The 71,742-nt window shown below is 40.2% G+C and overlaps 4 protein-coding genes across 5 annotated transcripts in view; all 4 read left to right on the top strand.

Moving 5' to 3' along the window:
* The window catches only part of mgat4b (alpha-1,3-mannosyl-glycoprotein 4-beta-N-acetylglucosaminyltransferase B), a 151,030-nt gene extending 139,091 nt beyond the window's left edge, over positions 1–11,939 (top strand). Inside the window, exons 12-15 of the mRNA XM_083561497.1 lie at positions 937–1,015; positions 5,312–5,399; positions 9,096–9,208; positions 11,205–11,939. Of these exons, the coding sequence (XP_083417623.1) occupies positions 937–1,015; positions 5,312–5,399; positions 9,096–9,208; positions 11,205–11,228 (304 nt within the window). The 3' untranslated portion in view covers positions 11,229–11,939. The remainder of the gene's footprint in view (positions 1–936; positions 1,016–5,311; positions 5,400–9,095; positions 9,209–11,204) is intronic.
* A 5,599-nt stretch (positions 11,940–17,538) lies between these two features.
* Positions 17,539–42,733, top strand: canx (calnexin). Its single transcript, XM_083561494.1, has 15 exons — positions 17,539–17,687; positions 23,675–23,887; positions 25,378–25,451; positions 25,540–25,598; positions 27,900–28,041; positions 28,163–28,244; positions 28,764–28,956; positions 29,289–29,478; positions 30,600–30,713; positions 31,117–31,273; positions 33,938–34,153; positions 38,405–38,524; positions 38,668–38,776; positions 39,034–39,122; positions 40,586–42,733. Exons 2-15 carry the CDS (start codon positions 23,678–23,680, stop codon positions 40,646–40,648), a joined length of 1,818 nt encoding a protein of 605 aa, XP_083417620.1. The 5' UTR covers positions 17,539–17,687; positions 23,675–23,677; the 3' UTR covers positions 40,649–42,733.
* Positions 42,734–44,866: 2,133 nt separating this feature from the next.
* maml1 (mastermind-like transcriptional coactivator 1) lies at positions 44,867–64,926 on the top strand. Of its 2 annotated transcripts, none has more exons than XM_083561478.1 (5): positions 44,867–46,487; positions 56,497–57,924; positions 61,099–61,281; positions 61,547–61,682; positions 62,861–64,926. In XM_083561478.1, the coding sequence occupies exons 1-5, from the start codon at positions 46,161–46,163 to the stop codon at positions 63,847–63,849; spliced, it is 3,063 nt and encodes a 1,020-aa protein (XP_083417604.1). In that variant the 5' UTR covers positions 44,867–46,160; the 3' UTR covers positions 63,850–64,926. The 2 variants fall into 2 exon arrangements, with proteins under 2 accessions (XP_083417604.1, XP_083417603.1); XM_083561477.1 differs by having other exon boundaries at positions 44,869–46,487; positions 61,096–61,281.
* Positions 64,927–66,390: 1,464 nt separating this feature from the next.
* ltc4s (leukotriene C4 synthase) lies at positions 66,391–71,118 on the top strand. The gene is made up of 5 exons (XM_083561529.1): positions 66,391–66,731; positions 67,240–67,339; positions 68,807–68,877; positions 70,512–70,593; positions 70,680–71,118. The coding sequence occupies exons 1-5, from the start codon at positions 66,674–66,676 to the stop codon at positions 70,828–70,830; spliced, it is 462 nt and encodes a 153-aa protein (XP_083417655.1). The 5' UTR covers positions 66,391–66,673; the 3' UTR covers positions 70,831–71,118.
* Positions 71,119–71,742: the final 624 nt, after the last annotated feature.

Here is a 71,742-nt window from a genome sequence, read left to right as displayed (position 1 = left end):
GCTGTAAAATATATAATTTAGCTTTCCTTTTATAGACCTTCTATTCTCTAGACTTATTTGGAAGGTGAAATTTGGAACACCATCTGATAGGGTGGCGATGTATCCAGTCTCATCTCTGTGTTGTGTTTCTTTTTTTTTTGATGATTCTCTCAACATGTGCGGCTGGGACGACGCGCCTTTTATTGTGATGACAATAAAAACAATTACAAAAGTGTGAGTTTACCTCTATAGGATGTTTGCAAAATAAAAATGGCATGATAAAAATACAAAAGGAAGTATTAGAAAAGAATTGAATCTATGAGAATAATAACTTGAGCGCAAAAAAAACCCTGAATAATTTTCCCCATCAGATACGAATTAGGAAGCACCTACTTGGGCTATGCAGAAAGCATTGTGACTACAAAATTAAAGGGAAAAAACACACACACACAGACTGTGGTTACATATTTTTAGGTATATATTTTTGTGTGAAATTCTATGTAATATATACAATACTAAAGGTATTTTTCCTACCAGTTACACGGCTGTTAGAAAGTTTGGTTTTGTGTGCTGCTGACACCCAGAGTTCACACCAGGAACTTCATTCTAGTATCATTTAGTGTTAAATATTGGATATTTTTATGTCTTTATTCGATGCAAAAGCACTGTGTGTTGCCTTTTGCCAGAATGGTATAGCTCAACCACACTGTCACTGTTGTGCCCTTAAACAAGACTTAACCCTTTCTGCTCTATGGGGACCGTGTTAACGCTGACCCTGCACAAACTCCCTAACAAACTGGGAAATAACAGGAAAAAAGTTTCACTATGACAAAATAAAGACAAATAAAATGCACATGAGTCAGGCATCCCTGATCTATTGGCGTATTTAGCTGTACTAAGTTCTTGTTTATCCTTACCATTATTTTTCATTGTGTGTGTGTTGTGTGTGTGGTGCAGGTATTTCTTTCGCAGTGGGAACATCGAGCACCCTGGAGACAAGTTGTTCAACACTACAGTGGAGGTGCTGCCGTTTGATGTAAGTGTGTCTGCGTTCACTCCTACACACCAATAGCTAATGCTGCAGAACACACACCTCAGGGCAGACAACCTGTTTCGGGGAGGTTTCTCAAACTGTAAAATCTGCTGTCATCTTTAAAACCTCCTCAAAGCACAATATAAGCTACGTGTATTGGTGCAGGTGAGCGGTTCTCTATCTAGATCTCGATCCTGGGGATGGAAAAAATATCACTAGTTAAAAGTGTTTTTTCCTATGATTTAAATTTTTTTTTTTAATAATACCATGAAAAAAAAAAAAATTTTTAAATCAAAAGAATTTAGGATTGCATGAATGCTGAATGTCTTGGATCTTATTAACTAGCTCATAGGACACGTAAAATCTCTGACACGACGCACAGTAACATGTTTTATTAATCTGTAATGTCATGGGGTAAAAAATAATTAGTGTGATTAATGTGATTTAATAATTTACGTGAGCTAGTTATCTAATTACACTATATGGACAAAAGTATTGGGACACTTTTTCAGTTCTGTGTGGTGCTTTCTCAAATGGTTACCACAGAGTTGGCTGACTGTAGGCAAGACGCAATTTTCTTGGTACTCCACACATGCTGGACACCATATGAGCCAAACAAGTTTACCGTAGTCTCATCAGACCACAGGACATGGTTCCAGTAAATCAGGCTCTTGGACAGTTTGTCTTCAGCAAACTGTTTGCAGGTTTTTTTGTGAGCAAGCTTCAAAAGATGGAAACCGACTTGTTGCAGTGTGCGGAGTATGGTCTGAGCATTGACTAGCGGACCTTCCGCTTCTGCAACCTCTAAAGCAATGCTGGCAGCACTCATGCATCTGTTTTTTTGAAGCAGCTTCTGCACCTGACACACAGCACAAGGACTCAATGTCTTTGATCGACCCTTGTGAGATCCTGTTCCGAAAGGAAACTATCTTGGAAAACCTCTGTATGATCCTGGCCACTGTACTGTAACTCAGTTTCGGGGTTTTACTGAAAACTATAAATATATATACACACACACACACACACACACACACACACAGACAAGGCATAACTTTATGGCCACTGATCAGGCACAACATTATGACCACCCGCCTAATAATGTGTGGGCACACATTTTGCTGTCAAAACAGTTCTGACCCATCAAACATTAATAGCAATAACTTCTTCAGCAATTTGAGCTACAGTAGCTTGTCTGCATCATTGAGCCTCGGCCGCCTATGACCCTGTCGCCGGTTCACCACTGTTCCTTTCTTCGTCCACTTTCGACCACTTTTGACTGGGAACACCCCACAAGTGCTGCAGTTTTGGAGATTCTCTGACCCAGTCGTCTAACCATCACAATTTGGCCCTTGTCAAACTTGCTCACACCCTGTGTGATGAAATTACTTTTTGTAAGTTTTTAATACTCTAATCAACATGGGCATGGATAAATATGAATGCTTTATGCAAATGTATCTTCATTATTAGTGAAACCAAACTCAACATAGAGCATGAAGGCAAAATATTCTTGTAAATGTTTTAAAGTAGTTATGGTGTTTTGAATTACGTAAATCATCAGGACACCAAATGGAACATTTGGAGCTATGTTTCCACCCGGATGCTTTTAATTGCTAGATGTGTTTTTCGTGGCGTATTTTTGTGCTTGATTTGAGACTTGGGGCATCAGTAAAACAAATGTTTAGTGATTAAGAATTATTTTTATTTTAAAGAAAGGATATCATGAATAAAAGTGTTTCGTTGAAGGTTTTTTTTTCACCTCTTCCATATATATTTATATATCATTTTACTGAAAATGGTCAAACATAATTTGTACATAATTTGAAAATAATAACTAATATATATGCACGATTAATGTCAAACAAAATGAATAAAAAAACGATGGACGGCCTAATGTTTTGTCCGACCCTGATGTAATAGATACACAGGGCAGCACCATTAATGAATTCCCATTATAATTTTGCCATCATGGGTGGCTCTGTTCTTTTATTTTCTTCCTTTTTTCTTTATTTTCTTCCAAGTCTCAGTCAATTTCCTTTGTTGAGGTGTTTGTGTTTCCGAAGGAAATGGTTATATCAGAGAAAAAGTGTTAAAACTATATATATATATATATATATATATATATATATATATATATATATATATATATATATATATATATATATATTTTATATATATATAAAGCCAATATATATTGACTAAAGCTTTTTTACTGTGTGCTCAATTTCATAAAAAATAACCCTGTTGGTGGTAGGCATATGTAATGTGAAAGAAAATGTCTACTGTCAGTTTAAAATGCTAAAGTGTGGGGGAAAAAATTTTTTTTCGTTCTCAATTGGCTAAATAATTGTGTCTACAGTCTGTGGAAAAATCTATGAGTCAGATACCGGCTTCATTTTGTGAAGAGCTGACTGGACATCTTCTTCCCCTAATCAATGTGAGCTCTTTGTGAAGCCACACAGTCACTATGTGTGGGCTGTTGCTCTCTGAACACCAGCTCAAATGATTGCCTTACAACTGTAATTGCATTTCTAACGGCCTGGTCACTTCCGACACGTTGTCGTTTTTGAAGAGCCTTTTGTTGGCGTAGGCGTTTTTAAGATGTCCAGCAGCTCATCTTCTGTGAGCTTAAAAGGCTTAGAGTTAGAGTTAAAAAACTTGAGTTGTTTTCAGTTCTTTTGAGTATTTCTAAAGCAGAAGACTGCAGTGTCAGGCAAGTTCCTGCCCTCTTTCCATTCTCTGACCAGTTCCTCCTTTCACTCCTACACCTTCAGCAGATCGCATGACCCACGTGCAGGGAAATGTGAGACGGCAGCCGGAGATAAAACATATTTGTGTTTTATGTATTTGAAAGGATGTCCTGTGGTGCACTGGCTGAGGGCGACTCGTCATGCCCAGCGTGAGAGCGTGTCTGCTTTCGGAAGGCGTTTCATTGGCAAGCCGAAAAGCAGGAAGGGAGTGTGTTGGTGATTTAAGATTATCGTTGAAAAACAAAAAGCTCCCCTGCAAGATTAATCGCATGGATTCTCAAGAAACAAGCGCCACATCGGCCCCTAACATCTCCCTCTTTTTCGCCTTTGTCTGTGCCTTTCTCTCACTCGCTGTCTATCTCTCTCCATCTATTTTCTTCCATCGTTCAGCCCATATTTCTTTTTTGGCTATTTCCTGCAGTCATTGTGTCGCTTATTTTTCTCCTCCCTCGCTTTTTTCTCATTACATCTTTCCTAGTTCCCCAGAGACCCGTTTAGATTTAGTGGAATTTTCTGGAAGGACTAAATTAGCAGGGCCATGTGTATGTGTGTGTGTGTGTGTGTGTGTGTGTGTGTGTGTGTGTGTGTGTGTGTGTGCATGCATGTTTTTATCTTTCTGGACACTGGGTGTCCCTAAATGGTTCGGATTTTCCGACAGTTTTGATCACTGTTTTTGTTCATGGCAGCTTTCATTAAAATAAATAAATAAAATATTTCTTAAGGTTAATATGTTGAGAATGTCAGCGGGAGGTGTTCAGCGTGGGTATGTTTGTGTGTGCGTGCGTGCGTGCGTGCGTGTGTGTGTGTGTGTGTGTGTGTGTGTGTGTGTGTGTGTGCGCGTGTGTGTGTGTGTGTGTGTGTATCTTTTTGAGATTTGCAATGGGGTCCTGCAGTCATATTAGTCACAATCTGGCAAGTGGCAGTTGGATTGAATAGAGAATGGAGATATTTTGTAGTCTGAACGCAGCAAGGGATTGTGGGGATCAGGAGTGTAATGCAGACCTGCACAGACAAACAAACACACCATCTCAATTCAGTGCTGTTTCTAGAGCCTTCGATTTGCTTCTGTGGAGCAGAGACACGGTGCTTTCTCCTTCAACGCGTTACCATTTCACCCGGCAGCTGCAAGAAATCCAAACCTGTCCCTGATTTTTTTTAAAGAAAAAAACCATACAAGCCTACCACACAAGTGCACTATTGTACACTGGGTCAGGGGAGTCACATTAATATAAATATTACCATCTTTCGAATGTGGAATGTGAATATGCGTGAAGCGAGTTTATGACTCAACACTGAGAAATTGAAAACTGTAGGTTTAACCCTGGTGTGTTTACATGCTGTTACAGAAAAATAATATAATGTTTGTGAAACAACTTTGTTATTACTTACGTTATAGCAGCTGTAATCAGCTTTCTTATTTTCTGCTAATGCTTCTAACTTTATACTTTATAACTCTATATTAACAAGTGACAAGATCCTGCTAATCATAATGAAGAATTCAACCAAGCTGCTGTAAAAAGTGGTTTAATAATATGTATTTTTTTGCTTTCAGAATATTCAGTCTGATAAAGAAGCTTTGAAAGAGGAGAAGGAGAGAACCCCGAAGTACCAGCGCACAGAGGACGGCTTTATTAGAATAGGTGAGACACAGATCAGCGTAAATTAATAAAAAAGAAAGTAAATGTAAATACTAAAATAATATAATCCCTTAATATGAAGCTTTTTGTCAACACTGCAATATAGAGAGTTAGAGTTAAAAATACACATATTGACATATTTCATTCCTTTAATATGTTAAGTAAATCCCAACAGCTTTAAGACCTCAGAAAAATATTGTACGGTAGATCTTTTTAGGAGAAATTGCCAGACAAAAGAAAGTAACACAGTTCTGTACAATCTGAAAATCTTGAGAACACACAAATGATCTACCACTACAGCATTGCCAACACTACAGCACTACCATTACCAACAGTAATAACACTACCACTGGCAACACAACCACTACCAAAATTACAGCGCTACCACTAATAACACTACCACTGGCAACACAACCACTACCGAAATTACAGCGCTACCACTAATAACACTACCACTGGCAACACAACCACTACCGAAATTACAGCGCTACCACTAATAACACTACCACTGGCAACACAACCACTACCGAAATTACAGCGCTACCACTAATAACACTACCACTGGCAACACAACCACTACCGAAATTACAGCGCTACCACTAATAACACTACCACTGGCAACACAACCACTACCGAAATTACAGCGCTACCACTAATAACACTACCACTGGCAACACAACCACTACGGAAATTACAGCGCTACCACTAATAACACTACCACTGGCAACACAACCACTACGGAAATTACAGCGCTACCACTAATAACACTACCACTGGCAACACAACCACTACCGAAATTACAGCGCTACCACTAATAACACTACCACTGGCAACACAACCACTACGGAAATTACAGCGCTACCACTAATAACACTACCACTGGCAACACAACCACTACGGAAATTACAGCGCTACCACTAATAACACTACCACTGGCAACACAACCACTACGGAAATTACAGCGCTACCACTAATAACACTACCACTGGCAACACAACCACTACGGAAATTACAGCGCTACCACTAATAACACTACCACTGGCAACACAACCACTACCAAATTACAGCGCTACCACTAATAACACTACCACTGGCAACACAACCACTACGGAAATTACAGCGCTACCACTAATAACACTACCACTGGCAACACAACCACTACGGAAATTACAGCGCTACCACTAATAACACTACCACTGGCAACACAACCACTACGGAAATTACAGCGCTACCACTAATAACACTACCACTGGCAACACAACCACTACGGAAATTACAGCGCTACCACTAATAACACTACCACTGGCAACACAACCACTACGGAAATTACAGCGCTACCACTAATAACACTACCACTGGCAACACAACCACTACGGAAATTACAGCGCTACCACTAATAACACTACCACTGGCAACACAACCACTACGGAAATTACAGCGCTACCACTAATAACACTACCACTGGCAACACAACCACTACCGAAATTACAGCGCTACCACTAATAACACTACCACTGGCAACACAACCACTCTGGACTTTACAATGCTTGTCAACAAGAAAATGATCAAACTTACATTGTAAAGTCATGGCCTGGCAGTGGATATTTGTGTGTGTGTGTGTGTGTGTGTGTGTGTGTGTGTGTGTGTGTGTGTGTGTGTGTGTGTGTGTGTGTGTGTGTGTGTGTGTGTCACACAGGAGGATAAAGGTTCCCAGAGTCCTATTATAAATGTATCAGTTTTATATAATATTCATTCAGCCTCATTCATAAATTCATTTCAACATTGAGTTCGATATAAAGCTCAACAAAATCAATGATGCGAGTTTATATGAGGCAGCGGTATCTGGCCCCGTGTGTGTCTCATTAGAAATGCAAATGCTCTGTGCATCACTTCCAACTCCGATGCATCTACAACTCAGTCTGAGTGCATCCTCCAACCTTTCATGCCTTCAAGCACTCTACTTTTGTCTTGCTGTTTAGAAATAAAAGTTAACCATGGTGTGGACATGAAATTACTCCTGCTAGAGTGTAATGTGTGAACCAAGAAGTTTTTGTACAGCATTTATGAAATGACAGATGTTAGGCTTTAAAAGTGTTTATTGTTGGTTCAGTAAATAGATTTGTTTTTTAGTTATCTATTTTGTGCTGATTTACCTAGGCAAGATATCACAGTGCTACACTGCTCAGGGACGTTTTTTAACACCTCAACGATTTACACTCACTAGTCACCTTAATAAGGATGCCTGTCCATTACCTGGTCTTTTGACTGTAGCTGGAAAGATGTGGAACCTGATGTGGTCTTCTATATTGTAGCCTGTGCATGTCAGGTTTTGATGTAATGTAATGCATTCTACAGTGCTTTTCTGCCAGAAGTGTAAAGAAAATCCTACTTGATTAAAAGTATAGAAACCTTACTGCAATACGTACTCTTAGTCACCAATTCCAATATGACTTTAGTAAAAGGCTTAGAGTATCTTATTTGAACTGTACTTATGAGTACAATATGAGTATTTGACTCAAAGATGCACTAGTCGTCACATGTTACTGAAAAGCCAAAACCAGTTGATTTGTGAGGTTTTTATTTCCTAAAATACAAATCAAATTGTACATCTCAACACTACGATCTACACAACATGCCAGAATGAAAAAAGTCGGTCAAAAAAAGACAAAGAAGTAAAGCAATCTTTCCAAAAAAGGGTTCATCTTTAATTAACAAATAAAATTACACTGTCGTGTCACAACGTAAAAGAACCGTTAGTATTCAGTGACAAACAAAATGAAAGTAAATCATTTTAGCTAAAGTAAAGCCGAATATTCAGACAGAGATTTGATGTACCTCATTTTATACTGAAAAAGACTCATTTTAGACTCATTTTAGACTGAAAAAGACTAATTTTAGACAGTGCTAAAAAGTCCCTCACAGGCAGCAGATATGGGTTGGGATTATTGAGCCTAAATGACTTCTTTAATAGAGGTGCAGAATGTAATTGGTAACACTCATTGACAATTACAATATAATGTGGTAAAAAGTGCATCTATGGAATCATAAATGTAGTTTAGTAGAGAGGAAAAGTTGCTTATACCTTTTGATATTTAGTAAAACTAGAAAGTATCCAAAACATTACTTAAGTACAGTAACGAGGTACATTTACTGAAAATACTTTCCACTGACTTCTGCTCGTCACTGTTGCAATGAGCGGTTATAACGTTTTATTATCGTTGCCTTCTGGTTAGGTTGAAAGGTCTGGCTGTTTTCTGACCTTTTTTATCAACAAGGAATTACAACCTGTTTCATTGGTTAATTGCATTAATGAGCCGCTGTACAAGTTACCAATAAAATGACCAGTGAGTGTACATTTGTATAATAAAACCTTAAGAGAATTTTCTTTCTTAAATCTGACAGCTGGCAAGAGGCTCTTTTGCCATGCTAGAGATAAAAACTAGAACAAGGGACCAAACTATGCAATCTTCTTGTCACTATAATGGCACGCTTGATTATTGTACCTCTGATGGGTATATTTCAACTGAAATGTGGATGTAAAGGTTATCTCAAGAGATTTTTAATGATTTGGATTTTTCTTGGTAAAAGGTAGTAAATTGTATAAAATGGGTCTGAATTTAGAACATAAGAATATAAATTTAGCCTTTTTAATGTAATTTTGTTTCGTCTGGTAACCAGAATCGCTGTGTGTCTGCATAGGTCACTTTCAGAACGGCATCGCAGAAGGGGAGGTGGAGGCCACGTTCGGGCCGCTGGAGGCCTTGCGGCTTACTGTGCTCACTGACTCTCCTGTATGGGTCATTCTCAGCGAGGTAGGCCCAAAACAAACACACGGATCGGTATCGAATTACTGTAACAACTAGGGGTGTAACGGTACACAAAATTCACGGTTCGGTACATACCTCAGTTTTTAAGTCGCTGTTCGTTACAGTTTCGGTACAGTTAAGAAATGCAAAGCATAAAATTGCTTGTGTTTTTAAACACAGTTTATTCTTATTAACATTTGTAAACATCAACAGTTCACGTAAGACAATTTAAAATAAAATGCCTGCTTGGTTAAGTAATATATAAAATCATATTTTATAATATTTTATAAAAAATAAAATGTAATAAATGAAATTAATGCTTACACTTTTATTTGATTGATTCAATTAAATAACCAGTTATATTGGCACAAATTTAATTCATTAAATAAATGGAAAATCTGTATTAAATAGTTTACATTTGTTAGACGTTATTTGGGTAATACAGATGTATATGCAAATGTGTGTGTGTGTGTGAGTGTGTTAAACATTTAATATTTAATTTTCTAAAGACATGTTCTACATAACTGTTCTACTTATTTCAGTATACTTTAACAAATGTCTTCATTCCTCCCATCCTTCATTCGTTCACTCCCTGGATATGAGGAATTGTTAGGATTTTCTTATTTTTAAGACATATTCTTAAAGCTGGACATAAAATGCTAAGGAATTGATAGTGCTAGCGTTAGGTGCTAGCCACTTCCTGGTTAGCGGCTAACGGTAGCGCTACGAATCCTGAAACAAATCTTATTTCCGGTACAAAGTGAGTAGCCACAGTGACACTGCATGACCCTAGTTTCTTTTTTTTAATATATATATTGAATTTTAAAAAATGCGCTCAAAGTGTGAGGCGAAAATAAACAACCTTGAGGTCCGCCACTTCCGACCGTAAAAAAAAGGACTGCATTACCGAATGTAACAACTATGATAACATATAAACACTTCAGGGAGTGCTGTTATAGGGAAGTGGTAGCTCAGTGGATTAGATGATGGACTACTGATCGGAAGGTCGTGAATTTAAATCGCTGGAAAGAACAGTCTGCGCAGGAGTTGTGAGAGTGTAGAGAGACAGATGAGATGCAGTGTTTAATCCACTGTGGCTAATGTATAAGTTCCACTTCGCGATGATCAATAAACCAAGTGTTGTGATCTTCCGAGCTCTTTGTCAGTGTCCTAATTGCAGATCGGCAGAACAAAGCCATAAACCCATGAACACGGGCGGAGAAAAACAGTGAAGCTAACGTACAGTACAGACCAAAAGTTTGGACACACCTTCTCATTCAAAGAGTTTTCTTTATTTTTATGACTATGAAAATTGTAGAGTCACACTGAAGGCATCAAAACTATGAATTAACACATATGGTATTATATTCATAACAAAAAAGTGTGAAACAACTGAAAATATGTCATATTGTAGGTTCTTCAAAGTAGCCACCTTTTGCTTCGATTACTGCTTTGCACACTCTTGGCATTCTCTTGATGCCTACTTTGAAGAACCTACAATATGACATATTTTCAGTTGTTTCACACTTTTTTTTTATGTATATAATTCCACATGTGTTCATTCATAGTTTTGATGCCTTCAGTGTGACTCTACAATTTTCATAGTCATGAAAATAATGAAAACTCTTTGAATGAGAAGGTGTGTCCAAACTTTTGGTCTGTACTGTATATATAATATATATAAACTTTTGGTCTGTACTGTATATATAATATATATACAGTACAGACCAAAAGTTTGGACACACAAGGTGTGTCCAAACTTTTGGTCTGTACTGTATAACACTACTGGTACTTATGAATAGAATGTGTGCATCGAAAGTAATGTTTGTGGCTGTATAATTTTGAGGGAAAAATATAACCAATCAGATTAGAGATGGATGTAATCGTCTCATTTTGATCATTTTGTAATAAAGGTATTTCATGTAAGGGATTTTTTTAAGCTGTTTTGTTTAATGCTTTATCTTAGGATTGAATTTCTTTGTGGACTCTTTTGTCTGGTTAGATTTTCATTAAGAAAGCAGAGTGACAAAGCCTCCTTCTGCTCCACGCGGTTTCGCTGGGCCTGTGTGGTGCAGGAACGCTCAGCATCGGCAGCTGCTCCGGCTCAGTTCATCAGCACCGCCTGCTGGCCGGAAGTAGCTTGAGCAGGGGACAACAGTGAAGCATGCGCCCACGGTGAAGGCCCGAGAAGACGCACAGCCAAGCTGCTGGCGACGAACAGACGCCGCTGTATAAACTGCATAATAAACTGTATTTATGTGTACATACATGGCTCCTGGTTCAGTGAGTGTAATCACACTGGTCTATTTGTTTATGGGCTCACCGGATGGAGACTCTCTTGCCCTTTGGCGTATTGAGAAGTTTTTATAGCCTTGAAAATGCTGCTTATTTTTTATTTTTATTTTGGGAGGGGGTGTTGGTGGAAGACTCGATTTCTTCTTCAAGATATGATTTGCAAAGGTTTTGATTTGTGCTATCATTTTCCTGGCGAATATTTTTAGGTGCGGGGTTTTGCTATTCCAAAAAAAAAAAAAAAAGGTGTAGTTCTTATGAAACTTGCACACTGTTAAGAATACACACACATAGCATATGATCGTCATGAATGTGTGTTTTTATGTGCTGAGGTTAATCGTGATTAACCAAAGTCAGACAGATGGATTATAGCTACAAATATTACAAGCTATAAAAGGAAATTAATAGATATATAAATGATAATAAAAAAAAACATTTGTGACAACCCGTGTGCTTGTTGAAAATCTGTACTTGCTTTTATAATAATATATGTAATATCTCACACATGAACGAGATCAGGAAATATTTATTTTAAGTGATTTTTTTTCTTAATTCATGCCGCTTTTCAATGTTAATCAGACACTTGACCATAAGATTGACATGTTTTTTGAACATCTCATTCCACATGTATTCCCCATTTGCTGTTTTAAGAACCTTCACTCTTCTGGGAAGATGTTCCACTGGATTTCGAAAGTGTGATTGTGTGGTTTTGTGCTCATTCAAACACAAAGACAATAATAAAGTCAGGAACTGATGTGGGTGAGGTGAGAAGTGCAGTCAGCGTTCACATTCATCCCAAAGGTGTTCAATAGGGTTCAGGTCAGGTCTTTAGAGCAGGCCTTCAAGATCTTCCAATTCAACCCATGTAAATCATATCTTCATGGAGCTGGCTTTGTCCACAGGGGTATTGTCATGCTGAAACTTGTTTGGGTCTCCTAGATCAAGTGATTGGAAAAATGGATGATACTGCTTCCAAAGCTTCGTATGCAGTTGTGTGCCTCCAGCTTTGTGGAAGAACCACATATTAAGAGAGGGATTAAGAGATTTCAAGAGTAATTTCAAAAACGTCAGAAGTTCATGTTCTTCAACCAATACGTGCTTCATTTTCAACCCTCTTTCTAATTCTCATTATAAGATCCTACGTCCTTATCACTTATGTTTTATCTTACACCACTAATTTATTGGTTTGTGTTTTTGTTAAACTCTTCCTGGTTCTACACACACGCAGAGTCTCAGTTAACATGGGAAGTAGAACCTGGAAAGCTGGAATCATTAACCAGCTGAATGACTCCCAAACTGGTTTTGTGAGTCTAACTGAAGATTTTCACATACAGCAACACAACTACGGAAACTCTTGGAGCATTGATCGAATATTCGCAGGCCCATCGATGCAGCATTGAGTTTACTTCATACAGGATTCAGCCTGGTATTTATTTAAAGGTTTTGTTTCAATTCACAAAGGTTGAATGACGGAGCAGCTGCATATTTCTCTAATATGCGTTTCAAAGTGTTTTAGATGTTTGCTTGAAATGTTTGTTGTTGGGTTCCCGCTGTAGGTATGAGGCTGCTAACAGGTGCCGAAGAGGGTCGATCAAGTTACACCATGAACACCTTCTAAGCAGATTCTGCAATATTGTGAAACATACTGAGGCCCAGTGTCTATTTGTTAAGCTAATCATCATCCAGTATGTGTGTATGATTAATCATGCATCAAAGATCATGGACAAGAATTGCAACATGTTTCGATGCACAGAGGGTAAATAAAAAATAAAAAAAAGAGCTTTGTTCACACACATCTCAGTTCCATCAACAATTGTTTAAGCGAAATCTATATTTTGTATAGTGCTTTTTTTTTTTTTTTTAATGAAACATGCAATACACATAGGTATTCCTTTAAATACAGGGCTACTTATGATCGTGTTACCAGTGTAGTTAAAAAATAAATATATAAATAAATACATTACTGAAAGTGAAGTGAAACGGTAGCAAAATTCCAGTATCTCCTGTATTTCCTGTCTTTCCCATATCTCCTTTCTTTGCTTGTATCAAGCTCTTAACTAAGACTTTCTCTCATTTACATCTCTTGTATTGGTTTGAGCTTTCTAAATTTGTTTTTTATATCCCAAAATCTCGTTAATAGTTAATAATAATAATTGAACACCCGCCCTTAGACTGTTGTTATAAGCGTAATTAAAATAAACAGGATTTCGATTGTTTTGTCAACCGTATTTGCACATGTACTACAAATATAGTGGATAAATATTACTTTGTTGAACACTGGAGTATTTCTTTAGGAGAAACGTTTACAGCACAAACAAAAAAAAGTTCAATTGTTTCTAAGAGTGTCCAGAAAAAAGAAGACATGTTGACGTTTGAACTTTGTCCTCCTGAAGATGTAAATGAGTTCAGTCTTTTGTTAGGGGGTTGTTGGGTCTGTTAACACCTGTGTGGGGGCAGCTGTTGACACAGATGACGCTCCGTTGGAGTGTGTGCTCGGCATTTCACTTTAACGCTTTTTTTTACATATGATATATAAAGTTATCTTGTAACACCTGGACGAGATATAATTTTATTTCTCATTGAGAAGAAACTCGGCAGGAAAATTTTTCAAAGATGAATTCAAGTTGCATTATAATGAACCAGTACATTTCTGAAGATATTTGACTCTACGTACAGCACCGTATCTGTTACTGTTTTATGTTTATGAAACTTCAAGCTGATCTACAAGTAAAAACACAGACCGTGTGAAGTGATTCAGACTTTATCCCCAAAATATTTGATGTAGTTTGATCTTTAGATTGATATTTTAATTGATTCAATTCATTTGAATTTGTTCTATTTACAGTAACAAATCTGAAGCATCAAGTATCAGTGAATTAATTTTCAGTAGTATGTGAGATCTAGAGGGGAGGTGGGAGCTCAGTGGTTAAGGCATTTAACTTTGGATCGGAAGGTCACAGGTTCAAATCCCACCACCACCAAGCTGCCACTGCTGGACCCTTGAGCAAAGCCCTAAAACCCTCCCCTGCTCAGTTGTAAGTCGCTCTGGATCAGGGCGTCTGCAAAATGCCGCAAATGTAAATGTAGAATGATTGACATCTTTAGAAATAAGCTAAATAAATATGTACGTTATTAAATGAAAGAAATGATATCTCTACAGAATATGCAGAGGGGTTTAATAACGGGGGGGGGGGGGGGGGGGCTACAGTAACTCAAATAACAACTTTTTGCAGCTGTGTTGAGCAGAAAAGCATCCCAAAAGGTACACTGCATTGAAGCTTGAGGTTGATGGGCTACAACACAGAGGATCACATAAAGGTTTACTTCTGCCAGTCAGCAACAGCAGCTTTAGCTGTTTTTGATATTTAATTAATTGAATTGATTTGGATTTGTTCTAATTACAGTAATTTCACAGACAATTTGAAGTTTGGAGTACCATAATTTCCGGACTATAAATTTCCGCACCCATATATAAGCCGCACCCACTGAATTTGACAAAGATTTTTATTTTAAACAAAAATAAGCCGCACCTGTCTACATTGAAACTAATGAACTTTACACAGACTTTAACTAAAGAGAGTGTCTGTTACACGGTGTAACGGGTGAAATATGTTGCACTTCCTTTAGGAGCATAGCGGTATTTTGGGAATAGCCTGCTGCCGCATTTTTCCGCTATTACTGCATGTGTGCCAGACTGAGGATTATGTCCTTATTATTTTCTGATGCTCATTTCCAAGTTTTTTTTACTAACCCGTAACGCTGTTGCCAAGAAAAATAAAAAAGCACGAGTTTTGGAAACCTGTCTGTGCTTATATTATTTCTGTTGCAACTGGAGTTAGCGAGCTCTCCCTTGACCCAGACTCAACGCGTTACAATGGCTTGTATCTAAACAGTAGCCTACCAAGAAAGTCATTGTTCACTGTCTTCCTCCTTCCTTTCACAACTATTTCTTTCAGGAGTTTATCTTTTGGCATCGTCGTGGGTTTAAAAAAAACTTTTTTCTCCTTGGTCTAATGTTATGTCGCTCAGTTTTTTGGCTTGAAGTTTGTGAAACCGGGAAAAACCCAGGAAAAATCCATAAAATAGCCGCTTCGTTGTTTAAGCCGCGGGGTTCAAAACGTGGGAAAAAGGTAGCGGCTTATAGTCCGAAAAATACGGTATACACAGGGCCATTTATAGCCTTTTTGGCACCCTAGACAAGATTTCTATTGTCACCTCCCCCCGTGGCTCTGATCTCCCACTGTTTAGCTTCAACCCCCACACCATACAAATCATTCGCAACCTTCCATAAAAAAGGTTAACAGTATTTAACAATCATAGCAAAAGTGTCTGAATTAAGGTATGTAAACATATATTTTTGTATATTAAACTTCAGCAGAAAAACAGGTAAACAATTTAAATGCGTGAGGGGGCAAGGGCGAGGCTAGAGGCGAGGCAAGGGGTGCTCATTTGCCCCCCCTCAAAAAGCTGGTTGACCTCCTAGGTGACCTCCTAATTTGCCTAGAAACAGTGCTGATTATATATTAATTAAAGTTAGGTAGCATGTGATATTTTAAATGATTGGCATCTTGAAGAATAAACATAATAAATGTTATTAAATGAGAGAAGTGAAATCTCTACAGAATAAGCAGATGGGTTTGATGACAGGGGGGGCTACGGTAACTCGAATAACAACTTTTTACAACTCTGTTGAGCAGAAAAGCATCTCAAAAGTATCTTAGGGCAGTGGTGGTGCAGTGGTTCAGGGTCTTGGTTTATGACCATAAGCCTGGGGGTTCAAGCTGCCACTGCAGGGCCCTTGAGTAAGGCACTTAACCATATCTGCCCCAGGGATGCCATACCATGGTTGACCCTGCGCTCTGACCTCAGCTTCCTGACAAGTTGGAATATGGAGCAGAGGACAACATCAGGGTTCACTCCTGTCAGTCACCAGCAGCAATCTGAGGTCCAGGTTCACAGATTAGATTAGATTAAGTTTAAAGATTAGAAAAACGAAAATCTTTCTTCCTTATTCAGCTTTCAATTTTGCAACAGACACAGCTTCTTGTTTTAATTTCTAGACATAATGTAATCTCATTATAATTTCATGATTTGTTGTTCATAAAAGATTAATTCATTTTGAATGAATCTGTAATGTGACTCAGAATAACAAGTGGTCCCAAAGAGAGATTAGTTAATTTTCTACTGGATGTGCATGAGCAAAGCATCGCAAAATCTCCGTAGTTTAGGAACAGGAAAAAGAATGGAATAGTTTACATCTCGACTCTTCTAGTCCGAGTCGTTCGTTCTTTTATCACCTTACCCGCTCAATCACGCAACAATCCACCAATCAGTGTGGACCATGCGCTCTGTTTTGAACTGGTTTTGATTGGCGCTTGGTTGTATCTACTTACACTAGCATGCAGTTCAGCATCACTTCAACAGGAAGCAGAACATTTTGAGAGGAATAAATGATGGAAGAATCTCCTGACTATAACTTGCCACAACAACATGGTCTTATTTGCAAGAAAAGTTGAAGTAGTTGAAAAGAAGTCTTTGGGTTTTTGATCATTTGAATAGATCTCAATTAGTGTTTAACTCATTAATGTTACTTTTAGCACACCAATTTATTAATAGAATGATATTAGAGTCTTTTCACATAATTTGAGTTGATTAAGTAAGAGTCTTGTTACAAAAATGATAATAGGAACATTAGAGATATAATAAATCATAGGCTTTTGTACTTTTACTCAAGTGAAACTTTAAAGGGATCACTTTTACTCTCACTGGAGTCATATTTTACATTACTTCGTCCACCACTGGTCACTAAAATGATCCAAGATTCCCATGACTATTTCCCAGTGAGAGGAAACACTTGACTGTTTCAATCTCATTGAAATTCATGGCCTGTGCTCCAACCCACAAACTAGTTCCGCCTGCTCCTCACTAGCCAATCAGCATGCACTTCCTTATCCTTCTGAGCCAATCAACGCCGTCCACGAGGTTCAGACCGGAGGTGGAGCCCGAGTTTTTATGGTTGACATCATATCCATCCAATTATCACATGATCTTACTTGAAAGACGGTAGGCTGGTAAAGGCAGTAGCCAATCAGAGAGGTGTGGGGGTGGGATTACTACTTCAGCATTCATTCTCCAAAGTCACACGTGATCGGCTGTAGTTCCAGGCGGTTTGGGTCCATCAGAGAGCGAAGGGGTGAGTAAAACTCAGCGCATAACCCATTTATATTAAATATACACATCCACACGGGTTAGGACCTGGAGGTGACCGCGGTCCGGAAACTAACAGCGGCGGTGTGTCGCAGAAAGCATGGGACAGTTTCAATGGTTGCTCCAGTGGGCGAGTGTGACGAGCTGCGTGGCCCGGTTGTCTTAGCTAGCAGTGCTAATTAGCTTAGCTTAAGCTAATTGCTGGGGTGTTGTCATGGCAGGGAGAATGAAACTGAGTTTTTCCGCCCGTAAAATATTTATATTTGCATAGATAACATTTATATAGTAAAGGTTTATTCAACAATATGCTTTTAAATGAATATAAAATCAATAAATTGAGGGCTGGATGTAAAAAAAATGCCTTACTCCCTAATTAGGTACACTACATTGGGATTGCGATACTAATCGAAACGCGTTGTCTAGTGCACTTCGGGATTAAAGGACAGCTTGTTGACATTCGGCCTGAGAATCACGCCGGGGCTGGAGACTGTGTTCTCGCTCATAGGTGCGAGTTCTTGCTCTGTGGATGTAGAAGGGAAGTCATTGAACTGTGTGTGTGTGTGTGGACGAGAGAGCTGTATAGGTCTGAACCAGCTCGACTGGTCCTTCATGCACATGTCATACTGGGATTTATTAAGACCACTTCCGGTTTGGAATGTTCCAGAATTTCCTCACATTACCCCTTTAACCCCTAACTGGTTTATGGTTTGCATCATAATCTCATCAGCTGAAGGGTTTATAGCAGATGAAAGGCAAAAATGGCTGTGTGTGTTCATGTTCCTGCTGTTGGAGAGTCGACCTTCTGAAACAAACCCCACAGGAAGCAGCACAATGGTGGTTATTTCTCAATGTTTATACCCAAACCATATACCCACAATGCACTGCTTCTGCTCCCTGTCCACCCTTAACACTTCAAACCCATGACCTTAACTCCTCTCCTTCACGCCCTCCTTCTCTCTCCCTATATCCCGCTTTCTTTTTCTCTATCCATCATTTGCTTCCGTTTTCACTCCATTCCTTTTTCTTTTCATCCCTTTCTCCCGATTTCTCTCTCTTCCACTTTATCTCCATCACTCTTTTGCTCCCCTTTTTTCCTCTCTCTCAATCCTTTTCTTCCTTTCTCACACTCCCCACTCTTTCATTCGTATCCTGTTTCCGCTTCTCTTGCTCCTTCTCTTTCTCTTTTGCTCTGCATGGCTCAGGTCTCCTCAGTATTTAATACCCCCTGGTGCTTTGCACCCTTTCATTTCTTCTACCTGCGTTCTATTTAGTGTTTGGCGGAAGAAAAAAAGTGATCCATCACGACTAAACCGTATTAAATCTGTTGGAAAAAGTTTGCAAGGAACAAAATTGTCCTGAAAACGCAATGTTCTGCATAACAAAGCCGTCAGTTAATGTGTACCTGCTTTCGAGTTAATGCATTACATCTATCTATCTATCTATCTATCTATCTATCTATCTATCTATCTATCTATCTATCTATCTATCTATCTATCTATCTATCTATCTCAAAACAAGAAAACTGAAATTATTTCATTAATAAAGCTGTGCACAGCCTTTTGTGCATAAATTACCTGACTTTCTTCTTTTTATTCCACAGAAATTATAGACGTGTACCAACAAGGTGTGTGTGTGTGTGTGTGTGTGTGTGTGTAAATGTCTCTTAAATAGCATCACTTTTCTCATTTCTGTGGAACTCCTTCAGTCGAAGAGGGAGATTGTGAACTTAGACTTTTCTGTACTGACTACATGCAGATATTGTAGCGAGACATAGGAAGTAAAGCCACGGCTGCACATGTCCCCATTCGCGATCACGTGCGAGTGCTCTTCCAGCTTGTGTATATCATTTGAGCTGAAGTGTGTAGGCCTGTGTGTGCTTCTCTCTCCCTTCCCCCTTTTCCCTAAACCTCAGGCCTGTATTTACCCCAGGCTCAGGCAGCAGCGTGAGAGAGATTAAGGTATGAGATTATATGGTGACTTGCTGGTCGAACGGCGTTATAGTGGACATCTATGTGAAGGAAACAGACACAACAGCTTATTGTATTTTGCGCTACAAGACAATATTTAAAAAATACACTGTTTGTAGAGCTTGAATAAAAGATGCGCATGCGACGTGAGAGCTTTCCGAGCTTTTTAGAGAATGTTGTGTTGTGGGATGGTCAGTGGTAAAGGAAGCAGCGATGAACAAAGAATGAGCACTCTGGAAGATGGATGTGCTAAAAAATAAGTAAAATCAAGAGAATACAATATATTGATTTATTTATTTTACTCCACATTAACAAGTCGGTATTAAATTGTGTTTTTTCTCCAATCCCACAAATGTAATTCTGTTTGCCGAATCCAAGCGTCTCGGTTTCATTTACACGCTTTGCTGGAGTCGAGGTGCCGGCACGCAGTAGATTAGAGTCATCGCTGATCGGATCGATAAAACCATCTCCTCTTAATCTTCTAAGGCGACCCCTTTGTGTTCATCTCGCTTCAGGAGCTTAAAGCACAACTCTGCCCCAGTAGGTTCGTTGTGTGTTCGTTCTTTCGAGGTCCAATTGTTGGCTCTCGTCTGCTGTTGTGTCTCTCGTCGGGGGAGTTTAGGATTAGACTCATCACCGTGTGCTTCTTTATCAGAGTCGATCGTGTTGAACCGGGCCGAGATGAACTTCTCTTCTCATTCATGGTGTCTGAGATGCCACTGTGGGTGAAATGAGCTTATATCATACACACAAATAATGGTTGATGGCAGTGTTTGCTAATCGCACCATCGCGATGGGCGCAAACACCAGCTGTTTCCGCAAGGATCGGCACCCTTTGTGATTCCGTTGAGCGAAATGTACCATGCCCCTTTCAGTCCAAGGTGCATCACTGTTGACTTTAGGCCTTTGGAAGCCTTCATCACAAAAGCTTTGCATATAAATAGAACACATGAAGAGACTCCGAGCGCGATCCAGACGCGGATCTGGTTGGATATTTCAGCAGGCCGAAACAAATCTGGCTGTAAATCAGCAACTCGGCTTTTCTCAGCACAAACCCGCTCACACTTTGGAGGAGATCCTTTTGTTGCGGTTTTATTTAGTCGTATGCCTTTATGTACCTAAATAAACCCAATGCAGCACATTGGGTAAGAGACGTTTGTTCAGACTGTCATTTGTTACAAAGAAATAATAATTGAATGATATTTTATTTTGTTTCTTTAAAAAAAAAAAAAAACAACTAAAAGTAACAGATGAAAACTTGTTTTTTATAGACAAATGGACAAGTGTTTCTCCTTTTTTCTCCAAATTCTCAATTACAATTGAGACGTCTTATCATTTGAGACAAACCATTTAAAACTGCAATATTTAGCCGATAACTAATCAGTAATTGGTTCAAAGGGACATTTAACGAAGTTGAAAATACCTCTGTAGTAAGTTCAGTATCAAAGTGTGGACATTTGGGTGAAAAAGAACACACTGTTCAGCAGATTTTCCAGTCAGGGCTTGTTTTTAAATCACTAGCTTCATATGTGCTTTTTTTGTTTTTAACGTCTCATTCTACATTTAGTCCCCCTTTGCTATTATAATAACCTCCAATCTTCTGGGAGGATGTTCCACCAGATTTTGTGCTCATTCAGCCACAAGGGTGTGCAGCCTGCGTTCCAATTCATCCCGAGGGTGTTCACTAAGGTTGAGGTCAGACCTCTATAGCCGGCCCCTAAAGATCTTCCACTAGATTTTGTGAACAGGGACATTGTCAAGCTGGAACAGGTTTGGGTCTCATCCAAAGACTTTTGTTCATTCAGTGTAACAAGCTCACGGCTAAAACTGTTTTTAATGAAAGGCTGATCATGTGAATTAATACGTCGCCTTGGACGAGGTGTTTTTCTTCCTTTGCTCTGTCGCATAGTGTTTTCCGTTATGCCACATTTATTAGTGTGTTTGTTAAATAAAAGGCGAAAACAAGTTGGTTTGGGGCGATTAGGATAAAAAAAAAAAAAAGGACACTGTTTATTCATTGCTCAGAGATACGATGGCGTTAAAAACATACATCTGCGCTACGTGCATGAACAAATCACGACTAGATAATTGTTCATAGATACCCGGATCATTTTCATGTTCAAATCATTTTGTGCATGACTGCAAGTGTTCTTTCCCTTTTTTTTTTTTTTTTTAAAACACATGGTGTTTCTGCAGCTGTGTCTTTTGTCTCAGAAGTGTCAGCTGAGCAGCTCACATCTTCCAAAATACTGCATCCCAAAATACACACCATTTTTTTTTTTTTCCTGCACTCGAGTCCAAACAAGGCTTTCTCAACAAAAACACCCCGGCGTTCTGAGCGGAGAACGACGCGGTAAATCTCTCAAACCAGCTGTTTAAATCTACTCCCGCGCGACTGCTACGTTCTCTCGCTCCTGCACAAACAAACAGCCCTGAGGACAAAACACTCCAGGGTTCGATTCAAACAGGCAAAACTGCTCACAACACACTTAAGCTCATTAAAGGGGCGGCTGGTGGGGTTTGAACACTAGGTGTGTGAGCAAGCGACACGAGGAGCTTCATGTACGTTTATGGATACATCCTCATAGGCCACGGCTCACGGCACAGAGAAACATTGACCATGGGTTCATTTGTATTTTTTAAATGACTTCGAAGGGAAACGAGGGTGATGTCCTGCTTTAGGGATTAATTTCTGTGACGCTCACGTAGATTGTTCTCGGATTAGAAATGGTAAAGTCGATCGCTTCTTAGTCCTCAAACTCTTTTCCAAATCTTGTTTGTTGTTTCCATTGTGCCTCAGTGTTCTGATGGCACTTTTAATGACGTGTGAAATGAGCGCCGTGTTCAGCCGGGTGTAGATTTGCAGTTTATCAAGTCTTTTTTTTTTTCTCTTCTCCCCCACAGTCTTTGTGGATCTGGAAAAGAACGGTGACGTGTGAATGCAATTAGTTAATGTGTGTGTTGGTGCGGCGCTTCAGAGGTGTAATCTCCTTGGGTAAAATCTCCTTAAGGGAAAGCGCTGAGGCCGCAGATCTCCCTGCCTCACCCCTGTTGCTGTAGCGACCGGCGATGGCAACGTCCACCACATGCCTGTCACTTTGGCACCGTGGTCTTTAAGACACATACATGTAAATACGAGTCATCACGTGCCAAAAGTTATATTCTGGAATTTTCCGCAAAGCTTTCAAGTGTTTTGTCGATGAAATGGCGCGTTTTCTGCATCATTAATCTCTCCATTTGGGGCATGAGCTGGAGGTGGATTTATTTATTTTGTCATTTTTAACACACTCAGGGGGGTAATTAGAGGCCTATTAATAATTTAGCCTTATTTAATGTCATGTAGTCATTATTCCATGGTGCTGCTGAATTCCCAGTAAGCTTATCATTTTTACAGTGACAAAAATGACAAGTACACAAAATTCAAGGTACGGTACAGTTAGGTGAAGAAATGCAAAACATAAAATTGCTTATTTATTTATTTATTTATTAAAATCCATCATCATTATTAGCAATTGTGAACATCCAGTTTTCATTTTTAAAATAATTTTCAATAAAATGCCTGCTTGGTTAAATAATATATAAAATAATATTTTATAAAGATGCAATGCACATTTTTATTATATTGATTACATTTTTCAAATTTAGTAATAATGATAAAGAAAACCAGTGGCGGAGACTAAATTAACTTGCTTTCTGCCACGCAATACGTTTGTGAGGGGAAAAAATGGTCGCATTTGCTACACGTGTTCTGAACGGTTCGTTACGAATACATGTAACTTTAGACCCTCGAACGCGACGCAGCATTACCTGTAACTATAAATGCATAACACCTACTTATGGTAAAAACAAAATGTAGTTGTGAGTTTAATTTGAATTAAAAACACAATGGGGTTTGTGTTTCAAGGAAAATACGTTCTACATATTACAGAAGCTGATTCCTTTTCGTATATCAGTCTCATATTCCCCTAACTTGTCCATCCTTCCATCTTTTCCTCTCCTTATCCAGACTATGGAGCTGAAGGTGCGGCTGTGCGTGCTGCTGCTAGCGCTGAGCGTGTGCGTGACGCTCCAGGCGCGGGCTCACGAGGAGGACGAAGAGGAGGACGTGAACGTGGAAGACGACATGTCCAACCTGGCAGATGAAGAGATGCTGGACGAAGATGGAGAGGTCGACGTGGAGGAGGAAGGGAAGCCGACGCCCATCGCCGCAGCACCAACTGTAAGCGCAGCTTATTACCTTCGTTACAAACTCCACAGCTCATCAAGCTGCTAATGAAGATTTATTTCTGTCCACTGCTCCTCCAAATCCCCAAATAACACACTCCGGAGGAGTTCTTCGAGCTTAACTCCAGTCCCAGCACACCTGAGCTGTGTAATGACTAGCGGCATCGCACTGATTATCACCCCCGGGTGTTTGCCGATGAAACTAAAATAAAAAAAGAAATACGCTATATAGACAAAATAATTTATTTATTTTTCTCAGCCATATGTGGTTCTTCCCCAAACTTTTACCACAATGCTGAAAGTATACAATCTATGCAAGTATTTGGATGTGGGAGCATTAAATATTCCCTTGATTTGAACTAGGAGACCCAAACCTGTTCCAGCATGATATGCACCCCAGGCCACCTCACTTCATTACCTGACTTACATGACCTGAACGTGCAGCACATGCTCATTCACATGCTCATTCCACGTCCAGTGCAAATGTAAACCTACAGCAATTAGTTTGGGGCTGAATTCAAATCCGAAACTGAAAAAAATGACTCGTTTCCTTGCTGTGGAGATGTGTGTCTCTTCTGAACGAACACATTGAACCAGGCTTTAATGGTTGATCGAATAGATTTGTATTTTGGTAGTTTTATTCAGCTTTCAATCCTTTTTTTTTTTTCAACGCCTGTATTCAGAACCACAGGTTTTGACCATTTGTGGACAAATTTCACAAACCATTTAGTAGAGATGCACTCATTTAAAATATGACTCTCGTAAAAGTGCTCTCTTTTAAAGTAGATATGCATTTGCCGTGAAGTCCAAAGTACTATGACTTATTATGGCTGTAATGTTCCTATTATCATTTGCCTAATCAAGATGTGAAAAGACTCTAATGTTACTGTCAGCACAGCAATCTATTAATAGAATGATATTAATGAGTCAAACACGGATTGGAATCTTTTACAATTATCATGAGCCCGAAACCTTCTTTTTAACTACTTCCAAAAATCGTGTAAATGAGGCCACGGGTGTTGTAACAAGTTATAGTCAGGAGTTTCTTCCATCATTTATTCCTCTCAAGATGTTCTGCTTGTAGTTGAACCGACGCTGAACTGCATGTTGGTGATAAGTAAATACCAGCAATCGCCTAAGAAAACAAGTTCAAAACGGAGCACGCGCTCTGCACTGATTGGTGGATTGCTGGGTGATTGACAGGTTTTTATATGCTTATAACTAAAAAGGAACAGCTGATTTCGCAAAATGTAGTTGAGTAAAAAAAGTGTTACAAGGTACATAGTGTTACACAGTTAAAGTCTCATCAAACTGAAATACTTCAGTAAAGTCCAGATACGCGAAAAAGCTTAAAAAGTAGCCTTTTATCTTCGTTAAAACCACCACTGGTTTTGACCACTAACCGTATAGTTTTCAGCATTACCTCGAAAACTGAACAGCACACAGCCTCGTTCACAGGCATGATTACGTCTGTCGATGTTGCAGGTGACGTATAAAGCCCCAGAGCCCAAGGGAGAGCACTTCTTTGCCGAGTCATTCGATAAAGGAACGCTGGACGGGTGAGAGATTTTAAAGCCTATTCGTGAGTAGCAAGTTCATGCGGTTATAAGTGTACCCAATGGGTTTAACTGGGCATTCTTTCGCCAGGTGGGTTGTGTCTCAGGCAAAGAAGGACAGCATCGACGAGGAAATCGCCAAGTACGATGGTAAGAGTTTGTAGAGATCCGAGTTGTGAACTGATCTTAAGGATGAGCTGCAGACGAGCAGTGCGTTTTTCTGTAGAACGAAACCGCGCTCACGTGAGACTTTCAGTAATAATTATTGGTGACAGCTAGACTGTATAAAAACAGCAACAATGCAAACCAGGCAGGTAATCTTTGTTGATTTTAAATTATTTTAAAAGTGGCAACGTATTTATAAAAAAAAAAAAAAAAAAAAAGCCTGCTCCGCTAGTCATGTGCACATTGCAGTTAATGTGCTTTTGGTCAGATTGAGTCATACAAAATTGATCAAACTTCTGGTAACCGTTTCGAAATAGCAAGTGAAGTTTTTACACAATGAACACAAGTGAAGCGATGCCCATAGTGAAACATCCCAGTGCAGTCATAGGAAATATCAGCACCCTTCGAAACACCGATCGACCAATCAAATTGGTGGATTATCGTGTCCTATAACTAGTGTATGTGCAGTTTGAAGAAAAAAAACATTCCTTGTTTAATCCCCTTTTGCTATTATATTAACCTCTGCACATCTGGGTGGACTTTCATTAGATTTCGGACTGTCTTTGTGGAGATTTGTGCTCATTCAGCTACAAGGGCATTAGTAAAGTCAGGTACAGATGTAGGGCAGGGGTGCCACAATCACATAAGGGGACAAAATGTAAAACACGGTTGCAGGTCAAATTGTTTATTAAAATTTAGCGTGTTTGCATGTATCTTTACTGAACATTTCCAGCTGTGATTGCAGTCTGCCTTTTAATTCTTGGAGAATTATATATTTTTTTCGAAGGGTATGTTCAGCATACTTCGCTCTATGTTTGGTGTCAAAATGCCAATCACACCGGCTTGTCTTCCAAGCACAAACATATATTCATAGACAGACAGACAGGCAGACAGACAGACAGACAAAGATATATTTAACCTTTCATTAATTTGGCTTCCTTCTGTGCCATCTTTGGACATTCTGGGATCCATTTTTTTTTTGCTGATATTCCTAATCTTTCTCGTCTGTGAAACGCTGCAGCAATGGGGCCTCACTTCGTGTGTCACAAAGTGCATTGTGGGCGATGTAGTTTATAGACAGTGTGCGCTCTAAATTAGCGTGGACTTTATTTGAGACAATCGTGCACATTTGAAGCCCCTGAGAGCAGTTCCCAAAACAGAGGTCTGCACCCCAGGCCCCAGTTCGCTTTCCATTTAAAAAAAGAAAAAAACCCACCAAATATTGAAAATATCGGTTTTCAAAAATATAAAATAAAGAATTTAGTAACTATGAAACGGAGGCTACGTCTACATTTATACGAATACAGTTTTAAAAGCCGTTTTTTAAAAATTTTATTCTAAAGACACTCCGCGTCCACACTTTCGCCATTAATCGTTTCCCAAAAGCTGCTCATCCACACATTTAATCATCTGAAAACACTCACGTCCCCGTACTACGCATATGCAAAACGTAACACGCTTCGTCCTGCGTCATTTCCACCTGCCCTTTATTTTTACTTCCTGCTCTTTGAAACATCACACCAGAGTGCTGTCTCGAGTGGACGAAAGGCCAAATCTTTTCAATTTAGTGCATTTAATTGCCATATTACATCAAAATGTAAATACAAATGTATACATTAATTTATAAATAAATACATTTCAGATGACTCTTATTTCTGTACACTGTATTGTACTCTTATTACTGTAAACACTGTAAACTTTGGAAACTCTCTTTCATTGGCCTGAATCCTATAGAAGCCTGTTTCCACCACATAAAAGAAAAAAGTTTGCCTAATTCTGACTTTATTGCTCGTAATTTTCTTTGCAATTGTGATTGTTTTTCTAGTAAACATCGAACATTTCTGGTGTATCCACCCTTAACCTTGTTGTCAGCCTGAAGTGTAAAGCTGTTGGTGTATTAACGAGGCTCCTCTGCTTCATCTGTCTTGTTTCGTCTCCTCCAGAGCTGATTGTTAGAGCTCTCTCCAGGGATCGGAGGCTTAGTTTAATACCATGCGATTTAATTCATTGTAGCCATTTCATTTTAAATGTATAAAGCTTTCTGGCACTACAGAGTGAGTGACGCTGCCTGATTGGCTTGAAAACATTTTATTTTTTTTTTTTAATGTGGCAGGAAAACCGGCTTCCGTATGAACCTTCTCCTCGCCCCTTACAGTTCTCTAGGAACCCTGTGATTGGTTGAGAATGACAAGAACATCTATCATGCTTGTATTTTTTTTTCCATTCTGATTGAATAAATAATAAAACATCCTGGGAACACACCAACCTGTGTATGCTTGTTTTCAGGTAAATGGGAGGTTGAGGAGATGAAAGAGACAAAGCTGCCTGGCGATAAAGGCCTTGTGCTCAAGTCCAGAGCCAAACATCACGCCATCTCCGCTCTCCTGCTGCGACCTTTTACCTTCGACACCAAACCCCTCATCGTCCAGTGAGTAGATATAGATTTGTATGCGTGAACACTAGTGTTGCGATTAAGCAAAGTTCGGCTGGTTGTAGATGTTGGCTTTCGCTACGTCTGTCCTGAGCCGTCTGTGTTTTCCGTTTTCTAGGTACGAGGTGAACTTCCAGAATGGAATCGACTGCGGCGGCGCCTACGTCAAACTGCTCTCTCAGAGCGCAGACCTTGACCTGGTAAAGCTTTTTCTTCGCAGATGAGACTGTTCGATCACCCTTCTTTATTTGCACGTACAGATGACGAATTTATCATTTTAAAATGTTCACACTGACCCTCTAAAAGGTTAATTAACGTAGAACTCGTTTGCCGAAGCGATCATGAGGAAAACGTGTAGTATTCATGAAAAAGTGGAGCTTTTATTTTCATTGGAACGATTCATTACGTGTGAGCACTGTTCTGTGCTCAAGCGTGCTGGCTAACGATTTTATTACCTGTTTAATCGGTTGTTCAGCCCCGCCTTAGATTGGTGAGGAAATACGGAACAGTATGTCAGTGGAGTAACTGTAATAGTGGTAATGCTTTGGTCAAACACTCCATGCATCATGTGACTGTAGGGGGTGATTAAGTGCACAGTGAGCAGAATCTTCTTCAGTCCTTGATTTATGTCTGTGCTTGTCATCACGCAGTATATAAATTCTCTCCTATCTCTCCTTTTTTTTTCTTTCTTTCCTTTTTCCATCTCTCCTCTCCTCTAGGATGAGTTTCTGGACAAGACCCCATACACCATCATGTTCGGACCAGATAAGTGCGGTGAGGACTACAAGCTTCACTTCATCTTCCGGCACAAGAACCCCAAAACGGGCGAGTTCGAAGAAAAACACGCCAAAAAGCCCGATGCAGACCTCCGCACATACTTCACAGACAAGAAAACCCACATCTACTCGCTGGGTAAGATGTAGACTTGTATACCTGCTTTTTTTATGGCCTGCTTTAGAACATACAGCTGCTTGGATTCTCCATGTAAATAAAGGCTATTTCGGGCACGTGGACGAGCTCCGGTTTGTGAGTGGAGGCTGGAGCATATGCTGCTGCGCTCAATATTTTATCATTTCACACGGTTTCCCCACCCCCCCAGTGACTTTCATAGTCACTGGATAATGAGTGCTAACTTGAACTTAAGACAAGATAACGGACAGCTTGATGTGACACTGTAATTATTCCGATTTGTATTTAATGAGTTTATGAATTCAATAACGAATGCCATGTGTTCTTCTGTGTAGTGTTAAACCCAGACAACAGCTTCGAGATACTGATTGACCAGACGGTGGTGAACAGCGGAAACCTGCTGAACGATATGACCCCCGCAGTAAACCCTACTTCCGAGATCGAAGATCCCGAAGACCGTAAGCCTGAGGACTGGGACGAGAGACCTAAGATCCAGGACCCAGATGCAGTCAAGCCTGAGGACTGGTATGTGATCATTTGTGTGTTCTTAAGCAGATCTAGTCCATTAATGAATGCTGTGTGTGTGTGTGTGTGTGTGTGTGTGTGTGTGTGTGTGTGTGTGTGTGTGTGTGTCTCTTTCTTTGGCAAATCCACACAAACGTGTACACTATGTGGGCAAAAGTATTGGGGGTCCTGACCTTCTCTGCCATGGTTCTACTATAAAATTCTTAGCTCAAAGCTGGAGGCACACAATTTTAGAGGACGTCTCTGGATGCAGTATCATAAAATTTTAACTTCACTTGAACTTGAAAAACCAACCCGGTTCCAGCATGGCTGTGCCCTTGAGCTCCAGTGAGCTCCTTGAAGATATGGTTTACATGGTTTGTAAATATGAAGATCTTGAGTGGTCTGCTATAGAGCTCTGATCTCAACCCTACTGGACACCTTTGGGATGAATTGGTCCACCGGCTGCAGCCCAGGCCTCCTCACCTCACCTACATCAGTAACATTTTTGTGGCTGATGAACACAAATGTCTACTCAAATCTATTGGAACATTTTCCCAGAAGAGTGGAGGGAATTATAAGAGAAAATTGGAACTAAATGTGCAATGCGATGCTCAAAAGCACATATATGTGTGACCAGGTGTCCGCAAACTTTCCTCCCGATTGATTGTCAAACATGGAAATAGCTGATTAATGACTCCACTTGCATCACTTCCTGTGACGATATCCTGTTTGAGCTGCAACAAAAAGAATTTTGTGTTTTATTTGGGTGTTTTTTTCCCAGTTGGGTAGAGGTTTATGTGGTGGGCTTGCATTTTTTTCTTTTTTTTTCTTTTGTGGATGCCATTTTGCCACAAAAATGTAGAAAACAAGCTGTCAGCACTTGTGCACTTTAAACACCAAAGGCAAAAAAATGCTTGACCTGGAGTGCACGATCTTCATCACTGTACATTTAGTTTCAAGTTGCTGACCTTCACTATTCTCTTAAAATCCAATTTGTGTTCACAGGGCGCTTGTACTTTGTACTTTAACAAATCTTATAAGCAGTTGGAGACATTGAATGGTATCTCCACTACTTTCATTCTGACTTTTTTTTCCTCTCTTTGTCTCTCTCTCTCTCTCTGTCTATATCTGTCTGACAGGGATGAGGATGCTCCAGCTAAGATCAGCGATGAAGATGCAGTAAAACCTGACGGCTGGCTGGATGATGAACTCGAGTACATCGGAGACCCTGATGCAGTCAAGCCAGAGGACTGGTAAAGTTGCATCTCCCTTTATAGACTCTCAAGACCTTATAATAAACGAGCAGGATAATATAAAAGCTACTGGTCTGAGGTCTGAACAGGTGCAAGACAGCCTGAAGAGCTTACGGTTGTTTTTTTTTTTTGGTGTTAAAATCTCCCTTTGGTATGATGTCAAAAAGAAAAAGTGATCCATTTTTACTGGGCCCATTTGCGCTGTATGGCCTGAGGACTTGTAGGCCATGTGCTGTTCCAGATGCAGGTCTGAATTCAATTAAAGTCATTTCCCTAGAGCAGACGTAACGAGTGCAGGAATAAGATAGTGTGTATACCCATCATTCTATTTTTATTTTATTTTTTTCTCCCTTATCTATTTCTGCATCTGTAATTTTCTGGCCTGTGCTCCCTCTGTCTGTAGGGATGAGGATATGGATGGTGAGTGGGAGGCACCCCAGGTCCCTAACCCTGCCTGCGAGTCTGCCCCAGGCTGTGGAAAATGGGAGAGGCCTATGATTGACAACCCCAACTACAAGGGCAAGTGGAAGCCACCAATGATCGATAATCCCAACTATCAGGTAAAGGCCCAACAATTTCCTTTGTATTCCATCATTAGACCTCAAACCAATAATAAACCTTTTGAAAAAGTGATGGGAATTGGGCCAGTGCCTATAAACCAAAGGCAATTCCTCAGCTTCCAATTTGAATCCAGACACAACTCTTCAAGCACTTAGATCTTGCACATGGGTTTATACTGATGGGTGAAGCTCTTCTCTTTATGTCTCCCATGTCAGGTTCCTTCGACAGTGAAACACATCTTGTTGGATTGTCATTTTTACGATACTGCTAGGAAATGCTTCAATTCAGCAACATGTTTACATGGGGCTTTTCATAATGAATCACCGGAGTTTGTTTGTTTCTTTGTCTGATGTGAAGCTGAAATGTTTTATATAGTAATTTAAATGTTGTGAATTTAATGATGACCTTGCGTCAGCCATGTTTCTAACATCTAACAGGTTGCTAAAACGTAATAGAAAAACAAGCAATCTAGACACGACCAGATCATATACAGTGGGTACGGAAAGTATTCAGACCCCCTTAAATTTTTCACTCTTTTTTATTTTGCAGCCATTTGCTAAAATCATTTAAGTTCATTTATTTTCCTCATTAATGTACACATAGCACCCTATATTGACAGAAAAACACAGAATTGTTGACACTGTTGCAGATTTATTAAAAAAGAAAAACTGAAATATCACATGGTCCTAAGTATTCAGACCCTTTGCTCAGTATTTAGTAGAAGCCCCCTTTTGATCTAATACAGCCAGGAGTCTTTTTAGGAAAGATGCAACAAGTCTTTCACACCTGGATTTGGGGATCCTCTGCCATTCCTCCTTGCAGGTCCTCTCCAGTTCTGTCAGGTTGGACGGTAAACGTTGGTGGACAGCTATTTTTAGGTCTCTCCAGAGATGCTCAATTGGGTTTAAGTCAGGGCTCTGGCTGGGCCATTCAAGAACAGTCACAGAGTTGTTGTGAAGCCACTCCATCGATATTTTAGCTGTGTGCTTAGGGTCATTGTCTTGTTGGAAGGTAAACCTTCAGCCCAGTCTGAGGTCCAAAGCACTCTGGAAAAGGTTTTCGTCCAGGATATCCCTGTGCTTGGCCGCATTCATCTTTCCCTTGATTGCAACCAGTCGTCCTGTCCCTGCAGCTGAAAAACACCCCTACAGCATGATGCTGCCACCACCATGCTTCATTGTTGAGACTGTACTGGACAGGTGATGAGAAGTGCCTGGTTTTCTCCACACATACCGCTTAGAATTAAGGCCAAAAAGTTCTATCTTGGTCTCATCAGACCAGAGAATCTTATTTCTCACCATCTTGGAGAACTCCATGCGGGCTTTCATGTGTCTTACACTGAGGAGAGGCTTCCGTCGGGCCACTCTGCTATAAAGCCCCGACTGGTGGAGGGCTGCAGTGATGGTTGACTTTCTACAACTTTCTCCCATCTCCCGACTGCATCTCTGGAGCTCAGCCACAGTGATCTTTGGGTTCTTCTTTACCTCTCTCACCAAGCTCTAGGAATGGTTCTGGTCGTCCCAAACATCTTCCATTTGAGGATTATGGAGGCCACTGTGCTCTTAGGAACCTTAAGTGCAGCAAAAATTTTTTTGGAACCTTGGCCAGATCTGTGCCTTGCCACAATTCTGTCTCTGAGCTCTTCAGGCAGTTCCTTTGACCTTAATGATTCTCATTTGCTCTGACATGCATTGTGATCTGTAAGGTCTTATATAAACAGGTGTGTGGCTTTCCTAATCAAGTCCAATCAGTATAATCAAAAATTTCTGGACTCAAATGAAGGTGTAGAACCATCTCAAGGATGATCAGAAGAAATGGAGAGCACCTGAGTTAAATATATGAGTGTCACAGCAAAGAGTCTGAATACTTAGGACCATGTGATATTTCAGTTTTTCTTTTTTAATAAATCTGCAAAAAGGTCAACAATTCTGTGTTTTTCTGTCAGTATGGGGAGCTATGTGTACATTCATGAGGAAAATAAATGAACTTAAATGATTTTAGCAAATGGCTGCAATATAACAAAAAGTGAAAAATTTAAGGGGGTCTGAATACTTTCCGTACCCACTGTATACAAGTAGTAGTATTGGGACACCCCCGAATCTCAAATTCTAGAAGAATCACCAAAGAAAATACTAAAAATATAGAACCCTAAACTGAAGTACTCCTTATAACCACATAGTCAAAACCCTGTGAATAATATTGTAGCATCACCTCATACCCACCTTGATCTTGCCATGGAAATAACCACCGATGCTGGCATGGCTTTAAAAAAAACAATAAACAAACTATATTCCCCTGGTCACCAGTTCTGCTTTATTTTGTTGATCAGCAAGATTCTGTGGAACTGTTATAGAAATTTAGTTAGTACAATTTCTATAATAAAATCAAACTAGTAGGTTTATTTAATCTACTGCTTTTTAACTGCTACCTTAAACCAATAGGGGATTAAAACCTCCAGTTTCCATGGGATCCCAGTCTGGGGAAGGAACTTGACACTGAACCAAACTTTCTAGCATGCCTCATTTAAATGCGTCTTTTTTTTTTAATTTGCAAATAATTGATCGGTTTTCTACATGTTAATTATATACTCTGAGGCACATTATAATACTTTTAGAGCAGAAAGTGTTTATTAATCGCCTCAAACATTCTGGGTTTGGCTTTAGGGAGTTTGGAAACCCAGGAAGATCCCCAATCCCGACTACTTTGAGGATCTGCACCCGTTCCGCATGACCCCCGTCAGTGCCGTGGGTCTGGAGCTCTGGTCCATGTCCTCAGATATCTTTTTCGACAACTTCTTCATTACATCGGACCGCAGTGTTGCTGAAAAGTGGGCTGAGGATGGCTGGGGCCTGAAGAAAGCCGCAGAGGGAGCAGCCGAGGTACCGGAAACTTTCCATTTTTGTTTGTGTGTGTGAGCATTCGGTAGAAGAATATGTACATTTACTCACTGTGTTTTTGATGCACTCGTCTATACGGAAAGGTTTTGTATCCAGGCCACTTTCAAACACACTCGGAGATCTATAATTATTTCAGAGCTACGTTAGATATATTTGAAAAGTAATTGGTAAAGCTGCAACTAACGATTATTTTGATAATCGATTAGTCAGACTTTCCCGAAATGGTTTACACTATCACTTTATTAAACTGTACCATTTTCACACGATGAGGATTATACACTTTTATAAGATTTTATCGATTAGTTGTTGCATACCTAGAAATTTGTAATATAGATTTGTTTTAGAGCAACAAGAACTTTTATTACATAAATAATCATCGCCGTTAAAATCATATTAAAATGTGGATTTGTTCAAGATCATATTAACAGTACTTTTAGTCATTTAATTAAAATTGGCATCATATAGTTAAAAATTTCCAACACTGGTTTATTTGTGTAGCACTTGTAACAGTAGACATTGTCAAAGCAGATTTTCAGCAATGAAGGAACGTCCAGGAGGAACCGTTCATCATTTCGGTGGCTTTGGATACTGCGATTATACCCAATTCCTAGAGCAATTTTGTAACCAGTAACCTGATTGTAGTCTCTTTTGTTCGCGTTAACATCTCATCGGAGACCCGAGTGTAAAAATGTTCACTGCAATTGAAGTCCAAAGCCGTCCTTATGATTTCCCAGTGGCGCCATCTACAGCAGAAGTGCCTTTTCCTATGAAGGGCCAAAAAAAAAAATCTAAGAAAGCCGGTTCTGATTCGTTTCCTAATTATGAAAACGGCAGACAAACTCCTTTTGTCCCTGCGCCGCTGTCTTGATCTCTTCATTATTAGCCCTTCACCGAGTGTAACAAAGCGTGCTGTTACCTGCGTTTTGATGTGCACGTGTACATTAAAAATGGTCACGTTCGTTTATTTTCTACATTCCATTTCAGTTTACATTTTTGTGAGGGCATGCATTGAACAACTATCGATTCGACGCCATTCCGCTTTCAGCTGGGTGCCCCAAAGCCCAAACAACACTACTGGAAGCTGTGAAGCACCAAGGATACGAAAATGTCCAGAAAATGTGAAGGCAATACAGTGTTAGAAAGCATCTGCTCACAAGTATTAACCGTATCGACAATTAGGCACGGGTTTATAGTTTTGGTTCCCGAGGAATGTCTTTCATTTACCTACTTGAGTAAGTTACGATGCGAGCCTTTTGGAAAGGATTCAACATGTTCAGGATAAAGAATTCAGTAGTGCTGAAGTGTAACCCTGATCCAGTCCTGAACTGAGCCTCATCAGTTATAATTTCTCACAGAATGTAAATCAATTCAATTCATATGAGCTAAAAGAAAAAACATCTAATACCTGAACCTTGGAACATTTTTATAATCGTGTAGTGGATGAAGATAAGATAAATCTAAGTTATAAAATTGTTTATAAACTCTTACTGCTGCGAGATATATATATATATATATATATATATATATATATATATATCTATATCTCTATCTTGCAGCGGTAAGAGTTTATAAACATTTTTATAACTTAGATATATATATATATATATATATATATATATATATATATATATATATATATATATATATTATACACACACACACACACACACACACACACACGTGTGTCTGTTTGTATGCGCATGCACACTCTCCAGCTCTGAGAAGCTCTGATGTGTATCTGTTTCCACTTAACCCCTGAAGCTTTTCCACACGCGACATAATTCTGCGTTCCTCTCCAGGGCGTGGGGCAGAACGTCTGCCTCCACACACACACATACACACACAGTGCTTTGATGCTCTTTCTTTGTGCTCACATCCCATAATACTGAGACTGACAGTGTTACACCGATGTGCTGCCAATCGAACATCACTTTCATAATTTTATAATCATTATTATACATTTTATTACAAACTGTTCCTGTTTAAATAAATCCTGAAGCTACTCTAGATGAATTCAGACTCGCACACACTTTCAGTACCCCATAACATTAAAGTTTAACACCCACACTCAGACCACAATTCCACTTCCCTACTCCCCATCCTCTTTAGCAGAGAAACTCAGGACTTTCAGAACGGCGTGCGCTCAATGGCTTCGTCTGATTCTGTTCTGGATATTTGCAATTGCATGAATTATTTGTGCAGTCTACACTACGTGATCTAGGTTTATTTGGAAAAGGCTCAGTGTGGACTAATTAAACCCCCCCCCCCCCCTCTCATTACATTTCATACATTATTAAGTAACAAAGGAGGATCACTAATAATGATACCTAAAGGCTAAAAAAAATGTCAAATGTTTGTGGACACCTGACCATAAGATTTGTATGTGCTTTTTAAACCTCCTGTTGCAAATGTATTCCCCTTTTGCCGTTCTGCTGTGATCAGTGCCTATCAAAAGTGCTCCAAGGAAGGAGTAGTGGTGTACCAGCGACAGGGTCACGGGCGGCCGAGGCTCATTGGTGCACGTGGGGAGCCAACAGACAAGTTACTGTAGCTTAAATTGCTAAAGAAGTTTAATGCAGTTAATGCTCAACAAGTCACGACTGTTTTAGCAGAAAAAGGGGGACCAACACAATATTAGGCTGGTGGTCATAATGTTCTGTCTGATCAGTGGTCATAAAGATACGGAACAGGTTCAGGTCTCCTAGTTCAAGTGAAGGGAAAATTTCATGCTGACACATCCAGACGTTTTCTACAACCGTGTGCGTTTTAACTTTGTGTTAACCGAAAAGTCAGGTGTCCCAATACTTCTGTCCATAGATCCTGTGTGTGACTCTTTTTTTTAACTGCATCTCAAAAATGGATCAATAGAATAACGTGTTCATGGCTTTAATCTCGTTTAGAACGTTTTCCCGCTTGATTTCATTTGATTCTGCACCCCCGACAGCTCGATCCATCAATTGCGCAACTTCGTACGTCAGTTATTCTTTGCGTCGCAAAACACTTATCGTGAAGTGAGTTTGGTTTTCACGATGTCGTACTTTTTGAGCCGCATTTTTGGAGACCGTACAAAAAGAGGCATGCGTTTCGCACAACCGCAGATCCGCTGCAACACGCCGCGAGTTGGTTTACAACAGGAAGTACTCAAAGCAAAGTTGTCTTCTCTCACAATGGCTCTTGTGTGGCATTGTGTGAATGGTAGGTATGCGGAGGAGGAAGGCGAGTTTAGGGTGGGGGAGGCAGACGGCGATCGTCTTCAGGATTGCTAGTGTTGTAATTCACAGAGTGTGCGGAGATTAGTCGCGTTTAGCACGCTCAAACATTCCTGTTGCTCGTATGTGAACGTTGGTCAGAGATGTCTGAAATGGCCTAAATGTGTTTAATAAGGTTGAGCCAGTTTCACCTCCTTCTTCACAGTCCACACTGACGCCAAAACGGCGTTTTCAGTTTTGGAGGGTGTTTTTCAAAAAGCTGTTTCCGTTGACTGAAGAAAATGCTGTCTCAGTGTGGATGGATGCCTAAAATGGAGTAAAAAAAAAAAGCATTTTCAAACGAAAACGTTTTAGCGTGGACATCGTCTGTGCGACTAAACATATGGAAAAAATTCGAGATTCTGACTGACATGCATCAGAGTTTGTAACGTGACTCATGTTATAGTATTATCATTATTTCAGATGGTAAATATGGTTTAAAAACCTTCTGGGGATTCTGCATTCTTGAGTATGGAATTTTAAAATGTAAAATGTGTAGTAACCCAGATCTGAGGTTGTGTTCACACATTATGGCTCGTGCGGCACGTGTTTTCATGCTAGCATCTCAAAGCCACCTGCTTTGTTCCTGTGTGTGTTGTGGTCTATTGAGCTGCAAAGCCTCCGTTCTCTGGGTTGTACCACGTATACCCAGCGAGCACCGTTTACATCGCTCTCTATACCATCCCTGGCTTTGTGACGAAGCTCTTGTTGTGATAAACTTTGCCCTGTTTATCAAACTGTCCTCACGAGATCTGTTCCAGGGAATATTAGAGTAAAGGACATCAGTTCATTACAGGATAGTCTCGAGGCTCAACTCATTTATGTGTTGATAGTGTTATTGGTTTGTTTTGAATTTATTGCCAGTGTTTGCGTTATGTGTATTTAGCTGCAGTATGACGTGTGTGTGTGTGTGTGTGTGTGTGTGTGTGTGTGTATGTGTGTTGACATTGTGGTGCTATAATTTGTCTCCGCTCTCTGTTCACAGCCTGGACTTGTTAATCAGATGATGTCTGCAGCAGAAGAGAGACCCTGGCTCTGGGTGGTCTATGTCCTGACAGTGGCTCTTCCCGTCATCCTCATCTTTGTGTTCTGCTGCACTGGGAAGGTAGTGTGTGTCTATCTGTTGGTCTCTCTGTATGTCTTTCTGTCTTTCTTTCTATGTGTGTTTGTCCGTGCGTGCCCGTCTTTGTGATTGTCTGCAAATGTTCAGTGTCCTCTCTGAACCTCCCACTGTGCTGTCATTTACAGAAGAAGCCAGCAACCTCTGCTGCTGAATACAAGAAGACTGACGAGCCTCAGCCTGATGCGAAGGAGGAAGAAGAAGAGGAAGAGGAGGAGACCAAGGATGAAGAGCCAGGTATATATATATACACTGAACAAACTGGTTTCATTTTCAATCAAAACAGCATATCTGAAAGGAGACGTTATGAATCCTCTGTATAAAACCACTAAAAGTGTATCAGGTCCTCATTATATATAATGTCCATTCTATTAAATATTACCTACAGATCTGATTTATCTGTATAATAACTTACTGCAGCCCAGCTGTTAGTATATACAGTCTAAAAATCCACATCTGGAAAGTGACACATGCTTTTTCTTTTCTCGCTTCAGAGACGAAAGCCGAAGCAGAAGAAAGCCCTGCAGAAGCAGCTGCACCAGAGGAAGAGGAAGCAGAGAAACAGGAAGACAAATCAGATGAGGTAAGAGGATTTGTTGCAGAAGCTTTCCAAAGCTTTTTTTTTGTTTGTTTTTTTCCCCCTATAAGTTTGACCTTTTTTCAATTTTTATTTTTATTTTTTACACATGAGTACAGTTCAGTGTTTTCGAATGAGTCATGAGACAAACAGTTTCTAGTATCACCATAATTGCCATCACGGTAGTTATGAGGAGGCTGATGCCTAATCGTTCTAAAACACGCGTCAAACGCGGCAACCATTTTTGAGGGAGCTAATTTTTCTAATCAAAGTACTTCGAGATTTTGAAGGGTAACAGCACAGACTGCAGGAGTTATAGCAGGTTTAAAAAGGAGTACACCTGTGTAAGCAATGCCTTTGTTCAAGATTTTCACAGAATACCAAAAAGGCCAAAATAGAACCCCTAATATACACTATATGGACAAATGGAATAGGACTTTTTCATCCATATGTGGTTCCAGCCACGTTTTTTTCATAAAAATAAGGACACACGATTGTATAAAAATTGGATGTTGTAGCATTAAATTCTCTCACTTGAACTACAAAATCAAAACCCTGTTCCAGCATGACAATGTCCCTGTGCACAAAACACCAGCTTTATGAAGAAATAGGTTACATGGTGAGGATTGGAGGCTCTTCAGTAGTCTGCTATTGAGCTCTGACCTCAACCCTATTGAACACCTTTGGGATGAATTAAAGCGCTGACTGTACCACAGGCCTCCTCACCCTACATCAGTACCTGACTTGACTAACAGTCTTGTGTCTAAATGAGCACAAATCTCCACAAGCGCGCTCCAAAATCTAGTGCAACATCTTCTTAGAAGAGTGGAAGTTATGACTGCCAAAGTGGAATGAGATGTTAAAAAGCAAATACGAATCTTCTCGTCTTATAGGTGTCCACAAACTTGTCCATAGTGTATATACATAAAAGGTCACCGATATCAGTACATTTATATTAAATAGAGTGGTTTAATAAAATGAAGGTATTAAATGGCTTGGATTCATGATGTTATCAACTTCTACAGACTGTTGTGTGATGCAGATCGTGGGTTCTTATTTGGATCCTAACTAACATCAAGTTGCGGATTATCCTCCTGTTCAGGAGCGTTAAGAATAACTTTTTTAACTGTCTTCACTAACAAATTTCATAAATATTTTTGAAAACACATTATTGTATTAAAGTGACAATGTCTAGATTAATTTACTACGGTACCATAGGGGCTGCGGCGGTGCGTCCAAAATTCGCGGATTTTCAGAACTCGTTTTAGAACGTAAGAGTTCCGCGAGTTCCGGGGGAGTTGCTGTAATGGAATGTTAAAACAACACCCGACCAATCAGAATCAAGAATTCAGATATCTATCGATCGATCGATCTATAGATCGATAGATAGACATATACGCGTGTGTGTGTTTGGTTTTCCCTAAATGAATTATTTTTTAAACCCCCTCCTTTTTTTTTTTCCTGTGTAGAAGAAAGAGGACGACGTTCTGCGGAGGTCCCCAAGAAGCAGAGTGCGACCTAGAAAGGACTGATGGACTTTTAGTGCATCTGCTGAACTGCAGCCCCTCTTCTGTGTTTTCCCTTGTTTCTTGACTCCCTCCATCCTTCCCTTCCTCACTCCTTCCCTCCCTCCATCGCTCTCTCCTTTTACCCTTGTTCTGTCATCCTCTGGTTTTCTGCTCCGACCTCACACGAGTGACGACTGAGAGAAAGCAAACAAAGCGGTCCGGCGAAAACTGACGGACGGGAAGAGCAGGATGATGACTATGATAACGACAAGCATACATAGAGTAGTTATTTTTTTGTTTGTTTTTTTTTTTTACTAAAAAGTAAAGAAAGAAACATGATTATTCCTTAAATGTGCTAATGTAAATCCCCCCTCTCTATCTTTTTCCCAGCTCTCTTTCTCTCATTCACTCATACTCACGCTCTCTCTCTCTCTCTCTCTCTCTCTCTCTCTCTCTCTCTCTCTCTCTCTCTCTCTCTCTCTCTCTCTCTCTCTCTCTCTCTCTCTCTCTCTCTCTCTCTCTCACACACACACACACACACACACACACACACACACACACACACACACACACACACACACACACACACACACACACACACACAAACACCGTGCTGGCCTCCAGCTGGCATCTTGCTGCACCTCTGGCTAGCGTAATTCAGAGAAGGTGTCAAAATGTGGCAACACTACAACACCATGCGTCACACTCGGATTTTAAGCAGACAGGCTCATCGATCTGAATGCGAACAAGAAGACCTCAGACGTTGCTTTACGTTTTCCGTAAAGGTGGATGGGAAAAAAAAAGGAAGGCCGATGGCACGTGACCTTCAAGTCTTTCCCCGGTACCATCTACTCAGTTTTTATGATTCGTTTCTTTACGCCAACAGAGCCATCTTTTCTCAAATTCCACCAAGTTCTTTTATTTTTGGATCGTTTCTTGCCATGAGCTAGAGAAACCCCCTTTGTACTTGCACTATTGAGATTGGGTGGAAGTGGGTCCACACACCCGTTAGGCTTTAGGTTCTAGCACACAGCTGTAGAACGCATTTCGCTCGTTTATTTTGTGAATGTACTGCGAGTTCCTTTTTTTTTTTTTTTTTACTCCATTCTATTTGTTTGCTAATATCTCTGGGGTTTATTTTTCCCCCATCACCTGAAATTGCTTTGTACTTTTCATACTTTTTTCCCCAATTATATCTGAGGCTAAGAGAAGGAGACGAACAATTTAACTGAGCTGGCCAGCAGTGTAGGAGTTGTAGTTTGAGATGAGCAAACAAGACAGAGTATTTCCATGCTGCCCATGTGCTTGCCCATGGTGAATCATAAGTGTATCTGTGCCACCTCTTTCATTCTTCCACCGGTGCATTAAGCCAGCTATCGAACCATCTCTGATGAGTGACTCAGCTCGCCTCACTTCCTGTGACCTCATACAGTCAGAACAGCAGCTGCGGCAATGCATAATTTTTTTTTCTTCAATAACATTTTCATTTTGAACAGTAGAGGAATACAGTGAGGCGGTATCGCATTTCTTCGTTAGCGGAAAAGTGTAAACGCAATCTGTACCCTCAAATGATTAACCCCAAAGACATGAAAATGGCACTATTGCAGCGCTGACTAAGCGCCACCTAAAGACTCCATGAAGTTTTGATTTTACTGACGTTGCTGAGCTCTATTGAGAATGTTGCTGCAACTGAAGTTCTGTCCCAAGCTTACAAAGAGCTGGCACTTTTAATGTAAAGGAGTCTACAATTCACTTTCACAATTCCCATATCGTGCTGCACTGCTGCTATTCTATCGGTCGGTCTCTCTCTCTCTCTCTCTCTTTCTCTCTCTCTGTCTCTGTCTCTCTGTCAACCTTAACCTGTTTTGTCCAATTGTCCTTTTTTATTTTTATTTGTTTTTGTGTAATAGCCTGACATGGATAAATGTGCATACATGGACTGATTGAATGAATGATACAACTTTCCTGGTTGCATATTGGGATCAAGAGCTACATGAGGTTGAGTGTATATTTCAAGGAATAGTGTGGAAGTAGGACTGGGGGGTTCAAACATGTTACTTACAAAACTAAAATAAACAGATCCTATGAAAGACTCATGTCTTTTCTTAATCTAGGTGTTGTCCTGAATTATTTGGTGATGGCCAGGCCATTATATTATATAGAATTTTTTTTACCTCGTATGATTGATTCCCTTAGAGTTTTTGCTTTACGCAAATTCTGTTTTGATATCTGCGTGTCAACGTGAACTACTTTCTAGTAAGGCTGTCCATGAATTAATATTTTAGATAGAGCTTTACTTCTACTTTTTCTTTTGTTCTACTCCCCCCCCCCCCCCACTTGTTTTATTTGCTATAAATCAGGAATTGTATGAGTAAAGGTGACCTTCCTTAGATTCAGTCATCTCATTTGTTTTTGATGAATAAAAAGAAATAATCTAATGAGAATACTGTGTGCGAAGATGTTTAACACTGTTGTGTGAGTCCAAAACAGATTAAAAACCATTAAGCTTCCACCTCCATGCACATGACTGTGGGTGTGAGGCATTCTGTTGCAATCCTTTCTCCGGTTCTCTGTTTTACAGGAGTTCTTCTGTTGGTCAAAAATGTCAAATATGTACTCGTATGTCAGACAGGATTTTTTTCACTCATTCATTGTTCCAAATTTTTTCCATTTGACACAGTTTGTTGCATGTAAAGTAAAGGAACATGCATGTGTCTCGAAAACTATAAAATACAAGGGGTTTGCAAACTTTTGAAAGACACTGTAGTTGTACTAGACCACTAAATGACTGTGTTATTGGTGTTCCTGGTGACTCTTCACAAAGGCATGCTAATACCGAACGAGTTTTTCCTAGGGCAAAGTTCTGCGTTCGCGACGTGGTAATCACGTAAACCTCTTTTTGTTGTATTGAATAATTTTAAATTAGCTCAGAGAGTAGGAAGTATGTCACATGAGACTGCTATTTTTGGGAACTGCAAGCAATTAGTACATTTCAAGTTGTGTCATTCTGCATTATATGGGTCAGACAAGGCCTTGGCAAGAAACTTGGTAGATGCAAAAACAATTTGGTGACTAGTACATGCACTGTATGGTGATCTGACCTTACTTTCTGAACATCTGAGAGGAGATTTTTCTCATTGTGGTCTGGAGAATGCAACTATTCAGTAGGTACATTATATGGACAAAAGTTTGTGGACACCTGATCATAAGATTTGCTTGTGGATTTTGGACATCTTATTTAATACAACAATAACTTTCACATATACAATACAATACAATACAATAACAAATTTAATGCTAGTGCATCCAAACAAAGACATGTGGACAATTGTGTTTGTCCATATAGTGTATAAGCACAAAGCACCATAACGTCATGTCCAAACACTCATTAACTGATCCAACTATCTGACAGTTTCTGTTATCACCTGGACAAAAGTATATGTACACTCCTGACTATCCCATCTGTATGGGGTTCTTCAACAGATGCACAAAAATGGATATATAGTTACCTCAGTAATTCTCTTATAAGAGAATGGACACAAATACTCTTAGCCATACTTTAAAATCTAGTAGATAGCCCTACTAGAAAAGTACATTTGGAAATGAGATGTTAAGCAAGCAATATGAGTGCTCAGGTCCAAATATTTAATGAAGTGAAGGGGGAAACATTGGTGTAGACCACGTTTGGTTGCTATTATGATATAGATTAAGATTCATATATATATATATATATATATATATATATATACACACATTAGGACCTAAAACATCTTTCTTTCTGCATTCTTGAACAAATCACAGCGTCATGCTGTAGGTTGAACAGAGGGGCTCAGGGGACCCAGATCATCCTGATTCTTCAGGTTTCATCCGAGTCCTTTATCCATCTCCCACCTTCTAAAACAAACTAGTATGCAGTTTTGTTTATGTCTCTACTGTCCTCTAATGTCTTGTTCCTGGGACAGGCATTGGCTCCACCACCAAGCTTGAACATGACAATAGAAATGAATGGCCAACATATAAGGCTACATCTAACCCCGTTTTATATTTAATATCCTTTTCATGTTTCCAACAAATATATTTGATTTTGTATTCACCACAAGCAGGGACTTTATCGTTTACAGTCTCGCGTAGTGGAAACTCGAGACACGAACTGTATGACAGACGCTCGTGCGTTTCCTACGCCGTAGTGGAATGCCCCCCCCCCTACTCCCGGCGCGAATACGTCACTGAGATACTCAGATTTGATTGGTTATTTGTCCTGCCCATTATTGAAAAAGGGGGCGGGGAAAATAGTGGAGCTCGTGACGCTTTTCAGAAAAAAAAAACGAGAAGAAAAAGAAAAAGAAAAAAAAAAAAAAAAAAAAAAAAAAAGGAAAAACTTGTTACAAGATGGCGGCGGCGACCTGCCTGTACACTGGAAAACAATAGAAACCAGCGGAGTGAGAGTAGAGTTTCATTTGTTGCGCTTTTCTATTCGCCCCGGTTAGCCGACACGGGGTCGGGGGACGTTGTTCCGGGGTCGCGGGTAAACTTTGAGCCCTGCGCGGTCGCTGAAAAGTGATTTATTCCGGCATGCTTTGTTATTAAGGCTAGCTTGTTAGCTTTGCTACATCCGTAGCTTGGCTCGCGACTCTCTGGGCTGTATAGGTTTAATACGGATCAGCTGTTAGCCTGCTAGCTAGAGAAGGGGGCAAAAAAAGTTGTAAAAAGCGGATTAAATTGTGCTTTGGTGCTTTAATGGCGGAGACCGTTTTTTTTTCTTGGGGTTTAAACCGGATGGCTGGTTGTGTCAGAAATGTTGCTCGTCTTAAAGTTTGAGGCAGAGGAGAGAGGGAAAGGATTCAGCTGTGAGAGACAAAGTTAGAGGGGACAAGTCTTCATCCCAAACCTCTTTACCGGATCTTAGCAAGATCATTTAATCCACTCAGTTGATTTCTCATCTCGGTGAATGATCTCTCTATCCATCAGCTGTAAGTAAAACCGCATTATATTCACTTTTCACCCAAGAAAAAAGTTTTTGCAGGGGAAAAAAACCCCGTGCTCATCGCGTTAAACTCTGCTGAATTATCCTGGATGGAGTATTTGTTTCCTTACATATAAACTTTGATCTTTTATCATTGAGATGCTCTGGATGGTAGGGAAGTATGCATTATATACATGATGTGTTCATTTGTAGGGGCTGCAGCTCGGAGCTGGGTGTGAATCGGTGATCCGGTTTTTGTTTGTTTTTTAAAATCGTGTGCGTTTTTGTTCAGATTTTTGTGCTGTGATTTGTGTAGGCGAGTTGGTGTGAGTTGTACGGGTGAGAAAAACTCAAACACTGAACTATGCGGGCTTTCCAGCACTCGATGGGCAAAAATGAATGCAATTGAGTGTGTTTGGTGAAAAGGAGGAAGGTGAAGAGGACGAGGGTCCGGGTAGTTAAAGCAAAAAAAAAAAAAAAGTTAAAAAGTGCGCGGACTTTTTTTTCTTTTAAAGAGGGAAAGAGAGCGCGCGGCTTGGTGTAAAAAGTGCGAGTGTGGTGAGGTGAATCGCCATGGCGGATTATGTGGTGTCGCGGCACACCGCGGTGATGGAGCGGCTCCGGCGTCGCATCGAGCTCTTCCGGCGTCATCACAACAGCTGCGAGAGCCGCTACGACAACACGGCCATGGAGCGCCTCGAACTCGACCGGCAGCAGACGTACGCGCTGCACCAGCGCTGCCTCCAGACCAAAGCCAAGCGCTCCAACAAGCACCGGCAGCCGCAGACTGCGAGCGAGCAGGCGCCCCAGAGAAGCACCGCGAACGCGGAGAGCGCGGAAGGAGCTGGAGGAGGAGGAAGCGCGCCTGGAGATCAGAGTCGCAACAGCACCCTGATTGCGGTAAGGACATCTGATCACTTCCATCCTAACCGCACTACACTCTTAACTGATCCAACTCTCCAAAAGTTACTGTTATTCACCTGGCCAAAAGTATATCGACACACCTGACCATCCCACCTGGACGTGGTTCTTCAGCAGTCCACAAAGCTGAAAGCACTCTACACTATAGTTACCTCAATAGGTGAACAGCACAGATCATCTCAGCTCTAAAATCTGGTAGATATCCCCATGAGATGTTCAGCAAGCACATTCGGGTGTTATGTGATGCTCAGGCTACTTTTACATCCCCTCATTCAGGAGATGCTTTTATGCCTATTAAGCTGTTTCATCAAAGATAAAACGTTAACAGTACAGACACAAAGAAAGTTACCACAACAGGACCAAGTTTCTAATGGATAGATGAGGGTTAGGGCTTGACAGTAACAGAAAACCAAATCTTCGTCATCTGGGTCAAGGAGCTGTAAGAAATCGCGTCTATAACTTGTACACGAGAATCATACTGAACGCTTTTTTTTCCATGTTTAGTTGATGAAGTACAGAACCGTGCTAAGTTTTACCAGCTATAAAACTTTAACATACAGGAGACAGAAAGTTGCTACAAAAGTAGCGAGTTTCTAATGACTTGTACGTGTATTTTCTTTGAATCCATATTTCCGTGTCACTGGGTCAATTGGTAATCGTATCACAGTATTGATTTAGCAGCGCTTTATTCAGTGGCAGTGATTTAACTAGTTGGTGATTACTGGTGATTGATGTTCACCATCACGATGGTGTGAATACAGCGTTAAGCTTTCTACCTGTAGCTGGCTTTATAACATATCCTTCAATCATCCTGCTGGATATCGCTTCCTTCTAAAGTGTTTAATATCTCATGACTAACCATGTTACCAGACTAAATACTAAAAAGAATACTGGTCAACGGATCTGTCAAAATACTTATTTCTTAATCAGGGTGGTGGAATCTAAGAAGGCCAAACTTGACTAAATTTTTAAGTAGTTGGGAAATCCTTTAATAATATATTAAGTAGAAAAATAATGGGCATGTGCATCACTGTGCCATTGTGCAGTATTGCAGTCATGTAAGAATACATGTGGTATTTACAGATTTATTATAATTATGGCGTGCTCAGTACTCAAGGTCAGCACAGATACAGAGTATTCAGGGCAAATATGTCTTGTGCACTCATTCCTAACCATATAAAGGTGTTGCATAGGTTATGTTTGATTGTGTTGTAACTCGTATATTTTTTTTTTAGCTTATTTTAAGCTTTAAGTAACGTACTGCGGACAGAAACTCTTCTTCTTTTTGCTTTGCAAAGGCTTTTTTCTTTTTTCTTTTTGGCTGAAGCAGAAATAATTGAAAAGTTGTTAACACTAGCAAAACGATTACAAAGCCGAATGCCCTTACCGGACCCTCTCGCTTTCCTTTGTCATGGTAACCGTGACACATCCCCCCTCCTCTTCCTTCGAGCACATAACTTTGGATCAGGTTACATTTAACATCCATTAAAAAAGCAGTTTATATACAGTGTGTCTATACCTTGAGGTCCATAAATATTTGGACACAGTATTTGTTACAGTATTTGGAGCTGAAATTAAATTTTATATATATGTTGCACTTGAAGTTTTTAGGGTTTGCTGTTTCATTTGGGGGTTAAAATATATAATTGTAAATGAAATGGTAGTTTTTAGTACATGGAAACCATTTGGATTTAAAGTCTGCTGATGCTCACGTTTACTGTCATCATGTCCTATTTGATTTTGGTGTATTTTGCTGTTTATTAAGTGAAATACATGCGCAAGTGGATTTAGGTCAGGTGTCCGACATGTCCAGTACTGAATATAAAAATGTTTTGCTTTCGAAGTATGCTTTAGGTCGTTGTAGCTTGTGGTGGAATCTGTATAGCAACGAATGCTTCATTGTCAGTAAATACAGTGGTACCTTGACCTACGAGTTTAATTTGTTGCGTGGACTAGCTCGTATCTCAATTTGCTCGCACATCAAGGCGATAAGCAGAGGCGGAGGGAAACCTCGTTTTTTTTCTATCACTCCTGTACACTACGTATAACTTTTTTTCCTTTTTAGTCTTTGCTTATCTTAATTTTTGTCACAGTCTTCGCTTTCTGGCTTCGCTTCGGCATTTAGCAGCGCGTCTCGAGCTCGTACCTCAATTTTTTGCTCACGTAACAAAGCAAAAAAATCGACAGAGTGACCGCTCGTACCTCGGAAAACTCGTATATTAATGCACTCGTTGGGCAAGGTACCACTGTACACTGAAAGTGGATCTATTGCAGCCATACATGCTCGTCATAAGATGAGGTGGTATGCTTCAGATCATGAGCTGTTCCTGTCCTTCTCCATATACTTCTGCTCATAATTCTGGTCAACACTGAACTTCAGTTTTGGAACAGTATCCTATGGAAAGATAAGACTAAATTTCTTGTCAGATCAGCCTTTTCTGTTTTTGAGGCTTAAAAATAGCTTACATCTTATAATAAACACTGTTCTTAGTCTGTTGGTTTTTTTTCTTGACTGTTGACTTTGAAAGATTCATCGACCTCCTAGAGGACCTACTTGATCATCCTCATTTTACTGTCTTCTGGGTTGTTTGGTGTTTCTTAGCTCACCAGTGAGTTCCTATTTTTAAGAATGTTCTAATTAGGTTTGGGTTTGTTTATATTATTTAGCCCAGTGTTTCTTGCTCCTCTGGCAGCGGTGACTTGTTTGGACTTACTGTTTAAAGATAACACTTAATCTGCTTACTAATAAGTGAATCTGTGCTTGTAAACACAGTCAGTGTTTCAAAACAGTATCAGCCCCGTATGTCATAAGTACTTAGTGGTAACTGGTGCTCACATCTCATTTGTAAATGATACATTAAGTGTTGGTGATATTGGGAGGCCATTAAATTTGATCATGTGCCACTTGTGTAAGTGCTGAAATGCGCTTGTGAGCTGACGAGTGACTGCTCGTGTCTGACCGACCTGCATATGATTCATTCAGTAGTGGTGCCAAGATTTTATGAGTTAAAGTGATAAGTGTAGCACGAGAGATTATGTGCAGCTCTCCCCAGAATAGAACATGCATGTAGATTCTTCATCCGAAATGATTTTGCCTTTGTTTAGTCATCACCTGTACAAATACACTATTTGGACAAAAGTTTGTGGACACCTACCCATAATATTCTAGCATGCTGGTGTAATAATCTCCATTCTTCTGGGTAGATGTACGACTAGATTTTTGCAGTGTATTCGTGGAGTTTTGTGCTCATTTAGCCACAAGGGCATTAGTAAAGTGAGGTACTGATTTAGGGTGAGGAGGCCTGGGGGTGCAGTGTTTCAATTCATTTGAACGGATTGAGATCAAGAGTGCTATATTCAATCAAAAGCTTCACACCAACCCATGTAAACCATATCTTCATTCCAAAATCTTCTGATTTTGTACACATGGTCACTCTCATGCTGGAACAGGTTTGGTCTTCAAAGAAAGACACCTATACAATTGTGTTCCTTCATCTTTGTGTAATAATTTTGGGAAAAAAACACAAATAGCTGAAAAAGTCCAGTATCCCAATGCTTGTTTTTTTTGTATAGTGTACATTAAACACTGACTGATCAAACCATATTGGCTGATCAGAGTTCAAAGCTTTTTGAATAAATATTGTGTACTTTATTTATTAAAGCACAGAATGCCCTCCACGAGGCTGGTTTTCAAACTTTAGCTAATACACTGGCAACATGGTTTTAAGAGAGTAAGATGCAGAGCATCATTTGGTGCACAAGGACAGAGAGTTCATTAGAAACGAGCCGTTGCTTCGGGCAGAAGGCTTTAGATTTCATTGTGTCTCAGAAAGCACTTTTACCATGGCCATGTCTTGCTTAATAACAGTTACTGAAAATGAGATGAGTGCGGTTTCCTTCCGAATAAACACACTGGTGATGTGACTGAGCAAATGTAGACTGCAGTGAATGACTAGCCTACCGTGACTCCACAGCCCTGTTGATAGTGTCGTTCTGTTTTGGTTTTGTCACAGTTCTGCAACTGTATCTGTATACCTGGTTGCGCATGTACTAGAAATTTCTTGTTGTTTGTTTAATTTGATCTTATAGAACCGTGCATGCTGTTATCTTTTATAGATGGTTGATCTTAGATATCTATTGTGTTTCTCCATCGTGCAGTGTGCTGGCTGTTCCAGGCTGTTGTGTAAAATGATTTACTCGTCCCTACATGGTCTTATACCTTCACGATATCCAGTGATTGCTCTGCTAATATGTTACCAGACTTGCCAACCAGTAGTATTTTGCATATCAGCAGAGTGTGCTAGTATGAGCTTGTACAGGGGCTTTTTTTGTAATAAATGAAGCACTGTACCATCTGACATGAATCTGTAATGATTTGTGCCAGGTTTTGAATTTATTAATTTTAAATGACATCACCTGGATGTCCCATGCTTTTCCTTTACAGTATCACTAACAGCATTACATTTTTATATATTTTTTTTTTGCAAACAAGTGTTTAAGCACTATTTACCACTAAGGAAATATGAAATTGAGTATGGATATTGTGGCTGATATTGAGAAATGGAAGTTTCCTGTTATAGAGAAATTGGTGTATAGAATATAGGCTGCTCAGCACGATGGTCAGCTCACTACTTAATGCTAAAAGAAGTCTGGTTTTATTTATGAATTTGATTAAATGTTTTACCTAACTTTTTAAATTTTTTTTATTGGCCAGTTTATTCTCAGTTATTGCTCGCTGCTGGTGTAAAGATCTTGAACGTGTCTGCCCTGACCTCCTTGCATTCAACGTTCTTGATCTACTTATGACATCAAGTTTCAAGTTCAGATGCTGGCCATTACACGTGACCTGTACAGGCACATAATTGTTTATCAGCTCCGTATTCCAGCACACTGGGTGTGTGGTTAAACATGGAGCATTATTCAGATTTCTGCAAGAAATCAGGAGTCGTCAATGAGCTGCATGTTTTTCTTCTTCTTCTTCTTATTTTTATGCTGCAAAATGACGACAGGGTAACTCTCTCATCCAAGTCTGTACACATTCGTTCTGCCTTGACCTTTAGCTTGAGAATAATAAAACCTTTGTAATGCTATGTAGAATTTGGTAAACAGCATTTCTGTTAATGAAATGTGTAATGATTATGGTTGATTCACCGGGAATTTGACATCTTTGTATGCATTATATAGCTAGATTTTGTGGACCCCTGCCCATAAGATTGGCACATGCTCTTTGAACACCCCAATCCACATTAAGTCGCTGTTATTACACCCTCTACTCTTCTCGAAAGATGTTCCAATAGATTATAGAATGTGGAGGTTTGTGCTCAAGGTGCTCAGTAGGGTTGATGTCAGAGCTCTAAAGCAGGCCACTCAAGATCTTTCACTCCAAACCGTGGGGCTGACTTTGTTTACAAAGGCATTGTCATGCTGGAACAGGTTTGGGTCTCCTAGTTCAAGTGAAGGGAAAATGTAATGCTGCTGCATCCAGCTTGATTGGAAGATTGGGTCAGAGTGATACGGTGCCCCTGAAGCACAGAGGGTTAAGGGCCTTGCTCAAGGGCCCAAGAGTGGCAGTTTGGCGAGACCGGGGCTTGAACCCTCGACCTTCAGATCAGTAACCCAGCACCTTGTTGTTTTATGTAGCACCAGGGTTCAGGAGGAACGTTGTTTTATTTCACTGTGTAATGCGTCAGCTATATATGGTTGAAATGACAATAAAAGCTACTTGTCCATGTGATAATGCATTTGACTGATTAAGGAAATGGTATGTTTCTCTGTTACATTAATACTGGGCCTGGATGCACATGGAATAATTTTTATTTATTAAAAACCACGATAATGTAACTAATCCCCAGCATTCTCACAGATTTTTCACACACATGTAAACTCTCAGTTTAACACATTGAAAACTCGCTGTGTAGCCTCTTTGCCTCAGAACTAAGATTTCAACTCGCGCTGCCTTTAACAGATTGATGTGCCCAGGATGTGACAGCTGCAGTCTGCTTCGTGATGCACATCATGAGGCATCTTATTGGCCCATTTCCAACCAAGTGCCTGGGGAAAAAAGAGGAAAAAACCCCCCAACAAACTGCTTTACCTTGCAGCAGTATGATTACCTGAAACGTGATCCCAATAAAAATGTTCTTAAATCGTATTAAACTGAACCCAACTTGCATTTTAAAAACTGAAGCTGGAAGACTTGAAACCAAGCAGGAACCCAAATGGCTGCATAACAAGCTTAAAATCATTTAAAGTGGCACTGACCTTTCAGTGTGTGAGAGCGAGGCAAAGTAAAAGGAAAGGAAATCGTTACGCTTACAGACAGGTCGAACTGCAAAAAATGTCACTGCAGTAGTTTTGCTACATTCTTTTTAATAGTAGGCATTTCAGCATTTCATACAAGTGGAGCTGCATTATTAAATAATAATAAAAGAGCCAATCAGGTTTCAGTGTTCTAATGCTGGCCTTACACTATATGGATTAAAGTATTAGAAGACCTGATTTTTCCAGCTATATGCGGTTCTTTTGACAAATTGTTACCTCAAAGTTAAAGACGCACAATTGTATACAAGAATAAAATTTTCCCTTCACTTAAACTAGGAGACCCAATAAAGATATGGTTTATATGGAGTAGAAGATCTTGACTGCACCCCAGGTCTTCTCACCCTAAATCAGTAACTGACTTTACAAAAGCTCTTGTTATTGAATGAGCAAAAATCTGCACAATCACTCTGCAGGGACTAATTGTGGGGAACAAGATATTCAATAGCACACCAGAATAATATGGTCAGGTGTCCACAAACATTTGTCCAAACAGTGTATTTGGACAAGTGATGAAGGTGCAACTAAACAGAGGCAAGTTTTTTTTTTTTTTTACCGTTTTTATCGATTACTTCTCTAATAAAAATTCAAGTTCAAGGTCCAGTGTGTTAAACACCAATCAGCTTAACAAAATGTATAATAAATAAATGTTTATTTTATTTAAACACACTTTAGATGAGGGTGTATTATACAGAACTGTGCATTACGCAGATATTTGTTTTGCGTATGGACACTCAGTGTTGTCCTAATTTCTTTTTTTTTTTTTTTTTCCTAATTAGATAGTGTATTTATCTTTTAAGTTTCCTCAATGACATTTCTCACACACTTACTCGATCCTATTTGCTTATCTCAGTGAGTGGAGATTTACTCAAATTGTATATTTGTTCAGTAATGCTTGAAAAAAAATGTTTTTTTTTTTTTTATCAGGACATTATCAACAAATTCAACAACTTCAACAAATTATCAAGATGTCTATACCCGCACCCCACACCGAAGCAAAAGCCCGCCAGACCGATGCTTCATGGGGAGGCGGCTAGGTTTTGTTCTGATGAGCATTTGAATCTCACTTGTAGGATGCACCATATTTGTTTGGTTGCCCCCGTTGGATGGTTGGAGGTGGTGGAGCAGTTTATAATACTGTATATTTTAAATTCTACCACTTGTATTATATATACATTTAAAAGTGCTTTGATTCACATTATACATGATTAAAAAGGCTTTCATTTTATTGCGAAAGAAAGCCACCAATAGAAGGGCGGGCTTTGGCTAGGCAAAACTCGCAAGACTGCTACAAATGCGGTAGTGGCTGTAGGGAACCATAAATGAAACTGCATGAGTCTGGATTGTGCTGCTTGATGATGTAGGTAGAAGGTAGTAAATTTTTTTTAATTTTTTTTTCATTTCAGCTCTATTTTTAGAGGATCATATTCATGTAATCTGACATGGAGAACACGCATATTTGCACGCTGCTCTAGACTTTATCCATGATTTTCTCTTTTGTTTTGGGACTGAGATTAAGTTCTTGGACGTGAAACGATGGATAAACCAGCACTGATTACATAACTGCAAATTTCACTGCCTGTAGAGGTGATTACTACACACACAAAAACTCGTGCCAAGATTCTGTCTTAATTAAGCCGTCTGCATTACATGCAGTAGAAGTTTATTCCCCTCAGCTTTTCCACATTGCTATAGCGGAAACGTTTTCGCTCGGCTTTGGCTGCGAATACAAATAAGTGTGAAAGTTCGTTAGCAGACGCTTCCAACAGAACGGGGCGTGAAGCCCACTGTGTCACTTGCAGGGAAAGCATTCAACTCAGCATGATGGGTATTAAGGGGCTGAAATCCCATATGAAATTCATTAATCGCGACTGGTGCCAGCTGCTAATATCGACTCAGCAGAGTGACGTGAACAGGACGTTTAACACTGTCTCCAGATGGCGATCGAGAACATTATCGCTGTTGCGTTAGTTATCTTGAATTACATCACAACTTGTTAAAGGTCCTAAACACCCAGGTCATGTGTACGTCCTCTCCAATTTGTTAAATTAAGGAATTTGTATAGAGGCTCTTGTACGCTTGTAGTAAATCATCCTACTTTCAGTGTTGCACATCCAAAGGAAAGAGGCGGATTGGGGGACTTTTTGGATGACTCTGGCCTAAGTTCACACCTCCCCCCCAGATTACCCACACAGATGACTCACTTTTATTCTCATTGCTCCACGACAGCTGTGTATCTGTGTGTATTGATGCAAGTGTCCTTACTGGACCATTACTTTGCAACAGAAAAGTTGCTTCATATTGTTCAGGCTAAAGTACACTGCTCGATTTACGGTGCATCCTTAATGGCCTACAAATGATTTACAACATGCCTAAAGAAATTGGTCTACCTTGTGTGGCTGTTGCAGAACCGGTCTGATTTGAATGGATGGAGAGTAAATACAGCTACAGTGATGCTTATGCCACACTCGAAGCGAGAATGACTCAGTAGAACACCTCTCAACTGCAAAGCAGCTGACCTACATTTTCTTTTCCTCAGCTGCTGATACGCTATCGGCTTACAACACAAGTCAACAAAAAGGCTCTTTCCACCGCCCAAATATTGCTCTTCCTTCTAAAGACAATGTATCATTGTTGTTTTGGGAAACGCAAAAACCAGTTCCAAGACTTTCCATCTGAAATGATACGCTTGCCGTGTAAGAGCACCGTCAGCAGCTGAGCACTCATCGTCGGCTTGCTGCTTGGCGTAAAGTAATACTAAAGCTACAGCGCTGCCAAGCAGCTCCCAGTGGTCTCCGTGCCTGGTTTGGTGGCGCTCGGCTGAGGTGGGCAGCCCTCGCTCTGCTTCATTGTGGCCTCAAAGGCGGGCAGAGCTCGGCCAAGAATTCGGCACGCTCTCTCAGCCCCACTGCAGCCGCAGCGCCGCCTCTTTTGTTGTGGCCTGTACATCCATACACATGGTAATTAGCCTCATGTGGCTTGGTCCTGTGGTGGCCATGGTAGTGAAGAGGGCAAGTCATGAAGGCAGCAAGAGGGAGGAGCGGAGGGGGCTGGTGAAAAAGATTAAGAGCAGAGGTGACAAAAGTGGTTTAGTAAAAGAGACTTAAGGAATAGGTTTTGGGAACGTGAGAGGGTTTGCATGCGTAACTTGAGGGAGATGATGTCGTGCAAAAAAGGAAGACCAGTTTTTCTGGTTCAGAAAGCCCTGCAGTAACTCTCCTCTCTCAATGGTTGTGTGTGTGCGTGTGTGTGTGTTGGAGAAGGTGTTAAGAAAACTGCTTGGCAAGCCCCTAGCTCAGCTTTGCTTTTGTTCATATGAAACTGCTACTTCAGCTTACTGGGATTGAAGATTAAACATAAGGCTTGTTGAGGTTTAAATGTCTGTGCATTTTATGTACAGAGTAAAATTATTTTATATACATTCCTTTTGTTTTTCTTGATGAGGCCAATATATTTTCTACCAAATGTACAATTTGACTTGGACCGGTGTCTTCTGAGTAGCTGTCGATTGCATCTGCTGCTACAGACTTTTACTGTCTGTGTGTGTCTGTGTGTCTGTGTGTCTGTGTGTCTGTGTGTCTGTGTGTCTGTGTGTGTGTGTGTGTGTGTGTGTGTGTGTGTAAATTAGTTTTTTCTCCAAAAAATAACTTTTATTTCTTATGCCCACTAGCTTCAAGAGACGGTAAAGAGGAAACTGGAGAACGGCAGCCCACCTGGTAGCCGTGACCCGGTAAATGGATTCAGTGATGGTTACCCCCCAGCCAAAAAGTCAAGTCGAGAGGATGCTTTGGGTAGTCTGAACGGCTCATCAAATGGAGGCATGCCCCCACTTTCACCCTTGGACACTAAGCATGGTGTGACTGCTGACCTGGCACTGAATGGTGCTCCAGCAGTGGGTTCAGCAGATCAAAACGGCATCTCGCTCTCCACGGAATCTGACATCCGTCTGAAGGAGCTGAAGCAGGAGCCCATGGATGACATCTTGCCTACTAGTGGCGGAAACGGTAACATCATCCTGCCTGACCTCAACCTGAATGAACAGGAATGGACTGAGCTCATGGAGGAGTTTAATCGCTCTGTGCCTTATGAAGAAATCCAAGAGCTTTTTAACGATGGCTTCGAGGACCGCAAGGAATCCGAGGTGCCCTCTGGCCCTGTTGCACCTGCCAGCCTCCTCCCCGCAGATCTTGCTTGTACAGTTAAGGCAGAGTATTCCCCTGCACAGGCCTCGTCTGCCTTTGAACAGGACACGCGCACTGGGTCGCCGCACATACCGCCCACCTCATCTGGGCCTCCGATGCATGCCAGCTCACCAATAATGCCATCAGCCTCTGCCTCCTCTCCTGTGCTGTCAGGACATCAGCATCCTCAGCAGCAGCCTAGTCAGCCCAGGGCGATCCAAAATCACCTGTTGCCACCCAAAGACTTGTCGCCGGCACAACAGCTGCAGCAGCTAGCTGCTCGGGAGCAGCAAAGAGCACAGCTCATGCAAAACCAGCAGCACCATGTCCAGAAACAGCAGAAGCAGCAGCAGCAACAGCCGGCCCCCAAATTTCACCAGCAGTCTAGTCATCCCACCACTTGGCAGAGTGCCCCCCCTAATCAGAGTCCACTTGGAGGTGGCGGGTTTGGCCTGGAGAAGCCCACTAGCCCCTCGCTCTACCCCACAGACTTTCAGAATCCAAAGTCCCTACTCATGTCTGGCCAGCAGCCCACCAAGGGCTCTCCAAAATCCACTGCCCCAGGAGCATACATGCAGCCCGGTGGACACCCAATGTTGGGTCATGGGGGAGCTGCATCTGCAACCCTCGGCCATCAAGCTGCATCTGGTGGTCAGGCAGCCATGTTGGATTACAACAACACCAAACCGTTAAGCCACTTTGAGGCTGGAGCACCAAGAGGCCCTGCGAATACACAGAGCCAGAATAAAGCAGCAATGCTCAACATCATGCGCCAGCAGCAACAGCAGCAACAGCAGCAGCAGCAGCAGCAGCAACAACAGCAGCAGCGGCAGCAACACCACCAGCAGCAGCAGCAGATAAAGCCGAGGCCTGCTGCCATGCCGTTCAGACCACCAACACATCTGCCCCACTCGCAGGTAAGCATATTCCAAAGAATTACTATTTACTTAGTTACCTACTATTTATTTATACAATTTAAACAAATTGTAATGTTTAAATGATCTAGTTATAACTGGTTTTAGAATAATAGTCATATGGTGTAAATATGGTGTTATTTACTCCTTTACTTAGAAACTCATTAGGTTTGAAGAAAGCAGTGGATTTATTGAAGGTGTTAAGACAACCTTTTTGATTGACATTAATTACTCTCAAGCATGAGAAATAAGCAGGTTATCTCCTTCCAATGATGGGAAGATCTGATCATATTATTGGCTTGGTTCTTTGAATTTCGTTTATCAAATGAACGACTCTTTTATTGAGTCATTTAGTTCATTTGGTTCTTTCGATCAGAAATTAAATGTTACATTTTCAATCAGCAGATCCCCAACAAGACAACATGGTTTCAGTAATGAAAATGACAATGCAGCTAAGGACAAATTATTATAAATTGATTGAGTAGCCCACCCCTCATATTTTGGTCCGTGTCGTTAGTTCTTTTGTCACGTCATTCCCGTAATTATTGTAACAAACGTGTCATGAGTCTGACCAAAACAACCTGATCTACAGCATTATGTAGCATCTTGTAACAAATAATGTCCAGATTCGGACCCAAAAAACCTGATCAATTGCGTCTGGGATTCACGTGATGAAACAAACAGGCGGACGAGAGGACGTATGAGATGAACTACTCAATTCTGCTTCCTGTACATAACCTACACAGTTTTGGCAATGGTTTGCTCATGCGCGTCTAATCACATTAAAGACTCGTTCAAAATGTACAAATCGTTCGTAACCAGCCCATCACTATCTCCTATGTATTGTCCAGTAAAACAAATGGACGGTGTTCTCTTTATTTCTTCTTGCATTGTATTAAATTCAGATCATCGCTTTTACACTCGTGTGCAAGAAGTGAAGTGAAGTGTTCAAGTGAAACTGAACCTCAGCATTGGTTTCTATTACACTAATTCACTAGCTGCTTCGGATCTAAACATGAACACTGTATGGAATTGACTGAATCTGTACTGTGTGTGTGTGTGTGTGTGTGTGTGTGTGTGTGTGTGTGTGTGTGTGTGTGTGTGTGTGTGTGTGTGTGTGTGTGTGTGTGTGTGAGGCGGGGGGGGGGGGGTTGACTTCAAGTACAGGCGTGTTTAAATGTTGTTGTTGTACTTGTTTGGTTGTGTTCTGGAGGTGTAGTGTGGATGAAGGTTGTGCTGGGGTTGCCCAGTGTGTCTGGCAGCATGTTTCTTGAACCTTGGGGATGAACACAGTTTGTCTGGGTCAGGCAGCTGGTTGCTAAGGAGCAAAGTGCTGGCAGGCATTCTCTCTCTCTCTCTCTCTCTCTCTCTCTCTCTCTCTCTCTCTCTCTCTCTCTCTCTCTCTCTCTCCTCTCTCTCTCTCTCTCTCTCTCTCTCTCTCTCTCTCTCTCTCTCTCTCTCTCTCTCTCTCTCTCTCTCTCTCTCTCTCTCTCTCTCTCTCTCTCTCTCTCTCTCTCTCTCACACACACACACATTGGGATGGGGGCTGGTATGGGCAAGCGAACGAGGAGTTAGAAGAGAAGAGCAAGGGGGACTGAGTAGGAGAGAGATGGAGGGAGGGACACAGGGACGACAAAGCAGTCTTTCATGCAAAGTTCCTCCCCCCTCCTCTGGCTGTCGTCCTGCGAAGAGTATTTTGGGATTGGCCCCTGTCTCTCTTGCGGTTCTCCCTATTTAAATATAGCTGCTTAACCCACTTGTTTTTTTCCCCCCCTTTTCATGAGATGAACTTTTTGCTCTTTTTCACGTTCCTTTAAGCTGTCTTCTAGTGCCTCACACCACATTTTACTTCTCCCTCCGTCTCCTTATTCCTCTGTCTCTTTATCTCTTTGTTTTTCTCCAAGTCTCTGCCTTCCAACAGTAAACTGCACATTCTTGGCTGGAGAAAAGGAGGCGTCTTACTCTCACCACCCTATTTGGCTCTTGTCACCGTTTCATGCACACCATGACCTTGTGCACATGTTTGTGTGTTTTTTTTATTTTATTTGTGCGTGCGTGTGCGTGCGTGTGCGTGCGTGTGCGTGCGTGTGCGCGTGCGTGCGTGTGTGTGAGAGAGCGATAGACCATGAAAATGCTTGAATGGAAAATGTATGAATGGAAAGTGGCCAGGGATTGCATCCTTGGTTTATTTTTAAAGCAGCTTACAGGTGCTACACTGTCGTATTTGTCTGCGGTTTAGTCAAAATGCTGGTGTAGTTCTTGGCTGTCCAGTGCACCCACTCCAGAACTCATAAATTGTGCATTCAAATCAGTGTTGTTTCAAGTTTTAGTCAGTTTCCTAGTCAGTCGTATCACACGGTCCTTGATGGAGAAAGCAACAGCTTTCTCAGAGAACACATTGTTTTGACGTGTTTTGCTCAAAACTTGCACTTTTAAAGTAAAGTGACTTAATAGAAATGTTTTCCGTACTTTAGATTTGAGTAATACTGCTGATTTGCTCGTTTTGCTTATTGTCATCTTCCCTCTGCTCTTGACCAAAGTTTTGGTACCCCGCCCTCTAGTGGAAAGAATAAGTCCTGTGCGGTTGTTGTCGAATTCTTAATTTTTGAGTCTTATAGCACAATGCACATTGAATGAAGGAGGGGGCACAGACCCTTGTGTGAGCTCAGCATTTGGATATATGCCATGGATGCGCTATGCGTATAATATGTATTTATTTGTATTGAAAAAAAGCACCAAATGTTTATATAGCCCCTCTGTTTTTGTTGTTTTTCATTGTACATTTAGATGTATTTTTGAAACACTATAGCAATAATTAGTGATGCAGTTTTTATGAAAATTGTGAAACATTTACCTCTTCACTTTCTGCACTTTTTGTTGTATTGCTCTTAAAAGAAATTTAAACCAATACTTTTGCTCTCCTCAATTATTTATGGCACACATTAAAGCAATACAAATGCTACACCATGTAAGTGTGTTAGAGCAATATACAAAATTTCCACATTTACATTGCAAATTAAAGTATTTGGTGTAATAGAATTGTACATTTTGCGCTCTCTCTCTCTCTCTCTCTCTCTCTCTCTCTCTCTCTCTCTCTCTCTCTCTCTCTCTCTCTCTCTCTCTCTCTCTCTCTCTCTCTCTCTCTCTCTCTCTCTCTCTCTCTCTCTCTCACAGCAGGAGCCCGGTACTTTCCAGTCTGCCCCTCACGTTGCAGGTCCTGGCGGTCCCATGGTAACGCAGCCGGGTGCCAGTAACATGACAGCTAATCATAATAATGCAGCATATCTGAGCAGCCTGCAGAAGCAGCAGCAAATACAGATGCAGAAACAGTTCCTACAGAGACACCTAATGGCCGAGCAGGTCAGAAAACACATTTTTGCTCATGGTGCTAACGTTCACGAATGTATTCAGAATTATATGATTTTTGAAAAATTCTACTCAGTTATTGGGTTTGGGATGCTTAACATTAAACAAGGGGTGAATATTTTTTGAGTAATTGAAATATTACAATAATTATATAAGTATTTGAAAAATGACCAGTTGTTTCAGTGTTTTGTTTGTTCGTTTCCTTGTAGTGCGATTATGATAACCGACCACTTCTGTGTGTCCTTTAATCTTCTCGTAGGAGAAACAGCGGCAGCAGCAGGAGCAACAGCTGCAGAGACACCTAACCCGTCCACCACCTCAGTATCAGGACCAGCAGAACCCATCTACCCAGCAAAACCCATTCCAGCAGCAGACACAGGTCTCCCAGTTTCCAGGTACCCATCCAATGTGCCTAAAGCTCAATCACCACAAGCATGTGTTTTTTCTCTCTCTCTCTCTCTTTTTCTCCCTCCCTCTCTTTAAAGAGCCTGTGTGTTAAAAGCTGCTGCGTCACTCTTTCCATACAGGCACTGCTTTGTTCCCGGTTAAACATTCTGCCTACCTGATATGCAAAGTGTGCTTACTGACTGACTCATTTGAATCGCAAACAGAAAGGTCTAGCAGTCTGTTATTAAGTTTGACGTTTTGGCTCATGTATTTTTTTTTTTTTAAGGATAGACTTGGAGTAAATTGTAACTGGTGTTCAGTGGTGAACAGTAATGAAGTAAATGTAATTAGTTTTTTGTTCTCGAGTATCTTTGTCACAAATCTGTACTTTACTGAAGTATTTCCATTTGGGGAGACTTTTACTTTAACTTTGTAATTTTAAAGTCGAATATCTTACTTTTTATTCAACTTTAATCCACCAATCAGTGTAGAACGCACACTCTGTTTTGAACTTGTTTTGATTGGCGCTTGGTGGTATTTACTTACACTAACATACAGTTCAGCATCAGTTCAACAGCAAGCAGAAGATTTTGAGAGGAATGAATGATTGAAAAATCTCCTGACTCGAACTTGAACACCCGTGGCCATATTTGCACGATTTTGTATTTTTTTTTTAAGCAGGTTTTGAGCCCATGATATTAATGTAAGCGATCAAATCAATGTTTGACTTATTAATATCGTCCTATTAATAGTTTGGTGAGCTAAAAGTAAAATTGTCTTTTCGCATAAACAGTGTCGAATATACAAGAGTCTTTTGACGAAAATGATTATAGGAACATTTATTGCCATTATAAATCATTGTACTTTGGATACTTAAGTACTTTTGAAGGCAAATGCTTTTGTCCTTTTTCTTAAGTAAAATTTTTATGGTAGCAGGTTTACTGGAGTAATATTTTTCTTTAACTAAAGAACATGCTTTCTGCACTTCATCCAAAACTGCTACTGGCTGATTGTTATGCTGGTGTAAGTAATCAGAAGTTACTGAGCAGTAGGTTCTGCCTGGGACTGTGGCAATATTTACAATACTTAATAAAAATAAACTTCTATGTTCTACATTTTCAAACCCTTTTAATAAAGTGTCCTTTCATTAACAGTGGGAATGTTTTCTTTCCTCTTTCTGTTTTAGGTTCATCTCAGTCGATGGGCAGCGTAGGCTCCATTGGCGGCCCGGCTCCTGGCGTTCAACACATGTTTCCTCAAAATCAAAGCATGATGGGAATTGGTCAGGGTGGAGGTTCTGCCCCAGGTGCTCCTTCGGCAGCCAGTCAGGCAGATCTGAGCCTATCAGCTTGTGCTGGTGGACTCGAGCCCCAGCAGGTTCTTTATAGGACCATTAATATGCACCCGTCCAACACGAACCAGCAAAGAATAGCTGTTTCAGCGATACAGAACTACAGGCACAACGTTCTAGCACAGCAGCAGGCCCATCTTAAACAGCAGCAGCAGCAGATGGCTCGTATGCCCAATGCTATGGCTAACAACATGAACTCCATGCCCAGTTCAATCCCCAACACCATGACCAGCAATATCCAGGGTGCAATGCCTCCGCAGGCCCAGTCATGGCAGCAGCAGCATCCAGGACTTCAGCAAGGAATGGCTGGTCAGCCTAATAGCAACAACAGTGCCTTACCTGCCGGCTTTCCGAACTCTGGTTTCCACATGCAGCCGAGGATGACCAAGCTGTCTACCAATGCACCGTTCACCCAGGCTGGCTTGGGGAACGGTGCAGCTGGCAGGCCCATGGTGCCTATGAACCCAGGGCAAATGATGCCCAACATGGCTCAGCAGAGAGCCAATAGTGCCACCCTGGGACAGCAGCAGCCTCAGCAAGGACAGCCTGCACCTCCTCAGTCACAGCAGGTGCTGCCCGATCTGGGGCCGTTCGGGCAGCCACAGGGTCAGGTGCCTAATCGCACCGCAGGCATGCAGTGTAGCCAACCTTACCAGGTCAACCGGACACCCAGTCAACAGCTGCCTTTTGGCTACAACACCCAGTCAGCCGGCAGCTTACCCAGCTTTCCAGGGGAGAGCGAACTGGTGGACTCGTTCTTGAAGAACCAGTCCACGCAGGAATGGATGGACGACCTGGACGAGCTGTTGGCCAGTCATCAGTGATCGGCACTCATCCCCAAATGATTTGGACATTACTGTTTAGAACTGCTGTACTCGGTGTAGGTGTGTATGATAAAAGGAGTATTAGGCACGACCTGTGTGTATTAAGTATTCTGAGGGCTTTTATGAAGATTTGTGAAGCTACAAGAAAGAAAGAAAAAAATGAAATCTACTACTGATCCTGTGGCTCAGTACTAAAACCACTGAATCAAACCCAAATTTGATGGGTCAACACGCACACGAATACACACACTGCTTTTATTCGCCTTTTTGCTGTCAAGGCTACATCCATTTGCCAGAATTGGCACCTATATGCCTTAAAAGCATATAAAGAATCCGTGTATTTGAGATGTTCATGGTTTTGAGACCATAAACCTATACTGACGATCATATCCAGCTTCCTCACTTCTCTCCCAAAATTCCCACATGCCTTAGTCCTGAATCCGTGACCATGAATCTAACAACAATCTTTCTCTTGTTCAGGGTATTCATTTGGAAGTGGAGATTTGAAATTTCTGCAGAATTCAGTGAAAATCGAGCATGCTGAATTTGTCGTTTGTTCTGTTGGAAGTGAGCGGCCAATGAGTCAGCTTTATGCTAAAACACTAAAATGGATGATAACACCATTTCTGTTCCTTACACTAAATCAAATGTCTTTTTTTTTTTTTTTCCCCCTTCAATTATTCGTAACCAATCAAATAGGGTAAAGGGGTGTCATCCATTTTTTTTTTTTCTTACACAAATCAGAAACTTCCCAATGCTTCCCTTTGCTGTGTTTGTTTAATTGGGGTAGATCAAATGTTCCACCCTGAGAAATGTGTATGCGCGTGTGTGTGCATGGGTCTCGGTTGACCTATGGCTTATCTGTCGCATCGAGGAGCAAGTTTATTTCAGTATCTGACAGGGCCTTGTTTATTTATATATATTTTTTTGTATGTATGCATTTCTTAATGTTCTCAAGAAGATAGATCTTATTTTTATATGTACATGGTTGCGAATTTTTGTAAGTATTTTATACTTTTTATTATTGTTCTCTGCAAAAAAATGAGAGTATTATGTAAATATAGTTCTCTAGAAACAGCTGTGTGGTGTTTTTCATGTTGGGGTGATGATCTTTTGAGAGTGTTTATGGTAAGAAAAAAAGGTCTGCCAAGTGCAAGGCAACTGCTTGGCTGCAGATCATTTTGCTGCACTAATAATAATTATTATAACCTTCAGTGTAGGTCACTATAACTCAAGTCAGGCAAGAACATGGCTGCTTCATCAATTCCTGTGCCCTTCCTTAGACTTGGATTCACTATAAATCCATGTCTGTTCGTCAAATACCTTCAGAAGAATTGGTAAAGCAAGTATGTGTTGCTTATGTTGTCATGTCATAAATTCACCAACTAAATAAGAAAAACTTTATCTGACTTTAGGTGACCAATAAGTGTAACAATTTCTTTATTTTTTTTTATTAAACTTAACCTTTAACTAAAAACTTATCCTTACAGTGCCACAAACGTCAATGCCTGTGAGCTAAGTTTCAGGATCTGCTTTTCTCAGAGTAGGAAGAATTTTGAATTTAATGTCAAATTTGTTTAAATCAGCCAATCACAGGTGTCCCTGAGTTCATGTATGTGGAAGAGAGCAGCTATCAAGCAAAAATTAAAAAGCCAAAAGGATAAAATTTACTGGTTTTACATAGGAAGTACATATTAGCTCTAACATTTCCTGGGTGGTAGGTTTAGGTTTAGTTGTATGTTGTATAATAGGGGAGAGCTGACAAGTGGTGGGAATTGACATGAGAATATTTTCTTTGGGAAATAGGGCCAGGCTATTAGTGATTTTGAGTTAATGTTACGGTCCCATTGATTTGTAGTTCCCATAAAATATTGTCTAGAGAAAAGAGAAATGTGTTTATTATTAAAATCGTCCGGTAGTGGTATTTACCGATAGCTGGTTGGATTGTATATGCCGATAACCGAATAATCATCCGGTTACAAAAAAACATGAAATCATTCAAATGTGGAAAAAGGAAGAAACATTATGAATCTATTTATTATGATTACATAATGAAAAATACTAAATATAGTGCTCTCCGTGCAGCACACAGTCTCGCGTGTAAAAACAAACTGCACGTGGCATCAGTGATTAGCCATTAGAGGCCGCTCTAATAAAGACCGCGGATGCAAGCCAGAAAATCGATCTCAATTATTGTCGATAGTTCCAGCAATCAACTATCGGTGTCCGTTAATCGTCAAAACCGATGAAACGGTCGACCTCTAGTTTTTATGCATGGTCTTGCTACCACGGAATTTGATAATTACATAAATGGGCAGGTATGCAGATGTTCCTATGCAAGCCACATAAAGCACAATGGTCTTTTAATTTTATTGGAATGTTCTGGCTATGAAAGATTTGATTGCACACATTTAGTTGCTTTAACCAAAAGTAAATCGAGTAAATGCTTCTGCATTGTTCGTTTCTCAGTAGAGGAAGATGTGCAGATTTCTTCTGGGTTAATCATATGTAATTCTGCAGATTTGGTGGATCAATAATCAGATATGCTCCTAATTAGCGTTTAAATGAGTTGCAGTGTCGTTCAGAAAACGTTCCTTAAATACTACTTCAACCAGATGCTTGATTGAAGAATAGAATAGAAGAACATTCAAATTAATTCCTCTATAAGGCACACTTCCTGTTCAATACACTTTAGTGTGGTGTGGGTGTGGGTGTGTGTGTGTGTGCGCTTGACTTTCACCCACATGTGGACAAATTCGCATCAGTCTAGGAACCACAGTGTGGATGATTGTTGATCTGAGCTGCTGTGCATTTCTGCTGAACGATGCTTGACCAGGTGGTGTGGGTTGCTGCTGTTACAGTGCTTGGAGTTCTGGAGCAAGGTAAGAGAAAACTTCAACTGCACCTTGAATGCAGTCTATATGTATTTTTTGGGGTTACATACAGCATGAAAACAGCTGAGGTAAACAGGAATTATACTTCAATAGATCAATAAGTTCTTAACCTGTGACATCAATTGTATACTAAAATTGATATATTGATTAATGTAATACATTATGATCATTGTGGCCACAGGAACCTGTGTCGAACTGATATTAGTCCACGTTCACTAAACTGCACCTAGAAATGTGCAACTATAGTAGAAAAAAAGTTATATGAATAAAGAGATATGAAGAAAAGAACCATTTAGTACAGTTGAGCATGAGGTTTTAAACAGTTTAAAAAGCATCCACTGTGTTGCCTTGTAGGCGCTTTAACAACAGCTTTTCGGCATTGGATTTCGAGAAACATGAAGACATTTGAATGCACTTTGAATGGTGGTGATGCATACACAAAAACCTGCTGCTGTTAATAGCTAATGAATGAAGCCTTTATTACTCTCTGTGCCAGCGTACTTCTCCCTGCAGGTGATTAAAGCTCGACGGAAATACTCCATCTCTCCTCCGGCTACCTCGGGACACCCTGATTTTGAGAGGGTCTTCAGAGCACAGTGAGGGTTTACATACACACACATGTACACATTGTTCCTAGAGTTTTGAGGACTTGCCATGAACATACATTTCTGTTCTTTATCTCAGTAACCACAAGCAAAGCTTTGGCTCTTGTTTTCTCTCTGCCCCAAGCTACCAATAGTTACCAATATTTGGAGAACCAAAGCGTTTTTCCTTGTGGTGACCACCCAATGTCCACACAAGGCCAAACCTATGAGACATTTCTGTCCTTTCTGCCCTGTCTCCTATTTGGTTCCCAATGAGTCAAGAGTCAAGTCAAGAAAGTCATAAAAGCCTGCATACACAGGTTATAGTACAAATGCAGTAATACTGTAGAACATGAATAAACCTTTGTCACTTAGAATTCAGCAGCGCTGTGGTATTGCAAATGATTACAAAGTCTTTTAGCATCCCATGCAAAATGTCATCCCTCATTTGCTGTTTCAAACACGCTTTTCCTCATCTGCAAATTCTTTTCTTTCAAAATAATTTCTGTAACAGACAATTACATGGGCCAGAGTGACCACCAGTATTATTGTGGAGATTTATTATGATTTTTAAATTTATTTATTGTGTCTCCTAATGCTTGATTAGTTTTTGTTATGCACAGTGGACCCACGAGTGTTTTTCAAGAGATATATAGCCTATTAAAAGAGCAATATTAGTATCCTAATTACATTTATTGCGTTTTCATTGCTATTGACTTTATTGAATTTACATAAATACATTAAGTAAATTCAATAAAGTCAATAGCAATGAAAGCGCAATAAATGTATTAGGATCGGAGGTCGACCGATTTTACTGATACCAAGTACCATGTTGATACCACGATTCATGTTGAATCGTACGATTACTGATTGACACTCCATGTAAAATAGCACAGAATTTTTTTTTTTTTACTGTACAAAATCATGAATGTAAATATGTTACTAAATAAATATAATTCTATAATTAATCGATTATAAATAATTAATATAGTAGTTCACTCCGTGCTGCACCTCTGTCTCGTGTAAAAACAAACAGCAAGTGGCGTCAGTGATTCGCCCCCTAGAGGCCGCTATCGTAATGACAGTGGACCGAAAGCCGGAAAAACTATCGAAATAGATTTTTTTTTTTGCTGAAGTCAACGTTTATTATCAAATACAGATATGATATGATTAAAACATATGTACATTTAAAAATGTGTCTTTAGTATTGTTTAGGCCGTTAAAACTTTGGCGAAATTTGTGTGAAACATTTTGACACAATTTTTTTAAATAATTGTACATAAAAGCTGGCAATTTTTGGAGAACAAAACATTTTTCTATGATGGCTAAAATGGCCATCCAAATGTTGGCACAAGGCCAAATTCGAAATGCATGTATTTTTTGAGAACTGTTATTCTTTTCATGGCTTTACATTAATAAATGTGCTTAATAAGTTTGCTGAATTGTCTGAAATCCAAATAATTGTTGTTTTATTTGTAGAGCAAACTGTTCTGAATATTTTCCCTTATTCGTGATCACCCTTTGGTTGGCTGGACTTTTCTTTAGCCAAGGTAAGCAACCTAAAACCTGCTGAAAGTTACAGGGAAAGGCTATAATTATGCAAGGCACATTGCATTTGCATAGAAACAATAATTTGTATGTGATAGGTGAAATGCAAAATAGGTAACAGACTGCAATTTTTTTTTCCAATAACAGCATTACCTGAGTCATTTCCCTCTCTTTTACCAGTACTGCAATTTATTATTTGTTAAAGAGTGAAACATTCTTTAACATTATAATTTAATAATATAATTTTTCACTTCAGAGTCACACTATCGCACAAATAGCACACATAAACCATCATTCCCTCAACTGCCTATTGTTTTTTTTCCCTTTTGTGAAGCTGATATGATGAGAAAGCACCTTGTGGTTTCACTAAGAAACCCCAGAAGCTTAAACTTACAGCTGTAACTGTGCCAAAGTGCTGATACTGGAGACTCCTTTCTGGAGAAATTTTCCCCAAAAATATCTGCTTTTAAAAGAAAATATAAAATGATTCTTCTTCATCTAAATCCCACCTCCCTAAACTCATCTTGTCTCTAAACTGTCCTACCTGCACTTTCCCTTTAATAAACTCATTTCCAATCCTGTCCATCCTTGTCACTTCCATTGAAAATCGTAGCGTCTTCAACTCCAGGACCTGCAGCTCATAGCACCTTCAACTCTGCCTTCTTGCAATGATTGTAAATATTTTTTTTAACAATTTATCCAGTGTCTGCCTTACAGAGGAATAGATTGGTGATCGTCCCTTCAGTTTGTAAATAAGTTTAAAAAAAGTTTTACATCCTAAGCGACTCTTCACTCTTTTTATTTGTTGCCTGAAAGTTACTATTATGGTATAACCAGTATACGCTGATCAGGCATAACTTTATGGCCACTGAACGGTGAAGTAAATATCACTGATTATCTTTTCATCACGGCTCCTGTTAGTGGATGGGATATTTAAGGCAGCAAAAGAACATTTTGTACTCAAAGTTGATGTGTTAGAAGCAGGAAAAATGGGCGATTTGAGTTTGACAAGGGCCAAATTGTGATGTACAATACTGCAGCTCTTGTGTGCTCTTTCTGGTCTGCAGTGGTCAGTATCTATCAAAAAGTGGTCCAAGGAAGGAACAATGGTAAACGAGAAACAGGGTCATGGGCAGCCAAGGTTTACTGATGCACTTGGGAAGCGAAGGTTGGCCCGTGTGGTCTGATCCAACAGACGAGTTACTGTAGCTCAAACTGCTGAGGCAGTTAAGGATGTTAATGCTTGATGGGGCAGGACTGTTTCGGCAGCAAAAAGGGACCAACACAATATTAGGCAAGTGGTAATAATGTAATGCCTGAAAGGTGTCCATAATGTTATGCCTAGTCTCCGTATTTTATGTTTGATCAGTGTTTTTAGCAAAGGAAATATACAAAAAGTAAGGTGAATAATTGGACCTTGTGCACCACATGCACCCTTTCAGGTAAAACATGTAGATACAAAATCTCCACCATACTGGACCATTTATGATAACACCAGCTACAGAGTACAGTCTGGTACATTTATTTGTTTATTTATGTGTTTAATTAGTATTGAAGAAGTTAATTATTTTTTTTCATTTTGCATAGTGATATAATTAGAATTATTGAATTTTTTTTTTACTTTTAACCCTTGTAGCTTTGTCTGCTTTTCTTGGGGTCCTGTACATTTGTGGACGATATCAGTACTTCCATGGATATGCCGCATCTGCACAGGGAAGGTACATGATTATTGCTTTCTGTTGATATTTATGTATTGGTGTTGTGTTTATATGAAAATCTCTCTCTCTCTCTCTCTATCTCTCAGACTGGCCCCTCTGTACTTTGCAGCGAAGGTGCAGTGGGGGATAATCGCCCTATCGGTTCTTGGCGTGCTCTGCAATATGAGCCACCTGTATCTGGGTGTGGATTTGTTTGGCTCTCTGTTTGAGGTGCTCGGCCTGAATCACCTAGAGTGAAAGCAAGTGCCAGAAAATACATCCCACCATTGCACCCTAATCAAAGCCTGTTTTTAGCCAAGTTTAGCGTTAATAGGCTGAGTGCACTGATACGATGATTCTAAACTTTAAACATTTTCTGTTTTGTGTATTAGAATTTATTGTGAGAGAAATTTAATAAAGAGTTTAACATGCACTGGGGGCTTTGGATTTTTTTTTTCAACACATCAGACCCTTTTCTGATTTTGCATCATATTGTACATGCATACTACCAGTTTAAGTAATAAAACACAAAGGAGTGATGCTAAATGAAAATAAGTGTATTATTTGTGTGTATTAAGTGCATTATTATAGAAAATATTTCCACATCTTATACCAGTCCTACAGTTTATTATTTGTTAACCAGTGACACATTATATTCCTCCATTTCTGAGTCACACTATAGCATTAACTGTTGATCCCTCTCTGGCTTATTTTGTCCTCTTTCGTGAAAAGGAAGAAGCTTAAACTTAGTTGTATCGTTGCTGAAGTGCTGATATGATATGATAGAGAGAATCCTTCTGTGTCCCACTTGTTGTTGATTCTTCACAAAAAATTACAGTTTCATATCTTTATGTTTGAAGCCTGAAATGTGGCAGAAGGTCACAAAGGTTAAGGGGGCGAATACTTTCGCAAGGCACTGTAGATATATGTGTGTGTGTGTGTGTGTGTGTGTGTGTGTGTGTGTGTGTGTGTGTGTGTGTGTGTGTGTGTGTGTGTGTGTGTGAGAGAGAGAGAGAGAGAGAGAGAGAGAGAGAGAGAGAGAGAGAGAGAGAGAGAGAGAGAGAGAGAGAGAGAGAGAGAGAGAGAGAGAGAGAGGATTGTATTGTATGAGGGTGTCAGGGAAGTATGTGAGGATGGTGCAGGAAATGTACGTTGGCAGTGTGACAGCAG

Source organism: Silurus aristotelis, assembly GCF_946808225.1.
Source record: "Silurus aristotelis genome assembly, chromosome: 14".
NCBI classification, from domain to species: domain Eukaryota; kingdom Metazoa; phylum Chordata; class Actinopteri; order Siluriformes; family Siluridae; genus Silurus; species Silurus aristotelis.
Note: the sequence above shows the minus strand (reverse complement) of the source record. Positions and strands in the feature narration are given on the sequence as shown.

Excerpts from the sequence above, each read along its gene's own strand:
- canx (XM_083561494.1), top strand. The coding sequence starts at position 23,678 with ATGGAGCTGAAGGTGCGGCTGTGCGTGCTGCTGCTAGCGCTGAGCGTG. Across the intron at positions 25,452-25,539 it reads GATAAAGGAACGCTGGACGG|GTGGGTTGTGTCTCAGGCAA; the intron begins GTGAGAGATTTT and ends TTCTTTCGCCAG. Across the intron at positions 38,777-39,033 it reads GACCAAGGATGAAGAGCCAG|AGACGAAAGCCGAAGCAGAA; the intron begins GTATATATATAT and ends TTCTCGCTTCAG.
- maml1 (XM_083561477.1), top strand. The coding sequence starts at position 46,161 with ATGGCGGATTATGTGGTGTCGCGGCACACCGCGGTGATGGAGCGGCTC. Across the intron at positions 61,282-61,546 it reads GACACCTAATGGCCGAGCAG|GAGAAACAGCGGCAGCAGCA; the intron begins GTCAGAAAACAC and ends ATCTTCTCGTAG. Across the intron at positions 61,683-62,860 it reads ACAGGTCTCCCAGTTTCCAG|GTTCATCTCAGTCGATGGGC; the intron begins GTACCCATCCAA and ends TTTCTGTTTTAG.
- ltc4s (XM_083561529.1), top strand. The coding sequence starts at position 66,674 with ATGCTTGACCAGGTGGTGTGGGTTGCTGCTGTTACAGTGCTTGGAGTT. Across the intron at positions 67,340-68,806 it reads GAGAGGGTCTTCAGAGCACA|AGCAAACTGTTCTGAATATT; the intron begins GTGAGGGTTTAC and ends TTTTATTTGTAG. Across the intron at positions 70,594-70,679 it reads GCCGCATCTGCACAGGGAAG|ACTGGCCCCTCTGTACTTTG; the intron begins GTACATGATTAT and ends TCTATCTCTCAG.